Genomic DNA, 60948 nt, shown 5'->3' with positions numbered 1-60948 from the left:
AGGTTCATCCACTGAAGGAGATGGAGCGATGGAATCAGCTCGTGTGTAGGTGCTAGGTGGACGTTTACATTACAGGATCATTGGCTCATTCTAAGACTCAGCAGTACAATCCGACTTACATGACAGAGAATTGATTTATGGTTGCACAATATTTTGAATGTCTCACATGACACATTGTTTTTACTAATTTATATTTGCATAATTGCTGTACTTTATCTAATGTGTTTTTTTCTTTTGTCATTTTGGGGAACCCAGATCACTCTCGCAAATAAGACTCCATCCTGACCTCTTGAGTTCCACCTGATTCAATAAATAGACTTAACTTGAAGGCTGATGATGATGAATGAGCTCTTAATATGTTATTACGAGACAAGCATGCGAAGATACAGGCACTTATCTCATTATTAGATACTTTTTTTTATTATTCGCCATTGAACGAGACATGTTGTGCTTTTGAGTAAATGAAAATTAGAACGCTTATTCTAAATGAGTGCAACGGTAAAACAAATTAATGCTAAGCCACTTAAAGGTAATGTCTGAAGACAATAAAAAACTGTATTCACCTAATGACATTGTTATATCACCCCCCCACCCCACCTAGAAATTACGTGCAAACTAACACAATTAAAACACGATTTCACATTACACCTATTAAATGCCGCAGTATTTGTAATGTCGATGGATAACGTTCTCAAAGAGGGCATTAATAACAGGCCTCCATGTGAGTTTTAATGTGGGCCGCCCATGGTGGAATATAACCCCTTTGAACTCTATGATGTCACTGTCCACAGAAGCCCCTGCAGAAAAGTCACATTTAATAAGCATTGTCAGTGCCATTGGAAAAGACTAGATTGGAGTTGACACACTGTTTATATGTATACAGGGAGGGAGAGAGGCAATTTATTTCCGTTAAAGTGGTATTTGAGGAATACAGCACACACACATTTGGTGCGGTTATGGAAAAGTTAAGCCGTGCAGAGTGTGCACAATAAAGCTGAGCTTTGGTAATGTCAACAGGGCAAATATTGTTTTATAGGGTGTGTTGTGAAGCCCAAAAAAAATACCATTTATGGCCGCATACATTTTTATCAACATTCTTTGGCCGTTTACAATACTGCACATTTTTGGTCACGGTGTACTCGTGATAAATAATACAAAACGCACAAAATAGTCTGAGTAGCTCAAGGTGCACAAGAAGCATTTGCTGAGACGAAATTGTAAGTGATTATTACCAAACACGGTTACGTTTCTAAAATGTATAATAATAATAAAAATGTAGAGCAACTTTGTACAATGTACACAAGTTGCTGTAATCACACAAAAATAGGAAAGATAATAATCTAAACATCATATAACTATTGGTAAAGAAGTGTATAATAGATGGCTTCTGTGGCCTAAAGTCCCATGGTTCAAGCCATTCTCATCCCACAACAATTTGTAGGAGCTTTTCATTCTGAACCAATTCCACAGCCAAATGAAGAGAGCTCTTTACAGTGGCTTCAAATCTACAACTCCTTGAAGAGCCTCTACATTGCTTTGCTGTCGCCTCCTCTAACACACTAACCAATATTCACGACACAGAGGCCCACATCGCCCAAAACGTCAAGCGGCCCACAACAATCGGCAAATATCAAAGTTGTCATCGATAAAAGTTAACGTGCTTACATTATGAGACCTCCTTTAACAGTAGCAAGATATAGCTTGTGTTGTGGTTATTGCAAACATGATCCCTTGTATAAAGGTGTCAGTTTTAGTGCCAGATAAATGGGTAAAACCCTATTACTAGTTAACGTGCTTATTTAATGAAGCGAAGTTGCTGTAAGTGCTTGGGAAAAGAGACGATAGGAGGGCATTGTGATCAGCACAGACAGAGAAGTGTTTTGATCGGCAGTGTTCTGAGTGAGTGAGTGAACAAGTTGTTGTGGCCTGCAGTATAGTAGTTGAACACAATATGGATGAGATTAAACAGTCAGTCTGGTAGTCCTTCAACATGGGTGGAGGAATCAGTGAGTAAAGTTCACAGAAACAGTAACCATATAACGATAGAAGAATGATACTGAGGTGACTGACCATTGGCGAGCGAGTTGCAAGAGTGGATTAGTGAGTGCTGGTTTATCAATCACTCTGACTGCTTTATGTTTAATTCTGTCCAGTGCAGTGAGGTAAGTACGGGGTTGCTCCAGCCCCAACAGATGACAACAAAATTCCAACTTTGGCTGAATGTGTCTCTTGCCTTGTATAGTCATAATGATTGCTCGGAGTTAGAGGCTCTGGCATGGAAAAAAATAACCAAGCTTCTTCAATGCCTCCTTAGCCAGATTAGCAGCAGCCAGTCCATGGGTTTACTATGGATAAGAACACCGTTATTAAGCATGCTTGGAGGAACCGTGGTATTGCAAGCCCGACATGAAATGCCCATGGATTGATTTTTCCTTCGTGGAGCTCATCAGATTTTTGTCACCCCAGTAAATAATTATTTTCAAGCTGGTGATGATTATGAAGTATTTGCACATTGGGAAGCTAAACGTCGAATACTTTCTTCTTGTGTCTTAAATTAGCTTCATGCATAAAGTTTGCTGTCATCTGCAAAGGCGTGGGTCATATTTTGAGTGGAAGATAAAGAGTCATTAACAAGGCGAGGACATAATGTTGGAGACAAAACAGGGCATTGAGTTAATGGTCACATTGGCTTCCAATCAGTTAGAAAGCTAGAAATCTACGATTACAGATTAGGGTGGATGCCAAATCATTGCAGCTTGGCAATTGGCGTGTGGTGCAAGACACGATAAAATGCTTTTGGAATGTCAAGGGGTATGAACATTGACTCTTCAAAATATTCAAGTCTTGAACTCCAAGCATGCGTCACATTCGCGAACAGGTCCACCAGTAGATCGTGCATGATACAGGCGGTCTGCAAGGGAAACCGTGTCCATGGGGTACCCTTCATAACAGGACGCACTGACTGTAGCGAGAGTAGACAAATATTGGATCAAGTGCTGGCCGACAAACTCAACCAGATATAAAAACAAGGCGGAGTTCCTTCAGAATACCTCGCGTATGAGGTGGTGGTACTTGTATGTACTGTATGTTGAACTTCTTTCGCACCGTACGTAGTCAACCGCGCTAATCGGAGGTACAGTGCTTCTCTGGGTGGTGTGTTTAGAGCACACCAGTGGCTTAAGACACCAACCACCTATGACAACACGCGTTGACATCTGCACGGGTGCACAGTTCTCTGGTATTCAAAGAAATCGGCTCCACATTCCAGTGCAACGTTCAACCATTATCAAGCCAAAGGCAATCGGTTGCACAGTATCATTAAAGATAACATTTCAGGACCTTGCAGCTGCAATGTCAAAGTCTGCCTTACTAGAATGTTCAAAAGGCTTCAGGTCGTTGGCACCACCTGTAGCCCTCTCACGCGTCTCGGCAGCACTGAAAAATCTTAAGTATAATTTACTATACCACCCACGGTGTTGTTAGGTATAAGCCTTGCTTATAGTCAATGCTCAATTGCAATTATGATCATGAGAGAGAGAGAGTCACTCAGTGGTTCGCCGATTGCAGGTTCTTGCACAGAAATTTTACTTCGAGTCTCACTTTTTTTCTCCAATTCGACAGAATCGTGAAAACAAACTCAATAACAACGTTGGTTCGTGTGTGGGAACAATATAAAAATTATAACAAAAAATAAATTGCTACGCTATGCTTAAGGTTCTTGCTTTCAGCACAATCCATTGATGGAAGTATCCACGTAATAATACTGCACACAGAATGCTATTCCAAAATGTATGCTGTTCAAACTGTAGGCGTGACATTCTAATTTGTCGCGCAACTATACAAATGCGATTTTTTTGGCGATGCTGCTGGCAGTGGTGTACAAAGACGATTGACAAAAAAACTCAACACATTCGTCAATAACACTGTTAGCCTTAAAAGAAAACCTATATAAAAGCCAATGGTTTAGACAATAGTCCTTCATAGCACATAAATAGAGAGGCCATAGAGGTGATCCACTCTACTTACGGTCCACTCTTCCCCTCTCTGCCCTCTCTGATCCACACAATAATACAGATAGAGCACTCCTGCTTCAAATACCCATTTCATAACCCTCAGACGTATCCCTCTTCTCTTTACAAAGTGGTTCTCATAGTCCATGACAAACCTGGTAAAGCAATAACCCTATTGGCCTCCTTCTCACAGCCACCTACATTTTGGACATAATGCAAGAAGGGGGGGTGGGCTGTGATGAGCATCAATCAATTGACAATTAGCATCAATCAATATCTGATTATTGGAAAGTTCCTGGGTTCAAATATATCCAACCGATTACAAACCTATACAGGTAAAGTAGGTTGATGGAAATGAGAGCGCATGTCGTGATATTTTACGCGCTGCACAATTAAATACAAGTTGATCCACGGGGAAACGCAAAGTCAAACGGTCAGTACACCCATCAATATTAGTCAATTACTACTACTACTACACACACACGAATACTCCTTTCTGCACATTCCACGTGCAAATCAGCGGACCTTGACCCCAGAGTGGGTGCGTACCGCTCATTGCTCTCCGCGACCCAATTGCACCGACACTGCCAAGTGCGGACACCACCTTGGGGGGGGGAGGGGGGACTACAAAGATAAAGTTGCACACCTGTGTGTACAGATTATTTAAATATAGAGAGAGAGAAATCAAACAACGGCAGTGCACGCTGGCTCCACGTCCACGGCTCTACCCTGCTGGTTGATTCAAACGCAGATCGCTAACACTGGTATCAGATGTGTATCAGATGTGTGTCAGATGTGTGTCAGATGTGCGCACAATTCATTAACTGTCCCAATTGTTGTGAAATTATAAAATGCAACCGCTCATGAAGAGCTGGCCATTCCAAGCAGAGCATGTGGGCAGTGAGGACCTCACGGATGTCTTATGTAAATATAATAATATCTATAAATAATCATCTTTAAATATAATCTGCATGGCTGCTCTGTAATTAAATGAGAAAATCCAAGATTCACTTTAAGAATAAAATAGCACAAATAGCAAAAATTATATATGTTATAGCCACTTTGTCAGCCCAATTATGAAGGTATCCCATGCTGTGTGGGTCATGGGGGATGTTTGACCATGCTTCACCATGCTGGCCAGTGTGGGTTGAATGAGGATGGAGGATCCTGAACTGGTTCAGATATCACACAGCACTAATGTTAGTCGTGGTCAGGAATCTAACTCGGGTGAGTAGGTTCATAGAGCAGTGCACTAGCCACTGTGCCACTATTCCAACCCAGCCAGATGTAAGCAACACAGACATTTTATTTTCAATCTGGAAGAGCCCGATGAACCATGACGCTCTGTACCACAGGTTGTGCAGGCCAAGTTGGGGTGGCATTGGTGGAAATTTACAGGAAGTTACATGGGTAGATCGGTTAAACAATGATACTTAAACTCGAACAAAACAGCAGCATAATTTAGAAAAAAATGTACAGCAGTAGTTTAAAAAAAATACGAAAAAACGATAAATCACACTTGCAAATCACTGCTGTAAGTCATAGTTGAAAGCCACAATTTCAGATGTAGCTGTAACAAACGTTGAATGTCTTCTATAAATATGTTTTCTGTAAATACTGTGCACACTTCATATGCATAACTGTTGCGGTTCATAACATAGAACAGTGACGTTGGCAGGGAAACATGAAGCGTGATGTTGCATAACTTTTGAATGATGATGAGTGCAACAAGAGACCAGACACCTAGCTGCAGCAACATCCAAGTGTACTGGGTGGTTCAGATGTCTTGTGCCACCCAATTAATTGACCCCAAACTTTTTTTCCCCTTTGCATATTCATATTAAGGTTTTAGAGAATTAAATGGGGGTCACAAAACATCTGGCCACCCTATTGAGTGTATTGTTTTTTTTTAACAACCAGCTCTCAAACTGCAATGTTAACAGTTGTTGAGTAAATCCGTTTTTTAATACTTGTCAATGCATCAAAATAGCTACGTTGCGTTTGCACATTAATACACAGTAGTTTATTCGTACAAATGCATTGAGATGTATATGTATATTTGCTGTTGGAGGCATTAAGGTGCTGTTAGCCAGTAGGCATCCATTAACGCTGATGCAACACAGCATGGGATGATGTGGCACGGACCCAAAACAGCTGCGTTTGTCAGCTTCAGTGTTGATATTGAGCACAATAGTTAATAATAACAACAATAATGAGAACACGAACAGTAATTTACATAGCGCTGTGACATGGCAAGCCATTGCAGGTTAAGTCAACCCACTTTTAAAGCCGTAACGGCCTGTAATCGTCACTGTTGGTGACCGTGAGCGAGAATCGAATTTGCCTAGAAAATGGAGACGAAGGAGGCCACATGGAGACATTGGAAATGAAATGTACTGTGGGTTTTCATCGACAAACGTATCGACAGACAGCTGTCTTGGTCCTCAGCACATTGAACACTGGAAGTCATCATGGTGTGACATCAACATCGCCAATGAGAGAACAAAGTTAATTACAGGCGAGAGCAAGGCAGTCAAGAGGAGGCTGAGGAATTTGGACTGGATCTGGGCAACAAATGTTAATACACAGAGAAGCCAAATTATGACCTCGATAACTGAGAATTTAATGGCAAGTGCACCACAAGTTGAGGGGAGAATTAAAAAAAAGGGAGGACACGGTTTTTATCTGAAACCACAACATGCGTGTTGAAAGAACAGGAGAGATACAGTACTGTACTGTATTTAGGGATTAAACATGCTCTATATTAATAGATGATACATTTTAAATGAATATATTATATAATTTAATCAGTTACACAAATTAACATTAAAGTATTTGAATACAAACTTTTTTTTTAACAATGTAAGTTTACAGAGAATTGTAAGAACCAGCAGCTCTTGAACTACAAGGAGCACCACCACTTCCACCACTGCTGCGCTCTGTTATATTCAGGTTCAGGTGCTATTTGCTAAAGGCAATGTCATACTCCCATCAAAATTTCTGACAGGCACGTGCATTTCATTCCAGGCTCTGCTCAAGTTCACTTGCTGTGTCGCTAGGTTGTTCTTGTCGGCGCATAGAAATCAAGTTGGCTCCACGCTCGGCACACAAAGACGACCGGCGATATTTCCCAAACCACGTCCCAAGGCCGCCGTTCACCAACCGAAAGAAAGGGAGGAAAATTCCTATATTGTACACGATCGACCTAAACGTGTCCCTGCTCTCCTGATAGCTTGCCTTTCCAAAACGTTTCCAGCAAGTTAAGGCTCTCCATTTTAAATTCATGTTCTCTCTTTTTCTCTCTCCCCCCCCCCACCACCATCATCATCATATCAATTGAGAATAATTTCACGAGATGGATGCATTTCGATGCTGAACTTGGGCACCAAGGAGTTCACCGTTCTGTGTCACCCGGTCTCCCTGCAGAATATTAAGGTATCAACCAGGTTGTAATTTCCCGGAGCCCCCAGGTCGCTTACAGGAGGAAGACAGGTAAGGTGTGGAGGTGGAGATGTTTTTTTCTGGAGCCGAGCCCAAGACAGCTCTGGCAAAACAAAACAAAATCCTGGGTACTGAGGGGATGATTTTGCTAACCAATGGCTACTGCAGGATGATAATTGCTAGCTGTACGATTCAGGAATATCAACTCGGGAACTTTAAAGGCATTTGACTCAATACCCCTATGTCGACCCTGCCTTGCAGGTCCTCTCTGCTCTTTGTGGGTAGTCGAGGCCAGGGGGCCGGCCACCAGGCCTCTTGGCTACATCAGATCGACTGTTACTGTCGAGAAATGAGGATTGAAATGGAGCTCTCCCTTAGGGGGGTTGATAGGAGGGACCCAAAGGGTTGGTGCCGGAGGGTGGATGCTGCCGTTTCGGCTTATGCTCTCACATCCGACTTGATCCCTTGTCAGAGAATGAGCCCAGGACGACGACTTCATAGGGCAATTTTTGGAGCAACGTCAATAGGCCCGATTATAAAAAAAAAACCCAGGGCACACCGTTTATGTGATCCTGTGAAGAGTGGTCATCACATGTCAATCTAACCAACATTTTCAAAGTTGAAATCTGGAATAAGCTGAATTTAGCAGAACAAAAAACCCGAACATTTTGCAGATTGTCACAACCATTAAGATATTTCCAGCACAAAATTCCTCTATATGAACTTTTTTTTCTCCAAATTATAGACGTAAAAATAAAACCACAATCATTCACGTAAAAAACATTGTATTTTGTCAACCTGTGTATTCAATGTCTGCTTGGAATAATTGTGTGCAAGTCTACAATTAGGTATTATCTTACTTATATTTTTTTCACTCATTAAGGCTTTGTTCAGTGCAGTGCTGCCACAATTATTAATGCTTATGAGATGGAATAGTTACTAATTGCTGAAAATGTGGCAAACTCCCAAATCATGTCCTCATCCACAGCTATTTGTGGAACATTGGAAGTGAAATCATGCATGAACACGCGGTCTGTCCAATACAGTGTGTGCTTGAAAAGCAGTAGTAATGCTGACATTGTATCAAAGTAAATTTCCACTTGGATTACATTCTTTTAAGATGAGCAGATATGTTGAAATTAAATAATTCCCCGTAAACATGCAATGTTGGGCAAACGTAAACATGCAATGTTGGGCAAACGTTTTCCCAACATTGCATGTTTACTTGTGTCACGTTGCCTATCCACGGAGGGCTGATGGATGGGGTGTATCACGGCAAGCTGGTGTTAGACCATCCAGAGACCTGGCTGTTAGGGATGTCAGCTTTTATTTCTACCTGAGCTCGACGCCGACCACTCTAAGCAGCTAAGTTATAGCCTGGTAGCAGGCTACCGTAAAGAAAATCAAACGTTTAAGAATAAGCACGGAACCACCCACACACATCCGATCACACCACGTGTTCCTGTGGTGCCACGACCACGGAGCAACTCCACAAGCGCCGCGACTCCCCCCTGGCCCCCACCCTGAGCACACACGCAGCACACACGCAGCACACACACACACACGCAGCACACACACACGCAGCACACACACACACACGCAGCACACACACACAGCACACACACACGCAGCACACACACACGCAGCACACACACACGCAGCACACACACACACGCAGCACACACACACACACACGCAGCACACACACACACGCAGCACACACACACAGCACACACACACGCAGCACACACAAGCAGCACACACACACGCAGCACACACACACACGCAGCACACACACACGCAGCACACACACACAGCACACACACACAGCACACACACACACGCAGCACACACACGCAACACACACACACACGCAGCACACACACACACACGCAGCACACACACACGCAGCACACACACACGCAGCACACACACACGCAGCACACACACAGCACACACACACGCAGCACACACACACACACACGCAGCACACACACACGCAGCACACACACAGCACACACACACGCAGCACACACACACACACACGCAGCAGACACACACACGCAGCACACACACACACGCAGCACACACACACGCAGCACACACACAGCACACACACACACGCAGCACACACACACACACACGCAGCACACACACACACGCAGCACACACACACACACGCAGCACACACACACACACGCAGCACACACGCAGCACACACACGCAGCACACACACACACGCAGCACACACACACACACGCAGCACACACACACGCACGCAGCACACACGTAGTGTCCCGGCGGGGGGGTCGCCTGTCACAACGGGTTTTCATCCAAAGGGCCCCTAGGAGGGAAGTCCCATGGTTTCCCGATGCCAGGAGATTGGCCGACCCCCACAGGACAAGTCACATTGTGGTGCCCCTAAATTGGCTTAAAATTGTATGGGCGCACAAAGGTTCACTGGGCCAGCAGCAATGAGTCGTGCACGACATCGGGGAGGGGGCTGGGGTGAAATATTAAGCGAGCAGAGCAGACAATGAGGTCAGGGGATCCCAACACCACAGACCGAATGCACACGGGCAGGGTTTGTATTCGCCAGCCGGATGCCCTTCCAGATTAAACAGGCTGAGTCAGGAATTAATGAGTACGGGTGCAGGGACAATAGGTCGAGAAATAATCATTGTAACGCTCCATGTAAGGGAAGAGAAACGATTGAAAATCACAGGTAGGTGCACGATTGGCTGCGCAGGATAATGTAACCCTGGGCATATAAAGGGGAGCCAAATACAGTTCAAGAGAACTCATCTTCAACAGCTTGGTCGCCAAGACCCCCTCCTGCCGTCCTGCCTCATCGAGCCGCTCGCAGCATCCGTGTGATGCCAGCGAGTGTTGCTCCGAGGCAGTAATAGGTAAGGTTTTTTTTGTCATCCTCCCTCCGACTCTCACAGCGTCTGTGCGATGCCGTGAGTACAGCTGCGAGGTACGTGATAGACAGACAGAGCGTGTGAGTGTTTGGGGACTTGGATAGCAGTAGGCAAGGCTCTGCTCGCAGAAATATTCCCTATGGGCAGTGCAGGGTTTGCGCCGTGAATAAACGTTATCACAGAGCCTCGGTGTGGTGTCAGTGATTTATGTGTGGAGCGACGGCGTGAGCGGGCGCGCGGCGAGAGTGAGGGTGGAGCCGCAGCACGAGTGCACGTTGAAGTAACCGCCCGCAGGTGCGAGTGTGTTCGCGCCGCCGCGTTAGCATTAGTGGTGGTGTGTACGCGCGGGTGAGTGATGGCTAACTCTGTACGGCGGTAAGCCAGTAGTTCAGTCATGTCTTTCCGAGAGGGCGCTAGCGCGGGAGGGGCCGATCACTTGATCGGCGGGGCCCCAGCGGGAGCTGATTGATGGGGTGGAAGAGGGAGTGGAGGGAGCGAAAGTTGCGCCCCACCTGCCCAGCGAGGGCGGTGAGGCAGACGTCGGCCACCACATTCGTACCGCTTTCAAGAGACTCGTACAGAAGCTTCGGGAGAAGGGGGGGTCCTACACCTCCCCTACTCTCCTGGGGCATTCTGCTGCACAGAGTGCCCCGGGTTCCTCCTCCGGGGTTTCCACCCCTCACCTGCTAACCCCTCTTCGGACAGTGGGAGATGTCCGTGGGCAGCCAAGCAGCCACTCCGGTAACCAGATGGCAACAGACTCCATTCTTGGCCAGTGCCAGGCTGCAGCCAGCTTGGTTCCCCGCTCCTGCCGCTCCTGGCATACTCTTGCTCCATCCCAGACGTCCCACCTGCCCTGGCTCAATCCCCAGGTTGGCCACTGGAAACAGATAACAGCAATAATACTACTGTCACCTAATGTTTCCTTATAAAATATATATTCTGTAGAGTGGGAAACAGCCCTCAACTGATACTTAGTGAAGATTCCCTGGTCCTCACTCGCCGTCGCTGCTCGAGGGTGGGAGCTCGCCCAGCCACTATTGCTGCTGCCGCCACCACCCCTGCTGCTGCTTCTGCGTTGAGCTCCCACTGCCAATTCGGGTGCCCCTTTTATAGTGCTGCTCAGGTCCATTGTTTCATCCCTGGGCCAATCACGTGAGAGGTCCGTCTATAAATGGTCTGAGATTACCTACCCCTGGTTGGCGTGTTCTCCTCAAAACCTGTTCCCTACAGCGGTCTGACCACGCTGTGGTGGTTCCTGGCTCCACACAAAGGACCGCACCCAAAACCACGGGTTTCTCTCTCCAGCTCACGGGGTATGTTTCATGCACTACGCCACAATGCCTCCCCCCTTCGGAAGTTGAGGCTCCCTCAACTCTCCCTTGCGTAGCATGCTGAAGCATCCTTAAACCGTTGGGGAAACGGTCTCGCTTCGACTCAGGAAATCCGCCCCTACATTCTCACATCCTTTGAGAACCCTTACCCTGTAATTATATGGCTGTAGTGACAAGGCCCAACGCATCACCCTGCCATTCTCCATTTTAGCCCAATTCAGGTGCAAGAGGAGTTTGTGATCAGTCTCTAATATGAACTCCCTTCCATATAGATACATTCGCAACTTGTGTACCACCCATACCAGAGCTATGCACTCCCGCTCAATTGTGGAATAGTTGCACTCCCTGGATAGTAGTTTTTGGCTTGCATAGAGTACTGGAAACAACTCTCCCTCACATTCCTGGAGTAGTACTGCACCTCCTCGCCCGTTTCCCGATGCGCCTGTGCGGAGCATAAATGCTTTGTCTACATCTGTCAGCTTCAGAATTGGTTCGTGGGTCAAGGCTTTCCGTAGCCCCTCAAAACTCTGCTTTGCCTCCTCACTCCACGTTACGTGGTTCAGTTCTCCCTTGCGAATTCTAGCCGTCAAAGGTTTAGCCACTTCAGCAAAGTTTGGGATGAACTTGCGGTAAAACCCAACCAATCCTAAAAACGAACGCAGTTCCCTTTTCGTGCCTGGAACTTTGACTTATGCAATCTTTTAGACTTTAGCCTCCTGAGGCCGAATGTTCCCTTCACCCACCTGATGTCCAAGGCAATCAATAGCCCTCTTACCAACTTCACACTTGGGCAGTCGGGCCGTCAGGTGGCTGTTCTTCAAACACTCTAGCACTGCTTCCAGTACCTCCAGGTGCTCTCTCCAAGTTGTCATGTGGATGAGTGTATCATCTATGTAGTTTGCAGCCTGGGGAATCCCTGTCAGCAGCCGTCTCATCATTCGACTGAACACTGCCAGTGCATATACCACACCGAAGGGCATTTTCGCAAAATGATACAACCCATCATGAGTTGCAAATGCCGTCTGGTGCCAATCGTTCTTTGCCACTGGTATTTGCCAGTTCCCTTTTGTCAGGTCAAGCTTTGAAAAGTACCGAGACCCCCCCAGTTGCGTGAACAACGCCTCCATGTTTGGGATGGGCTCAGCATCTGCCACCGTGATACTATTCAAGCGTCGATAATCCACACAGAATCGCACTGTGCCATCCTTCTTCCTCACGCAGACAACAGGGCTGGAATAATGAGAGTCTGCCTCCTCAACCACCCCCATGTCAAGCATTGCCTTCACATTCTTTGGGTCTTTTGGTAAAGTCACTTAGATAGGTTCAAAGAAAATAACAAAAAATAACAAAAAACTACGACGTTTCGATCGCAACGCAAGCAGTCGTCATCAGAAAAAGGGGGGTTAGCTTCTAAACACGACTGTTTATTAAGGTTTGAAATGGAACATGGTAGGACCAATACCTCGGCCGTGGCTGATCATTGTTTTAATGCGGTGGGCTCACATGAAATTGATTAACATTGCCTGCTGACATTTGGGCTATGCTCAGTTCAAACCTTTATAAACAGTTGTCTTTAGATTTGAAGCTTTCGTGACTGTAGGAATCCATAATAATTATTTTTCTACCTACGTGACTTTACCGAAAGCACCAAAGAGTATAGTTGTCTTTAGAAGCTAACCCCCCTTTTCCTGATGACGACCGCTTGTGTTGCGATCGAAACGTAGACATTTCTTATTATTTTTTGTTATTTTCTTTGAACCTATTTACGTGACTTTACCGAAAGACCCAAATAATATGAATTCCTGCAGTCACGAAAGTTTTAAGTCAAGATTCATTGCCTTCACTTCATGATCAATTTGATCCTTCACTGCAATTGGTACAGGGTAAGGGTTCTGTCTCACGGGCGTGTTATCTGTCAGCATGATGCGGAGGGTAGTGAGTTCTGTACTGCCTGGTCTACTTTTTAGTACCCCCATTATACCTTTGCAAGAGGTTCCACACTTGTTGCTGTTGTTGGGGTCTTAGGTCAGTACCAACACTAATGTCCCCCCACCTCTCTTCTGGATCCCGTGGTAATGGTACCAAACCAATTCCTGGTTCCTCGCCTACCTCCCCATCTTCAGACAAGCAGATGATACCCCCCATCACTACCTCCAAGTGGGTGATGCCACATCCATTCACCTCCATATCAGGCTTCAAAACAGGGGCGTTTCTCTCTTAATATATTTCTTTAGGATATTGGCATGGTACAGGTTTTCAGTCCTGTTGACCTCTACCCTGTAATTTGCCACTCCTACCTTTCCGATTACCTTATATAGACCTTTCCAATTCAGCAGCAGTTTGTTTTGCTCAGTAGGCAACAACAGTAGAACGAAATCGCCTACTATAAAGTTCAGGTATTTAGCCCGTCGACTATATAATCGCTTCTTCTTCCCTGCGGCTGTCCTTAACGACTCTCTAGCCAATTGGCAGGTTTGCTCCAGCCTCTGCCGGAGCTCAAAAACGTGCTGGTAGGTCGTCTTCATCTCTACCTCAGTCTTGTCTTTTGACCACAGTGTTTTAAGTATGCTTAGGGGTCCACGCACCGAGCGACCGTAAACAATTCAAATGGGGCAAACCCCAAGCTTTATTGTGGTGCTTCTCTGTCGGCAAAAAGTAATGCTGGTAAATATCTGTCCCACATACGAGGTTGCTCTGACAACATACATCACAGCATGTTCTTCAACGTCCCATTGAATCTTTCGACCAGCCCATTACATTTTGGGTTATAAGGGGTCGTCCACAGTTGTCTGACAGACAGGAGTCGACTGATCTCCTTTATCAAATCTGCCGTAAATTGTACCCCTCTATCTGTAAAAATCTCAGTGGGTACCCCAACGCGACCGAAGATTTCAACCATAGCTTCTGCCACTTCAGTCATCTCAAGTGTTTTTAATGCCACAGCCTCGGTGTAACGCGTAGCGTACTCCACCAACGTTAAAATGTATCGGTGTCCCCTTTCCTTCACTGGAAGAGGTCCTACTAAATCAACACCCACTCATTGAAAAGGTGTTTCAATCAACGGCATTTGCCCTAATGGTACCTTACTTACTCTGCCCTTTGCAACTGTCCGTTGACAGATATCGCATAATTGACAGTAGCGTTCTATGTCTCTGGCCACTACGGGCCAATAGAAATGTGGCAATACGCGAGTCAGCGTCCACCTGACGCCCATGTGTCTAGCCATCAAAGAATCATGTGCTAAAGCAATCACTTGATTCCGTAATTTCAGTGGGACGATCAACTGCATAAACAGCATTGATTACCACAAGTTGGCTAGAAGTCTCATTTGGTGTTACAAGGGCCCGACCTAGCTTAGCTTTTTCCCACAAAGTTGTTAAACTCGGATCCGAGGTCTGCAGTTCCTTCAGCTCTTGTGATGTCATCTGCTGCCCTCCTGTGGTTACCACCTTTAAGGGTTTCACCAGCATTTTGGCCTTCTTTGCTTGCTCACGAGTAACCACAACTTGGGCAATTTCTGCCCCTCTAGCGTTCACCCTAGCTTCATGTTGCTGCAGCCAAGTCGTATCAGGGTCTCCCGGCTGCCGGCCCCCCCAACACATTCCCAATCACTACATCAAACAATGGGTGGTCCATGCATAACACTTGCACAACCCCCTTTAAGAATGGAGAGTCGATTTACACTCTTGCAAGTGGACACTGACGTGCTGTCCCATCCATCAATAAGCACAAGCTTGTTCTTCCTTCTAAGCAGCATTCCTCCACGTACTTCCGATCAACCACGATCCCACTACAGCCTGTGTCTCTCAGGACAGAGACGGCATGCTGTTTACTACCCAAACGAATAAACCCTGGTTGTGTCGGGTAGTGCCGATGGTCCGCCCACATTCCTAACAGGGGAATTGCTGTTCCATCTGGCAACATGGCGGACCACCTAACCCTCACAGATGTCGACCCTGCTTCTCCCACCAAGCCAGTGTGGGGCTTTAGATCCCTGCCCATTGGTCCTGGTTGGCCTCTTTTCTGACAAAATCTCTCAATATGCCCTGCTCTCCCACAGAGGTGTAATGACAGGGTGACACCTGCTGGCCTGTAGGGGTAATTACAGTGATGGCTGCATTACATAATGCCTTATTATAAGGGGGGCGTATCTGGGGTAAAGGCGAAGGGTGGAGTCAGTCGAGAAGCTCCGGGAACCAGCCCAAAGGTTCTGGAAAGGAGGCGTGACCAGAGGTGGAGCTTGGCCGTGCCTGGCATTCTTTGGAGGAGCGTGGTCAGCCAGGTGGGGTGTTGGCTGTTGTGTTGGCCGGCTATCTGTGTTGTGTTGCATTGTGTTTCTAAGTTTACTATGTTTGTTTTTTCTCATTCATTCTTACCTGGTGATGGTTGCATGTGTTGCAATCGAAACGTCGTATTCTGCCGGGTACTAGTCTATTTTTCCGAGTTAATTTCCCCCCGCATCGCCAGCGTTTGGCATTGCTGCTGCATTGGCATTGTTGCTGCATTGACATTGTTGCTGCATTGACATTGTTGCTACATTGACATTGTTGCTGCATTGGCATTGTTGCTGCATTGGCATTGTTGCTGAATTGGCATTGTTGCTGCATTGGCATTGCTGCTGCATTGGCATTGCTGCTGCATTGGCATTGTTGCTGCATTGGCATTGTTACTGCATTGGCATTGTTGCTGCATTGGCATTGTTGCTACATTGGCATTGTTACTGCATTGGCATTGTTGCTGCATTGGCATTGTTGCTGCATTGGCATTGTTGCTGCATTGGCATTGTTGCTGCATTGACATTGTTGCTGCATTGGCACTCGTGCACCGCCCGTGCTTCTGGTGTTGTGTATACACTTGGGCTACGCCCATCCCTAAACCCTTATAAAGTTTGCCTTTAGAGGCTGACTCCTTTGCCTGATGACGACCGCTTGTGTTGCGATCGAAACGTCGTGATTTGTTTTATTTTATTTCTACCTACGTGACTTTTCCGAAAGAACCAAAGAGTATGGATTCCTGCAGTCACGAAAACTTCAAATCAAAATTTATTTTATTTTCTACGTAACTTTACTGAAAGAACCAAAGAGTATTTACGTTCACTATATATTTTTTACGTTATCTTGTATCTGTGGATTTTCTGTGGATACTCCTCTCACATCCAAAATAATGTGCTGATCAAGGAATTGGCCGAACCTCTCACAGGACATTCAAAACTTCGTGAGACCTAGACAGACTTTTCCGGCAAAATTAAGTACAGTAAATTATTATTAAAACAACATATACATCCATTCCTTCTTGTGCGCTATTAAGCTTAGAGTGGTTTTATACAGCAGCCTGAGGGAGCTTCACGGGAGAATAGTCTTCCACATCAGCCTCAATGAAGCCTCGACAGTTACGATTACGAGCCCACAGGTGAACCTCGATTGACACTGCAGGTCGCAGTAGTGTGGGTGTGACTGTGTAGGTTTGGGGTATTCCATATGCAAGTCTAAATCTATTTTTTGTGCAAAGGTGATGAGATTGTCTGAAACTTGTTAGTAAATCGAAGAGTGGCACCTCACTGTGGAGTGTGGCCTGGTTTGAAAAAGCCTGAGTTGTCATCCAAATAATGAATTCTTCTTTGCAGACTTCATTATTTGGATTGCAACAGCGAAGAATATTTGTTGCACTTAATATTGTTATTTTAAATTACAGCAAATGTATCAATGGATAATAGCAGCGTTGTTTTTGTTATCATGTGTCAATACCATGAAATACGAATTTATGGAAATATTGATAATGTTTGTACCTACTGCTTGAATTTATGCTTGTTATACAGTATTCACAATTGTCTGGAGGGATAAACACGTTTACCAAGAAGTGGGTGTGGTGAGGGACGGGGGAGGGGGGGTAATCTGTCAGTGTTCTCAGAGTGAATCTCGCCACGGGCAATCAACGCCTCACATCCCCAGGGCAGCAGGACCGACATGTAGGGTCATTGTTACTCCAAGACGAGGCAAGTGAAGTTGCATTGTTTAGTGCGCAAGAGACATTCATATATCACACCTCCACAGTGTTTTGCAATGTATTGATTATAAATATAAATTAAGGACACTCTTATTAACCTTATTAAGCAGTTTGTGTGCAGTTGCCAGATAGATTTTTACATCACGGAACTGTGAGAGATGATAGTTTGGAGAAGCCTTCACCCAGCAGTGGATCGATCATAGATGGTGATGATTATTTGAAAATGAGGCAGACTAGTTAGTACTGGACTGGCCAATGGCTTAGTGTCCAGAAATTATATATCTCTACACATCAGGTGATGACTCTAATTCTGATATTGGACCATGTTTTAGTGTAAAAAAAAAATCAACTTATAATCAGAGATGTAGATATAGAATCTGAACTGATACAATAGTTATTTATTTATTCAGGACCTTGTTTTACAAGTGTAGTGTACTAATTCACAGACACGAGTAGGAGGCACTCTCTCTCTCTCTTTTATTCCGGCCTTCACAGCCGGAGGGGATAACCACACACCGGGTCGGGACAGCCAACGTGCTGCCAGACTCCCAGCTTGAAGAGGGCGAAGATCAAGATGGCAGCACGACGAGTTCCATTCCAGATTGCAGCAGCCCCGACTGTGAGTCGGAGCTCGTCCTTTTATCCTGCCCAGCGTGGCCAGGCTCCGCCCTCGGCACCGCACCCCTCTGGATCCCCCAGAGGGCTCCGTGCCTTGCCCACGGGTCCAACTGGTAGAACGGGGCTGCTGCTACCCCTAACTCCATTGTCTACCAATCTCCCAGCGGCACGCGCTACAGTGACTCATTCAACGTCACGACACAAGCATCTTGCATTTGATGGTTGGACAATTTCTATTCCATGAGTGTTTTTCATTTTAGAGTTACCCGTTACGATACCTCGACAAAATAACACGTATATGAGGAAATAGCACTTGAAATCTGAACAGATAGGTTCATGAACCCATTGCTGCACTGCCATCTCCCACTGACCTCAAAGCCCTGCAGGTTGAGCATCTGATAGCACGTGATAATCTGTATGTGATTCATAAATCCCATCTCCACAGCACTAGACTCGAGCCGTGTGTCACCACCATGACTAAATCCATAACTGCTACATGGACTGCTACAGAAACCAGGGCTTAATTTCAGCCAGTTCTGTACGTGTAAGCAACCCGGAAAATATGTCTACATCTGGCAAACCACATCCAGTATATTGCTCACTATAACTGTGGTGACTAGCCACTTGCCTCATCCAGTATACCTGTGACCCGGAGTATATTTAGTGAGAAATGAAGGCCCCCGCCCACCACTCCGAGATAGAAACACTGTGGTGAGGCTGACTGAGCATTCGTGAATTTTTCGTAAGGGGCCATCAATTTAGTACGTACGCATGGAGGGGGGAGTGGGGATTAACCCAAATGCATACGCTTGCGTATGGGGGGTCTACTGACAATGTACGTACGCATAGGAAACGGGGGGGGGGGGTGGGGGGGGGGTGAAGCCTCGATAATAATTATTATGTAGACAAATTATAATTTAATTATAATTAAATTATGAGGGGGGGGAGGGGGATGTAAAAAGTCCGCGTGCGCACAGGGAGGGGGGAGGGTCAAGTCTGGACAGATTTTGCGTACCTACTAAATGGATGGCCCCTAAACATACGAGTACAGCCTTTCTCTCTGCTATGTCCATTACAAAAGCGTTATGCACGTGACACTTGAGCGCGAGGCTTTCCTTGCAGAATCCCCGGGTAGACGGTGCTCCCTTGTCCCCACTTCCTTCCCGCAAACCGCTCGCTAGTTTCCTGAGAGAAAGGTCACATTTGATGTGACTTTGAAAGGGGCAGCCACTGATGAGCTACTAACCGACTGGGTGACTGCACAATGGTACTCAGGCTCTCTCTGTCAAGACGTTGATGTTTTGCATTAGCAAGCAGATAAGTCATGTTACCAAGAAGCAGGCGAACTCGTAACATAAAGACGCTCCTTCATTGGGCTGACTTTATGTAAAACAAAACACTTTTAATCGTTAATCTGTCTGACATGTATGTGCGTGTGGCGAAAGCCATACGTGTAAACATTGTCAACATAGGATACCAGCAGGTCAGAGACTGATTGAGGTACCGTTTTCATAGAAGATCGGATAAAAAATAAAAAATAGAAGGCTCCGTATAATTGTTGCACAATGTGTTGCGTGCAACGATTAAGCAACGTTCAATGTTTCATGTCTGACAAATTGAACGTGGAGGTCCGTTCCCAACATTTGCTTGTGAGGGTTAAGGGAGTACATCAGGGGGCAGAGGTCGTGTTTGAAAGGGCACATTCCCACACTGATGTTGAAATGGTCGATCACACACACACACTGGGGGGGGGGGGGGGGGTCACTCCACACACACACACTGGGTGGGGGGGGTCACTCCACACACACACACTGGGTGGGGGTCACTCCACACACACACACACACACTGGGTGGGGGTCACTCCACACACACACACACTAAGTGGGGGTCACGCCACACACACACACACACTGGGTGGGTGGGGGTCACTCCACACACACACACACTGAGTGGGGGTCACTCCACACACACACACACTGAGTGGGTGGGGGTCACTCCACACACACACACACTGGGTGGGTGGGGGTCACTCCACACACACACACACATTGGGTGGGGGTCACTCCACACACACACACATACTGGGTGGATGGGGGTCACTCCACACACACACACACACTGGGTGGGGGTCACTCCACACACACACACACACACTGGGTGGGGGTCACTCCACACACACACACAGACTGGGTGGGGGTCACTCCACACACACACACACTGGGTGGGGGTCACTCCACATACACACACTGGGTGGGGGTCACTCCACACACACACTGGGTGGGTGGGGGTCACTCCACACACACACACACTGGGTGGGGGTCACTCCACACACACACTGGGTGGGGTCACTCCACACACACACTGGGTGGGTGGGGGTCACTCCACACACACACTGGGTGGGTGGGAGTCACTCCACACACACACACTGGGTGGGTGGGAGTCACACCACACACACACACAGACTTGGTGGGGGTCACTCCACACACACACACTGGGTGGGGGGGGGGTCACTCCACACACACACACACACTGGGTGGGTGGGGGTCACTCCACACACACACACTGGGTGGATGGGGGTCACTCCACACACACACACTGGGTGGGGTCACTAATGTGATCGCCACGTCACTTTAACGTCGCATGTTTGATGCATGAAAGTCTAACTCCAAAGCACGATGTACATTGGCATTGATCAATGATGCTTCAACATACTTACTGGATAAGAAAAATAACAAAATTGAGTTTCCATGAGCTGATTATTATTATAATAGCCCTTTACCTGATAACAAAAAAGTGTCCGTTGAAAGTCGGGTGTTTTGCGCAATTACCAATGCATAATCAGATAATGTCCTCGCTGTGTGTTCTGAGGCAATACTGTGCGCTTGCACTGTCTTTGCAAACTCGAGCACGCGGCTCCTTTGGGTTATTTACATTGTCAAGAGAACAATAGGACTCCGCCCCCTAGCCCTCAACGTTTTCAGCCTCCCTTCCCTGATGGCAGGGCATTTGCGGCTCAGCGTTGACACCGCAAAATATGAACGCAGGTTTTCTCAGCGGTGAGTTTGTTGAGATTATTTTTTTAAAAAGTTGCATATTTTACCTTTGGGGCACTGATTCATGTTTTTGTTTAATCAACCGCGTACTAGCCAGTAAAAGTTCGCTACACTTAAAAATAATAATAATTTGGTTCATTTTCTGACACTTACTCGGGTCTGCAATTGATGTCGAAATGTGTTTTAGCAAGTAGAGCTCTGGTAAATTGTCTCTCTTATGTTTGTTAAGGTATATCTCACATCCTGGGTGTAAGGACGGGTAATGTGCTTATGGAGTACATAAAATATAATAGTCCTTTGACAATCATCAAACATAGAAGTGGAGAGCCCATAATCCATAAGAAATCTCATTCATTATGGATGGTCCAGGATTTATGGTTTTATAAGCTCCATGCCAGCTGATGAATGCAGCGGTTGTCACATGTGTGCTCTATGTCGTGTTCACTCAAACACACATGGCCCCTTACGCCACGCGCATCGTCTCGCACCGTCTCAAACTCAAAGGATGGCACCACACTTTCGACACTAAGAGGTATATCACAACGTGGGTGTAACGACGGGTCCACTCTGTTTGCACACCCGCGCCGTGCTTCTTTCTGACCCGCTCACTCTGAACACAAAGTCAGTTCATCTCATCCCCTGTAAAACGTTTGACTTCCTCCCCAAATAAAATTTCACTCGAGGCAGAGTGACATCACAGATGGACATTGCTGTGTGGTGCGGCGCTTATGGGGGGCTAGGGGTACAAAGGACAACTAAAGCCTATGGCCAAAAAAGTGGCAGCTGCTCCGACACGGGTATGCTGGGTAATGCCCCTTGCCCTTTGCTGGCGCTACTTTACTAAATACAGAGTGGAATTTTAAGGATTGCGACCTCTTGAGATACAACAACAACAATAAAAAATTAAGACGTGATGAGTGGTGGTGGAGGTGGCTTTGGGAGGTCTTCATCCAGCAGTGGATTGACCATGGCTGACAATGGTGGTGATGATGATCATCAATGGAAGAAGAATCTCACAGTACCATACGAGGGGAGAACTACATGTCAAACGTTGTTTTGAGCAACGTTTGATTTCGCAACTGACAATAACTGGTACAGCACTTTGAATGTCCCGGGACGACTTGCGGATTTCCCACAATGGACAGTTACCTCGATAAGAAGGATATGTGAGTGTCTACTTATTATTTTGTCATTTATATTCTCCACAACGATGCGAATGATTTTTTGAATTTTGTATTACAACATTTTTGCTGCTGAGACACTATGTTGAAACCGGTCCAGACTTGTCTTGAAACAATGCTGCTGAAATGATGCACTCTCAGAAGGCCGCTTGTGCTGCTGATGGGTTTTCTAAGAATTATTTGTTGGGTTAAAAAAAATAGATATATTATAGAGACATTGCTTTTTTTTATTTTGTCACTTAAAAAAGAGGACCATCCTAGGAACATCAGCACAGTTAGCAATCTTAGTGTTACTCAGTGAAAATGCACGGAGCTTTAAATGACACTACTGCTATAGCCGGTCTGCCTAGCGTCAGGACCAATGAGGGTTTATTTGTTGTATCGTAGTGTGGTAAAACACAGCCATAATGCACGGGGGATATGGAAACAGGTTTTTTTTCTGTGCCACAATGTAATATTGCTAACATATATAGCATTATATGTGTAATTACCAAAAAAGGGTTATCACATGTCCTGCAGAATAACAAGAACACGTTCTTAATAAAAAAAACCTTGATGAAGGAAATTAAAAATACCGTGATGCATCAATGGTGCGTCTATGTGAACGATTTGTGTCTGGCTTGAATTGAAGTTATAGCATTCACCTGAAGCGCAGGTTTTCCCACGTTTTATAGGGACAGATGCAACCCCATCTGAATTGCAAATTACACTCATGCACACATGTACTGTACATGCCGAAATAGTCAATTAAGTTTTCCGTATCTGTTGATATTTGTGCACTCGTGAGGCAATGTGAGCTGCCGCCTCCAAATATAGGACCACAGAGCATGGGTATTTGTTGGAAGCAGTTCTGGCTATCTCCCTGCTTGTCTGTGGTTTCCCAGAACTCTGAATAATTTATTGCAATTGTTACGAAAAAGGTAATTTCACAATGTCTTGAACTTAGAGCAAAGTGTTAAAGCCATTAAGTTGCATAATTATCTATTTACGAGGAAGAACAGATAGATTTTTTTTACAAGGACTATTTTTTTTAAATGTTGTGTAGTTATTGCACTGATAATGAGGGCAGTACAGTCACGGCTGGTGGCTTAGTCACATTTGAGCAATCGGATCCATTCATAGCAATGTAATGGTTGTGCTGAAGTAGTAATACATCGGCATGTTCTGTTCACGTGGTGGGTGTACGACACATTTATATTTACGCGATGTAACCCAAAAAACGCTTGTCGTCTTTGGTATTGGTCTCGAAAGCCCCCTACGTATTACATTTACTCAAACAACCTTTTCAGAAACCTGCTGCTCTCCTTTAGGTCTGCCAGGATTTCAAAGGCTCTGCGTTTCATAATTGGAACAGAATATCCCGTAAAGTGATTTCCTGCCGTGAGGGTAAGGTGTTTTGACATTTACTTATTATTAAATGACTGTTTAAAATAGATATATTATTCTTGGTGCATGCTGGATTTTTGTTTTATCAGCCCAAGTGACCAAATGTGTGTTTTACAAAGTGTACTCAATTATACCCTGATAACATGAGAATGCTCACTTCACGATATTACCGGGTCTACTGAAAATCATGAATGTGATCAATGTTCCATAGAACAATGAGTGGAGAGATGAATATACTTGTACAGTGCATTCATTTAATGTATGTATGTTCAACTTATTTCGCACCGCTCATAGCCCACCTAATCTGAGAGGCTTGGCAAGAGTTTAAATTTTTTCCATCAATGCGTGCAATTTAATGCTAATAGAGAAGCCGATTTTTGCATGCAGTATTCTCAATGTCTAGAGAGAATTTTAATTTACGGCACATGCTAATAATGATGTTCCACTTCGTAAATCTAACACTGTTATATATATATACAGTATGTACAAAGTATTTTATCTACTGTATTTTATGAACGACAGTACTATTATGAATCTGGACTGAGCAGTAGCGAAAGTGATTAACGCACTGCGCTATGAACCTGCCAAGCTGAGTTTGATTCCCAGCCATGGCTAACATTAAAAGCGAGTGATATCTGAACCAAACCTGGCCCACCCCTTTACCAACCCGGACTGACCAACGTGGTGAAGTATGGTCCAACAACTCCCATGATTGACACAGTATGAGGAGGCCTTCATCTCACATTGGACTGACAAAGGGCTGTACATTTTAAATTGTTATACACAATGCATATCACAGTTTGCCTGTAAGTACATATTTTATTTTTTATTGCAGTACATATTTAACAATTTTCTATTCTTTAAACTATTGCGAATTTATTCAACTGGGCCAAAACATTAATAAATCCAAATTTAAAACAATTTCATTACAAATCTCTGCAATCATCGCCTGTAAGTGTAATAACCAACCTAAAATGATGAATTTAGATTATCCAAGTTAAATATAGCTCATTGAAGATTGACGTCAGGCAGGTCCAGTGCCTGACCCTATCCCCACTCATCCCAGTAGTCACATAAACATTACATTCTCAATTCCAATTCAGAAATTTGGGACACGTCCCCACACATTAGGCAAATGTTGCATGACCCATCTATTACAGCTTAACCGCTCATTTACCGGTTTTAGCTTTCATTTCTCTCTCAGATCAGTAATGCACCGATATATGCTACAACGCAGCCAATAAACAGATGCACATTTCCAGATGTTGGTGCAATGAAGATGAATAAGCACATTAGTTTTTAAATAATGATAATATTCATGTTTAGTAATTTCAAATTAACCACGCAAGAGTACAAGTCTGCAATGTTAATGGAAGGAAGAGAAGGTATCAACATGTATATATTTGATGTCACCTTACATAGGGGTCAGTCATGCACAAACTGTACCGTAATAAGAGCTTGAAATTGTATCCCACAACACCAATATAGAGCTGTACGCATTTAAAATGCCTCTTCAGTCCACACGCCAGCCGCACAATTGTGTTTTTCCATGGAAACAAATAGTGGTGTCGCATGTCACCTACAGTACACACTACAATTATATTGGCTATATAGTAACTAGATAATTGCAGGAACCGTTATGTGTTAAGATTGTTGCACTTGCTTAATCGACTAAAGATTTTTTCAAAACTCAGCCCATTCACGCTGAGCATGGCTTGCACATAGCCCCAGGTCTGCTGTGCTATACAGCACTGCCAGTGTCAGAACAGAGGACCTGAAGATAGCTATGGGGTGACCACAATAAAATAGGCTGAAATTACAATAGTGAAGGCTGCCTTGAACCCCACCAAATTGCTGCCAATGGAACTCTATACCACGCATTTGCCTACAGCAATTATAATATTTTATTTCAGCATTCAAATTGTGATAGCAGTTGGTATGTGCATTATGCACAGGATGCAAGATGCCAAAGTAAGATAGCCACACTGACTAAAGAACCATTCCCTGTTGTTAACGATGGCACCCAATTTTTAACTCAGATGATCTGTCATCAGTTAAAGCCAGTAAATCATATCCTGTATCTCGTGGATAGTAACATGGTTTTGCAACGATATTTTCCAAGTCCTGTAGTGCACTATTTATTCGGTTATAGTTGTGAATGTACTGCAAGAAATATACAGTATATCCATTACAAAACGGTTCCATAAAGCAGTGCTGATAGCATTACACTCTATTGACTCTGCTACATTGCCGTTGACAAAGCACACGTACAGGGCTGGTAATAAAAGTACTTTGTACATACTGTATTAACAGCCAAAAGGTGTGCATTGGCTAAGAGAGAAACAAACAACCTCACTATCGGAGCAGGGACGACATGGGTACAAAATAGAAACGTAGAATTCCGGGATGGACAATTACAATACCGAAAAAGGGAAGTTTTTTTTAAAATGAAAAGGTTACTTTTCAAACAACTGCGCAGTGTTATCACATGTGAAATTCTTCATGTCAGAAGGCTGATCCCCTTCCTACAATTCCATAGTCCATCATCATAAACCATAGACCCAGAACTGGTCAGTGGCAACAGACATCCTCACAGAGGTTTATGGTCGGTAGCTTTGGGTTCAAGTTGCTTTGTTGGGATGTCTTTGGGGGTTTGTGTTTGTAATGTATGTGTAGTGAAACCAACTGAGTCACAGACGTTGTTCTTCAGAGGCAACACATTTATTTCACAACAAGTATATACAAAAGGGGTAACTGCCCCTTTACCAGATACAGCCTAGGGTGGTGACCACCCAGCTAACTACACTACCATACAGGAGTCACGGCTACGATGGACCAGACCCTCACTCGGGTCCTGGGCCATGTGTTGTTGCCTCTTCAGACATAGGACGTGGAGCTTCCAGCTTGTAGAATGAAGCGACCCCAGTCCCTTCCAGGGACCCACCTTATATCCTCCCGGGTCGGGGCCGGCTCCGCCCTCGGCCCCGCCCGCCTTCTCGAGCGTTCTAGGTCCCTCTCAATCCCTCTCGAGAGCTCTCCCTAGACACGTGATCACCCCTGAGCCCCCCCCCCCACCCCCCACCTGGGGGCCTCTCTATGGACAATCCAGATCACGTGTCTACGGGGTCAACCAGAGTGCCATGGCTCAGGGCAACCCTGTCCCTGGGCTGACACTCACCCCTCCCCCTCGTGGGAGTTCGCACTGCGCGCTATGCGTGGTGCCCGCGCTATCCCAGCGCTCACCAAGCCCCGCTAGGGCTGGTACTACACCCACCTACGGGGTGTACGCGATGACGGTGCATCGCACGCCGTGCTGTGCTAGAGCCGGCCTCACTCAGCAACACACACGATGCTGTCCACGACGCAAGTACATCGCACGCCACGGCCCTCCCGGGCCGGCACCACACAGTGACATCCCCAATGTCACTACATATGTATATTGTACTTCAATCACACCGTACAGAGCCAACCGTGCGAATCAGAGGTGTGGGGGAAGGACAACAAACTCATGGAAGGTAATATGCTTGGCCTTCATGCCCATGGGTGTGAAGAGCTGTTTGTTTTGTCCAGCAAAATCAACCCCCTACCTCCTCGTGGTGCGGGGCAGCAACGCTGTGGTGGGCAGTGCCATTGGGGGAGGGCCAATGTAAATTGGCCTTTCCCCTCATGGCGTTTGTAACCACCTCAGCGGCCAAATGGGGGCTCTGGTCGGGTGCGAGGAGCTGGTAACCCCTCCACCTTCAATTAATTACCATAAAACCACGACGGAATTTTTCTATTAATAAGCTTGTGCCGGAGGCTCCGGGGGGACAGGCGTCTATGCCATCTCCTGGCCAAACCCCATTTGGTGGAGCCAGGAGACTGAATCCTTACCCTCGGGGCTCCTCCAGAAACAACAAAAAACCACTAAGTGTGGCCACGTGGAATGTTTAAACGCTCACTGCGGAGGAGAGGCTGCCACTCCTCTGTTGAGAGCTGGACCGGTACCGCCTGGGTCTCTGTGGTATTCAGGAGGTCCGGTGGACCAGCTCTGGCTCCTGCCACCATGAGGGGTGGACAGTCCTCTACTCGGGGCAGGAGACTGCCAAACAACAGGGAGTGGCTCTTCTTCTGAACAAAAGAATGAAGGGGGCTTGGGAGCATGGCGGTGAGGTGTTGGAAGCTATAAGCCCCAGGTTACTTTGGGTTCGCCTTCCCATCAACCAGAGGCGAGGAGTGGTGGTTGTGGTTACTTATGCCCCCACCAAAGACGAACATCTGTGGAGGGATGCAGGCAAGGCCGATAAGTCAGTTGCCTTCTATGACCTCCCGTCATAGGTGCTAGCTAAAGTGGCCCTTAGGATAGAGTCATTTTGTTGGGTGACTTCAATGCCCGAGTTGGTCATGATGCTGGCACCTGGTCTGGAGTGATTGAAAGGTATGGGCCAGACCAGTTCAATAACAACGGCAGGAGGCTGCTAGATTTTTGTGCAGCCCATGGGCTTGTAATTACCAACACACTGTTCCGGCATTGGCGCATCCACACAACATCATGGATGCATGCCGGGTCCAAGCAAGAACATCTGCTGGACTACATAGTGACAGAACAGCGGATGCAGGCCCATGTCCTTGACACCAGGACCTACCGTGGAGCTGATCTGCCACTGACCATCGACTTGTCATCTGTAAGATGCACCTGCTATTCTTCCACTCCGGTGGTGGGTGTACACCCAGGACCCCATTCAAACTCTTAGTGGCATGGTCTCAGCTTGCGGCTGGGGTTGTCATCATCCCCCACTCCTCCTGATGTCGAAGGGAATGGGCGAGGTTTAGGACTGTGGCTCATGCAGCTGCAATGGCTGCTTTGTATACACGGTCCAGACTTCCCCAGAGACCCTGGCTGACAGAGGAGGTGTTCAAGCTGGCTGAGAAAAAGTGACAGGCCAACTCTCATCGGCTACAGCATCCCACGTCGGAGAATGAGGAGGCTTACCGTAGCCTTCGCTCGGAGGTTCTGAGAGCTGTGAGGTGCTGCAAGGATGGGTGGTAGTCGCAGGTTACTGGGGAGATGGAGTCTGCCTCAATGGTCCATGATCACAAATCGCTCTTTAATTCCAACAAAAAAATAACCTGCAGCGCCACACCTATTACCTTGATTAGGGGAAAGAACGGTGGTCCAATCTCCGACCCCCAGGAACAGGTTTGCAGATTTTCTGAGCATTTCTGTGAGGTCTTGGGGGAGGGGAAATCCCTCAGCCTCGAAAACAACGTGGGACAAAGTGGGGATGACCCTGCCGAGGCTGCAGTGCCTCAAATATTGAAATAAAAAGTCACCCCTGTGAGTGGCTGGCTGAGGTGCCATCTGTTGAGGAATTACTTAAGGCGATCCAGAGCTTGAGACCAGGAAAGGCATCGGGCAGAGATGATCTCCCAAGCGAAATGCTGATGGAGGGTGGCGTTTGTGCACAGACTGTCCTACATGACATCATAACAATAGTCTAGATCACTGGACGGGTTCCGCAGGATTGGAAGGATTCCCAGGTGGTCCCCCTCTTTAGGAAGGGGGACTGCACAGACTGTAACAACTACAGGGGCATTTCACTCCTCAGTGTGCCGGGAAAGGTCCTGGCAAGGATTATTCAACATCGCCTTGTTAGGCACGCTGAGGAGAGGCTTGCGGAGCCCCAATGTGGTTTCAGGAAAGGGCGGTCCTGCACAGATGCCATATTTTCTGTCCGTCTGCTACAGCAGAGGTGTAGGGAATTCCAACAAGACCTACATCTCTGCTTTATTGACCTGGTCAAGGCCTATGATACCATCCGTAGGCCTGGGCTCTGGGTTGTTCTTCGTGCTTTCGGAGTCCCTGACCCTCTTCTCACGATCATTAAGGACCTTCATGATGGTGAGTGGGCTCGGGTAAAACTACGTGGCCGGGAGTCGGAGCCATTCACACCTTGGGGTGCGACAGGGATGTCCTCTGGCTCCCACATTATTTAACATCTATTTCGACCACGTAGTTTGTGAAGCCTTCAATAGCTGTACCGGAGGAATTTCCATCTGGTACAGATACAATGGGAGGCCTCTCCAGTGTTGCCGCTGGTTCGAAGTGGAGAGACCAAGTACTACGAAAGCACTTGCAAATGGCAACATCACCCCTCGCACTTTCCTGTTTTTTTTGGCAGCCAGCCCAGGCCTCCCGGCATACTGGAACTGGCTTCTCATTATTGCTGGGGACGTCGAATTGAATCCAGGCCCGTTTGTCCCTTGTGACGGCTGCAGAAAGAACGTCAATGCAAATTCTATCCAATGCAACGGTTGTAAAGCTTGGTACCACAAACACTGCACTACTTTAGCTCGCATTCCCAGTTCAAATTCTGGCTGGTACTGCAAATATTGTACATCATCCACTTCAACAACTCCACCTTGCACAACCACACTAGCATCACCACCTCATCCATCGCAACCACCATTTCAACCACAGCAAAACGTCCACAACATAAACGACCTAAAAATCCATCAACCAAACATCAATGGCATCAACAACAAATCTCTTGAACTCAGGACCTTCCGACAACAAAACTCCATTAATATAGCCGCCATCCAAGAAACAATTCAAATCCACTTCTCGCCCGCCCAACTTTCAAAATGTAACTTTCCACTGTCGAGACCGACCAACAGCTGGTGGCAGTCTAGCTTTCCTCATCCATAACAGCATTCAATTTGAAGAAATTTAAATCCCAATGCCTCTTTCTGATATGACCACAGAATTCTTAAGCATCCGTATCAAATACTATCTAGGCCCACTCACTATAATCAACGTCTACATCCCACCGACCAGTTCTTGCCCAGTTCAATATAAATAGACTTTTACCAAACAACGGCTCAATTGTTATTGGACATTTAAAAGTCCACAACAAACTTTGGCACTCTTCACTTTCAGATGCACGTGGTGACCTCATTGCCGATATCATGAACGGCTCCCCCTATGGGGTACTCAATGAAAAAAATCAAACCAGAGTTCCGTCATCTGGCCCTTCATCCTCACCAGATATCTCAATAGTGTCAGGAAACCTTTCATCAACGACTGGCAAGTCTTTACGGCCCTAGGATCCGATTGCCTACCGATTGTGTTGACCCTCAATGCCACCAAGCCTTCACAAACTCCTAAAAACCGCTTGTATTACAACTTAAAAAAAAGCCAACTGGCCACTTTTTACTTCAGAATCAAAAGCATTATTCGCCGACAACATCAACCATATCCACACATCCGCACATAACTCTGAAAAGATTTTCAGAAACATAATCACAACTACTACCAAGCACACCATCCCGGGGGATTGCTACAAGCAACACCTTCGCTGCCTCCATAAAAAAAGCCTCAACACTTATAAACCAACGAAACACTATTAAGACTAAAAATCCTACTTCACCACAAATCCCAGCCTTCAATATTGAAATCACAAAGAGAATCAATCAAGCCAAAACAGAGCGCTGGCACAGGTTTGTTGAAACTTTTGACCACCAACAAAACTCATCAAAACTTTGGAAGACCATCAAAGCCTTAGACAGACACTCCAAACCGCCACCCAATGGCGCAGTCAATTTCAACAAAAAATCCGTCATAAACATCAATAACATCGCCAACCAGTTCAACAAACTTTTCTCATCAGTCGTCCCACACTCTTCCAATAAATCCACCCATCAAAAAATCCGTCGGATCAAGGAACTACCTCTAAACCACGCCCCCCCAATTTAGCCTTGAAGAGGTGAAACTAGCTATCAAAAAAGCCAAAAATTAATCCGCAATTGGCCCCGATGGCATAGCTATGCCCCACCTCAAATACTTCGGCCCCCTTGGCATAAAGTTTCTCGCCTCCACTATTAACGCCTCACTCCAGTGCAACCTCATTCCGGCCATCTGAAAATCATGGACAATCATCCCACTTCCAAAACCCGGCAAAGACCTAAATCAAGCAACGTCCTACAGGCCGATTTCCCTACTTTGCTCATCAAGATTTTAGAGGCCATCATCCTTCCAATCATCACCACCAACTTACCTCCTTCATCTCACCAACATGGCTTTCGCCCTGCACACTCAACAACAACAGCTCTTATCAACCTAACCACCCAAATTGCAAACGGTTTCAATGAGAAAAAGCCCCCATCCTGCACTATCGTCGCTTCCCTTGACCTTACAAAGGTTTTCGACACCTTTAACCACCTCACGCTCATCAACATCATCCAGAGTTCTACACTACCATCAGGCCTTGTTTGCTGGCTTACAAATTACCTAAGGGGCCGCCAATCATGCACTCTCTTTCGTGATATTCAATCCTTCTCATGAAACATTAATGCAGGAGTACCACAAAGTTTCATGGTATCCCCAGCGCTGTTCAACGCCTACCTCCACGATCTAACAACTCCTCCAAAAGAAGTACAAGTCGTCAGCTATGCCGACGACATCACAGTTTACACTTCTAATCAAAATATACCCAAAATGGAAAACTCCATAAACTCCTATCTAAAACGGCTCAGCACTTTCCTAGCCAATAGATCGCTTCAACTCTCAACATCCAAATCAACAGTCACCCTTTTACAACCTGATCCTCATCAAGCCAACTTACATCCCAACGTCATAATAAACAACCAACGCCTCCCATTAGCAAAATCCCCAAAATGTATAGGTGCAACCTTTGACACCATGTTCAGCTTCGCTCAACATGGCAAAAAGCCCATGCAAAAGTTAACAAACGAAATAACATCTTACGAGCTTTAGCCGGCACATCTTGGGGTCAACAAAAGGAGACTTACTCCTAACTTACAAAGCCATTGGACGTCCCATCATCAACTATGCCAGTCCCATTTAGTGCCCAAACCTCTACTCTACAGGTTACCAAAAGCTCCAAACCGCCAAAAACCAAGCACTTTGCCTAGCCACAGGATGCCACCTCATGGCGCCCATTGGTCATCTCCACAAAGAAACCAAAGTTCTTCCGATTCAAGAACACTGCAAGCTTCTCACCGATCAATATCTGGCTTCATGCCATATCGACAACGCATCCTTGCACAAAGCTACTCAGAGCCCCTGCACCTGCTAGGAAAATGAAATCCACCTTGCTTTCCTTCAGCTCTGCCAACGTGCAAACTACTTTAATTGCTCTTCCATCAAATAGCACCACCAAATAGATTATGAACTACTTGCACACCGCTGCCACCATGCACTGCCTGAACGCCGACAAGCCCAATGTCGTGCTAGGGGGTTGGCCCCCACCCATAGCAGATGACGAAAAATCCCTGACCCGGGCAACTCGCATAAAACTGGCTCAACTCCTTTCAGGTTACTGCTCCATGCTAGCCGATGCCCAAAATCGAATCGACCCAAACACCCCAAACTGCTGCCCTTTGTGCCAAGCAACGCCAGAAGACGTCTCCATTTTCTCAGTTGCCCAAAAATGCAATCGAATGATCTCTGGCTAAACCCTCCCAAAGTGGCGACACAACGCCACCGAAAACAGAAAGTGCGAGGAAACAACAACAACAACAATGGGAGGCTGATCGATGCCCGGGTGCGGTCAAGGGATGGCTCCCTATTGCTCAACCATGTAATGTATGCCGATGACCTGGTAATTGCTGCTCATACAGAGGAGTTGGAGGCACTGCTGCTGAACCTGGAGCTTGCCACGGAGAAGTGGGGCCTTACCATCAGCCCCACCAAAACTAAGCACCCGCCTGGGTATTTTGTACCATCGGACACTCCACGCCCACAACTACCAATTGGTGATAGGGCAGTTGTGGAGAGAGTGGAGAGTTTCCCATACCTGGGCAGTGTGCTGATGGCCGGCTTAGGTTTAACAGCAGAGGTCTCACTCCGAATCAATCGAGCGGTATTATCTTTTCATCAGTTGCGTAACGCTGTGTGGAAGCTACCTGGTCTGTCACTCCGCACGAAGCTTCAGGTCTTCTCGGCCACAGTCATTCCTTTCCTTCTCTACGCTTGCAAAACGTGGACCCCACTAATGGAACATCTTCGCCAGTTACAAACATTTACGCTGGCCTGCCTACGATCGATCCTGGGCTTAACCAGGCTGGATTGTGTGAGGAGCTCACAAATCCTTGAAATATCTGGACAAAGTCCCATCGGTGAGCTCCGCCGGCAGGCAAGGCTGCATAGGATGGGCCATGTAGCCCGCATGCCCAGCCACCGCATGCCTAAACAGCTTTTGTTCAGCCGGATTGAGAGGGATAAACGATCGTGGCATGGGCAAGAGAAGAGATGGAGTGATGTGGTACAGGAGGACGTGGAGCTGAGTTGACTTGCCGATGACTGGTACCAGTGGTGTCAAGATCGGCCTCTGTGGAGGAGGCTCGTGAAGGACGCTACTGGGCAGTTGGAGGCAGTCACCCTCCAACAACAACGAAGGGCGGAGGAGCGACGCTCATAACAACGAGCGGAGCGCTGGGTGGCTAAAGCACAGCAAGTTGGTACAGCAGGGGGCACAGGTGGTGCATCAGCCAGTCGTCTCAGTCGACCTGTGGCATTTGGGTCTGCCCCGTGACCTCCTGCCAGCGGGCGTTCGACACTTCACGTGGCCTCAACGTGCACATAGCCTGGCACAAGCGTCGTGGTGACGTCACCGCCACTTAGTGGCGAATGGCGGTTGTTGTTGTTTAACAAATGTGAACACAGTAATTCACCACAGTGAGTTCCACTGGAAGTTTAAGGGTTGGTTTGTTTGTGGATCAGAGCCTCATGCGTGAGCAGTCCTGACCTGTCCACTTGTGGACGTGAAGTTCACATTACACCCTCCACAAAGTAATCCATTACGTGCTACTGCAGGGTTCCTTTCAGACATGTGAAACTCATACATCCCATCACAGGAAAATGTTCTTTACAGCGTTACTATTTTATTAACAATTACAACCATGAACATAAAGGTTGCAACACGCAGACACACGCGCACTTGTGTATATCAGTGTTTAAATGCAGAGAAGGTATAATGTGGTGATATGTGAGCTCCATGTTAATACCATGGACATAAGTCCACCATCCTATTAATTTATAATCACATGCAAGTCTCGTGCCTGACACCTTTCTGTTTGACCAGTTTTTTTGACTGGCGATGTTACCAGTGAAGGTCTCTTCGAAAAACCAATGGGTATAAATATGCCTATTCCATAATTCATGTGCTCATGGATGGAAATGGTATTACATTAGGTCTAGGGAGCAATTGCACACAAAGCAAAATGTTCCCTCATGCATCCATTCAGTGATTCAGCCTTCTGTGTAGAGCAGTTAAATATATTTAAACATAAACCGTATTTTTCTGCAGGTAATAACATACACGCCTTCCTGTTGAGTGTCCGCTGCAGTGACATCAGAGGACCGAATCTGTGAATCCGACGAACCAAAAGGGAATTGCGTCGAACCAATCAACGAGACACGTGGCATATGCAGAGGTCCGCAGACGACAGCGTGCCCTCCAGGCAAGGGGCACTTTAAGCCAGCAGATTATTCCCAAAATCTAAAAATCACATAAGTATGTGATTTCACATACTTATGTGTATGTGATTTCACACTCAGTCTGTATAATATATCGTGTGTGTACAGTGTATGGTTATACATTTTAAGACTGTTTACTTTTTTAACAGGTGCTTTTAAATTCAAGTTTCAAGTTTCATTTACTAGGTATAGCCCTGTGAGCCATGCGGCTCTTAAGTCGGGTGCAACCGCAACAAACAAAATTTGAATACAGAACATCTTAAAGCGACGACGCGCAACAGAAACATCCTGGAATAAACCAGCAAATATTCCACACAAAAAAAACGTATTAAAACGCTGTGCAAAAATCACAATGTGGTGCAAGCCAACAACAACAACCATAAGGCAATTTAGATTAACCATATGTTTTCTAATTACCAAAATAAAGCTACAAAAACAATGTAACAACAGTAATCATAGGAACAAATGTGCAAGGACTTGCGTGGTTGTTGCCATAATTAGTTCATATACGGGCATCTACCACGTGGCATTTTTTTAAATAATTAGTATCCAAAGTACACAGACACACACGTTTTTATTTTTTTATATACTCTAGTAATTTCGAGAATTACTGTATGTATTCTACAATGTCATTTAAAAAAAATAAAGTACAACGATGAAGTAGGCGTGTCACGATTGTCTTGCCTTTTTTGTCCAGCATTAATTTGTAGCAATTATTTATCATCCTATTTATTACTACTATAACCCAATTTTATTTCTGGTCGAGTAATGGTTTTTAAAAAAGCTCGGCAAACTATTTATATCTTGAACAATTATTAAAAGATGACCAGGATTACAACAATGCAATGAAGAGACAAGCCAGAGCAGGTTGAATCTTTTAGAAAATGTAATTAATAATCAAAATAAACTTACAAAACGTACCTATACAACAGCGTTTTCAATGAGTGCATATTGCCTGCTATGATCTAGGGATCAAAAATGTAGACACTGATGAAAAGTTTATGGGGAATTACACTTCGTGACAGTAAGAGGACCAACATGGATCAGAAAACAAATGCGAAATTAAAGACCTCTTATTAACTTTTAAGAAAAGTAAGTGAGCTTGTTCCAGACGCATTGCGAGAAGCAATGATGGCCAATGCATAATACAGATGATGGAAAGGCAGCCAAGAGGTGGAATATGCCCAAGAGTATGGAAAAGCTAGTGTTGAGATTATCCAATGTGCAATAACGAAATGGATCGTGGCATCACAAGATCTTGAGGGTCGACGTGAAGGTGGGAAAGCCTTAATCCAGCGATAAATTGATATTGGTCTGTTGACGATAGTGATGATGATTGGATGTCTGCCAGACAGGTTGTATGGATAGATTTCTAGTTATTATTACGTTTGTTTATTTAGGAAAGACAGCATCTCATGACTTTTTAAAGGAGGGTCTTGTCAAGTTTTCGCAGTGGGGGGGGGGGGGGGAGATGATTGCTCTGTACATTCCAATTGAGTATTTGTGGAAATATGTTTGCATTTAAACCATGACGCCGGCCCGCAATGGGCTACGGTGACAAATTACATCACGAGATCCTTAATCTCCACTCAGGGCACTGCTGGATTTTAACCGTGAACCTCTACAACAAGCGACGGACACTCTACCGCTGCCACGTCACCACCCATCTGCACCCATCCGGTGAAGATAATACGGATTAAACCACTGACCTCATATTCCAGGGGTGCCACAGTGTAAAGTGGCTAGCTACCCTGGCTGGCATGTCGGAGAGCGTGGGTTCGATCCCGATCCCGACCCTGACACCTGCATATTTTGACTTTGCATATTCTCACTGTGGTCACGGGGATTTTTCTTAAGTTTTTTCCCTCCGTATTGTAGTTGGCTGCTATAAAATTTCACATGATGAACCACTCCATTGAGTTATCATTTGTGGCCAGATCGCTTCTGAAAAAGATCTTCATAGCTCAGTGGGTCTTACCTGGTAAAATATTTAAAAAAAGGTTTAGTTTAATATTCATTCATCCTCCCACCTGTGCGCATTCATACTGAAGAAACCCAAAGTAGATTTTGTTTTACTACTCCAGCTAGAGTCCCAAGGTCCTAATGATTGCCCTGGTTTCAAGTATTGATTATTTCTCACGCAGGGTGGCTAATTGCACTGTCAACAGTTCATGTTTGGCTTCTTGAGCTGACTGGCGGCTGGAGTCCACACCTCTTGGTGCCATTTGACTTCATTAATAACGAAGGCGGCACCGAACCCCTAACGGGGTTGGCAATTGCTGCTGCTGCAGCGAGCATGCACGCTCCCACACAGACACCGCATAGACATGTGTGCCCTTTGGGGGATTGGAGCTAATTATAGATCCTATGGTTTCAACCTGAAACGAGCTTGCTTTAATGTCACTCAACAGTACCAGTCTATGGGTGTAATGTTGTTGTCAATTATATGACACAAATGTAATTGTAAAAGTTACCAATATTATGTTCGCAGTTTGACAGATTGTATTAAGTGCAGGCTCTGGTGGATATTTTGTAAACCTCACCATGATTAACCTTAATGAATGACATTCAGTCCCGATGTACGCAAAGTGTTTGGTACTGTACCAGCTCAATCACTGTGTCCTGAGGGCATAACCGTGTCAAATAGCTTAACGTTAATTCGTATTCTAAATGGTGAAGAAAATTTATTATACAGCAGATGGCGTGTAATTTTTGCACTGCAGAATAGAATTGCAATGAACGTTTACATTTCTCTTATATAAAAAATAAGGTGTGGTTTTGAAACATTTATCTAGAGCCAAGAAAGGTAAAATGACATGGGAAATGCATGTGGGGAGAGGTGAGATCTGGCAGTCTGTGCATACCCACGAGATGTCATTTTTACAGCTGCTAATGTGACCCTTTCATATTGTAGGTGCAGCCTGCGTTTATAGTGTTACGGGAGCGAACACATCAATAAATAAAACATTCCCTCCCAAATCCATGTGGGTCATGGGGATTTTTAGACCATACTTCTCCATGATGATCATTGCAGGTTGGTGAATGGAGGTGAGGGCAGGATCAGTTTTGATTTCACTTCCCAGCTGTGGCCCGAAGTTTAATTCGGGACGTCGAGTCCATAGTGCGCATTAATACACGTTAACAATCTCATTGATACACTCTTGTACAAAATGTATTCAATTGCAAATAACATGACTATAAATACTATAATTGGAGGTGTGATTGTTAGTGCATTGGAAAGGCCAGTCGGGCAGCAACTCCATCGTGGAATAAAGCCAGGTCGAGAGGTTGTTGTGTGAACCCCGAAATGCCTACAGTACGGCAGCTCTGGCTTGTGCTATTACATAGAAACAATGCGTGCAAATTCAATCAAATCCCTCTGGCGTGTAAGGACTTGCCTTGGCGCTGTGCAACTTATTTGATAGCTTTAAAAATAAAAAAAACATTGCAATAACCCTGTTCAGCGCTGTCTTTCCTTCACCCTGTTGAGCACTCTATTCCACGAGTGGCTGATATAGCGTCAATACACAATGACATGCTAATCTCTCACAAGACAATGTCCACCTCCTCAGCACAAGCTCCAGCCCCCACCCTCTTGCCCGATGCGGAAACCCTCCCCACCCCCTCTCGGCTCTCTATATATAAGGACTTGTTTCAGCAGCCTGTTTCTCACTCCCACGTGAAGACGGTTGCTTGTGTGGCGATCGAAACGTCGTGAGCTATTATTATTTTTCTTCTACGTACGTGACTTTACCGAAAGGACCAAAGAGTATGGATTCTTGCAGTCACGAAAGCTTCAAATCAAAATCTTTAAAAAGTGCAGACTTTCACCTCGTCAAAGCTGAAAAGAATGTGTAAATTGAAGTCAGCAAGGGCTATGTACTGTATTACACTTGCGTTAAATGTTCCATTATTCAGTGTTCCTACATGCAGGACATGAACAACTACAGCACGTGAATATTTTTACATGTTCGGTGTACAAATCCATCTTTGCCATCGATTATTTAGAATGCTCAGACTTTTCCGTATTTTTTTCCTGGAAAGAGATGACCACACGTTGGAAAGACTGCACAAGGTCAACACATTTTGGTTCTTGAAATAAAAGTTTGTTGCCTAAATCATTCACATTATCTAGGAGGCATTGTTCACTCACAACTGGATGAGATTGCAATTTCAATTCCTCGTCATGGCTCACCTCAGCCCCTCATCTTCTCTCCAAGGTTGATTAAATTAGTTCCACTTAATGGGAGCTTTGGAGTGGTTGTCCTATGGAGAGACTGACTCCTGCCACGAGAATGTAACATTGTCACCGCGAGCTCTGAGATAAGAGCCGTACGGGAATGTAGACAAACCCCTAGGCAGTGGGTGGGGGGGGCGAGCAAGGTCTAAAGTTAACAAAGTTAACACATTTTAAATGCTCAAACGATATCGCCTGCTGTTGTATCATGTAATCTGCTCTGTTCTCAGCTCCTTTTGTATAGGATGAAAATCTGGGACAGCCATTACTTAATTGTACTAATGTTATATTGTATCAGCAATCTTTGACTTGACTATGGGGCTATGAACAGTGGCCTACTGCTCGTCTAAGACGGGGACAATTCTTGGCTTCACTTGCGTTAACTTGTCCGTGTTGTTGCAGAGTGTACAGACGATGTGTGCTCAAAGCCAGCTCATCGTGCCCATGTGCTCGCTCCCCGCAACTATGTGATCTTGGAGAGCGCAGAAGCCACCAGCCAGCTTTGTTGAGAAGGATACACCGATTAATTCGGGGCAGAATACATGTATATATGTATACAAACAACCACCACGATAATTTATCATTAGTACATTTTATTTCAATAATTGTCTTCATCTCAATGAAAAATACCTTATTTACTGTATCGCATATACAGTATGGATTAAACTTCGTTACATTTAAAGTATATACATTGTATGTACACACGCACAATATTGTAATCCATACCGAGTGCAATATCATACACTGTGCATGTGCATGGTGGTGTTTCGCGTGTGTATTTAGCAGTAACCTAGCTGTAATAAAATAAACATGAAGATCAAAAATAAAGTGGCACAATTCAAAGATGTAGAAAACTCAACACATTCGTAAGTAGCAATGCCTTAAAATAAAAAAATATAAACGTATAACAGCACATCTTGTGCTACAAAGAGCCATTTCACGCTGTTTAATCCTTTGAAGACCATACGATGTTGTTGATGAATGTGTTAATTTTTTGTTGTTTACTGTGCTAACTAGATGGCGATATCTTACGTGCAACTCATCACGTACACTTGCACACCAGTTGCACGAGACGACTGGCACATCCTATAGAACTTGGCTTTTTGCGGTTATGATCATGTTCATGTGTGGCCTCGAGCACCGCATCTATTTATGGTGCATCAGCATGGCTGATGGTCTGCATTGGCATAACACAGCTTTGGAGAAGCAATTTGGCATTGTGTTCTGTGTGTGACAGGTGTTGCCTCGAATCTAATCAAGAAGATACAAATGCACGTGGTGCTGACAAATAATCATGAATTATTTTAAACTGCATCGCAGATATTTGGGAACATTATGCTATGGGACATGCTTGATAAATTAAAAACCCACATAACATCACCCGGTGTGCATTGGCAACTTGTTAATGTCGCAAAAAAAAGGAAAATATCACCATGCAGCAATTATACATAGTGACACTTTTAAGAGCATTATTGGGCATTTTATATGTCGAGGCGCTACATCTGCCTTTGTTTGTTGATTGCCAAAAAGACCAGGTTACATGAAGTTGGAAAAACAATGTTATTACTGGTATTGTACTGATGCAAAAAACAAACGTCACTTTTCAAGCTTCCGACAAGACACGCTCTCGATGAATCTTGATTGGTTGAAAATAAAATGTTCAGTAACGGCACTTTCATATATTTGTTTTCGTATTCTTTGACTTACATTCAACTTCCACAACAAGCAGATCAGGTAAATAAGTTACAGCGTTCGGTTAAAGTTATACTTACGTCCACCGTTAGTTATGATGTTGCGGTTTTAATATCGCTATAATTAGTTATTCAAATCGTTGTGGAATGTAAAGGTAATTTGTGCATTTACGATAAGAAAAAACATGTGTGTTCTACTTGATGATCGACTGGCAGCAGGGCCCAAATAAAGCCAACCCCAGGCCATCTTACACCACCTCGGCTGCACAACCCAGGACAATAAGGCATCACAATTCGCGCACCTCTGATACATTTGCGAAATGTTTACTCCATGGCGTTGTCACCTTTACGAGGACAGCTCACCCCCGGGCCACAGTGTCTGGGTCATCTTAATGCCGTTTTAATTCCAGGGTACTGTGGAAAATAACTCCTCCATCGCGATTCGTGGAGGAACCTCATCCCGCTCTTGCTCATCTTCTTGCGTCGGGGGGTGTTTGTTGGCGGACGGAGGAGTCGTGCTCGCCGCGTACGCACGGCTCAGCTAAGAATCGCAGTCCGCCTCGATGTAGGGGATGTCGCTGTAGCGTTGCTCAAGCTCTGCCCATTGGAGCACGGCACGGCTTACGATGTCCTTGGCTAGGCGTTCGGCAAAGTCCATCACGTACGGCTGGACCCCGGACTCCTCCCCGGCCCTGTATTGCTTCTTCATAGACAATATCTCCACGGGCTCGGGGTCTGCGGACTTGTCCGCTGTGGCCTTGGATTTTAAGCAGCCCATGATGGCTGGATCACAGTGAAGCCACCAGGGACCTCCTGCCGTGACACATTGAGCAGAAAACCCTAGAGGAGTGGGCACGGGAATGCATGGTGGCCTCAGTTTATTCTCATGCTCTGACCTGCAACGTGTGAAATTAATGAGGACACTCATGATAACAAGTATACATCGAGACAGTATTATAACAGTTAGGTTTATCAACTGTAGGTCATCTACGTGCAGTGAGTGAACAACGTATTGGGACAGGATGGTGTGACCACTACCTTGCCAGGCGGCCTTTCGCTCTCCATTTATGAATACGGTAACACGCCGGTTTACATTGGGGATGTCTTCCTGAAAGGTGTAACGAATATTTAAACGACGTAAATAAAAGCCATTTTGTTTCCTCCAAATCACCAAAATATTGTACATTATATGCTGTACTCTACAGTACAGTACATTTCTCTATGCGGCGACACACAGTACGGCAGTTCGTGTACGGGGTCGGTGGAGGCAAAGGCTGAGAAGCGATGGATACGAGAGGGGACGGACGATGCTGTCAGTGACCGAAGTGTGTGGTTGAGGCGACGCAAGTCAGCTAGTGGTATGAATAAGGTGACGACGTGCTTGTGAAACGACGTAACAGTGGGAGAGACGTAAATTGGGGTATTACTATGTCATGATCAGACCAGACAAGCTAATCCTACGATCTGTTCAGCGCAGGTTCAGGTTACACCGATTGACAGCGATGTGTATCATAGCCAGGAATGAAAACTTCTTTATCCGCTGTTATTAGTAGCACAGTGTGCAACAACAAGTTATGACACCACATCGAGTAGTAACGTGAACACGTAAGCGTCCATTGTTGTAGTCTGTCAGGGGACATTAACATCAAAACACGTGGCTCAAAATAACTTCAAAGATTGCGCCACGTATACAATCACGAACACCAAAAACAACAGCCACCCCTCAGAACAACCGCCTTGTGATTGCGTCCCGACTAATTTTCATTACCATGATGATGACCCTTATTCTCCTCATTATACAAAACGTTGTTCGTGAAGGACCATGCAAAATGATGTAGTTGATTACTGCTTGGCTCACACAGAGCCGTAATCAACTACCACAATGAGGATGACCGCAGTCTGGAATCATCATCATCATCATCCTCGCAAGTGTGTGGCCTGATCATCATGGGTGTTGCACCCAACAAGTGTGAATGATTGATTTGTTTTTAGCACAAGGTCAATGAACTGGCAATAGCATTGGCACGTGGCAACGCGAGAGAGAGAGCATTGGTGACTGTTTACTGTGCTGATGAGTCCTAATACAAACGAAACCCGGTCCACATTTGTCTCACTTGCCGCCCGGTCTGCCGGTCACGTTTGCTCCAAACTATTTTGATGACAATAGGACCACAATACAGTTATTCAGGAGCCGCCAATGGTTTATTGGCAACGGACAATGACCGAGTGTTATTTGTACACGTTTTTGTGTGTTTCTTGAAACAAGAGACACCAACAACGTGGCGATTATAACGTGTAAGCAAGCGAACTATGAAAGCTTTAATAAACACGCACAAGAGAAACAACGTGTTTGTCACAAGAGGTTAACTTACGGATGTGTACTAAAACCCGCCGTAAATGACCTTTCTGCAGTAAGTTACGACCTCCAAAGTTAACCAGTCATGACCGTTTATATATAAGATCAGTAGCTTTCTTAATTGATTTCCTGTACGCTCAAAATGCATTGAATGAAATACTATACTGTACTCTGCCTAGCCGAATAAACTGAAAATATGGGCTTATTATTACGTTTAAACCTTAGTACAGTGGAGGTATACACCCTCTACAATAATAACACTGGCGTTAATGATTGATTCGTGTTAATGATTGAAATCAACTAGACGTCTATGGAGACTTTTCATACCTCCCCGACATTTACAACGTTTCAATTCCCTTTCGCAGTAGCCTGTAATCACTTTGTGTGTTCAGCTTTACATTTATTATCTTATATTCCATGAATAATTGTATTTGCAGGTGGCGTTCGCTAGACACTGCGTATCTGTATTTAACTAAGGTGTATTCTATTCAATTTATAACGCATTACGTTGAGATTACAAAAAGTTAAAAGTGCAGCCCTGCAATGAACTTCTCACGCCACTGCTGGAGGAAAGCCCTCCCAAACACAAGGACTCCAGAGCTCCGTCTAGCTGGGTATTCGGTTTAATCTTCGTCCACGCTGGTCAGATGTCTCGGAAGAGGTGGGAATACCCACACTTTACCCCACCACACGCGGTACACCTGCCGATTGACTGTGGTGTATGAATGAAAAGTAGGAGGGATTTAAGAAACTTGCTCCATTGCTTCAACTGCCCTGCCCACAGGATGCAGCGTGCTAATCGTCACACGGCGGCATCAGCATCATGATCATTTGATTGTTATTACGTAATAATTCCCACCCCTCTTAGATGAAGGCCTCCACACAAATTGTCAAGTCAGTTTGACCATAGTTCACCACGCTGGTTCAATACGGATTGGTGGTGAATGGGTAGAAGGGTGCCTCGGACCGTTTTTTCTTTGAACTTAATTTTCCATTCGTGTTATCCGTGGTTGCGAATCAAACCACGGCGAGGCACCCCTTGCATTCGCAGAGATTGCTAATATTCCAGACTCACGAATTGCATTTAGATAGTGTAACCATAGGAATCGTAGTCTAAATGTGCAATTAAGATTTTGTTCACGTTAGTATTGTATCCCGATGAATGGCATCGAGATAGCGAAAGTGCGCTCGTGGACTGTGTTAAGATAGGGCAAGCGTTAGCTGTTGTGAGTTGGTGAGTCGGCATTGAATTCCACTCACCGTGCGGCGGGATGAACCACCCACGGCTCCTTGCAGCGGGACAGACACCCCGTCACACTCACACGGACACAACTCCGGACACACAGCCAGCCAAGACACACACAGCCAAGACACAAGACAGCCGGACCCAACTCACGGAAAAAGCTCGAAAGCCGCCGGATAGAGCGGCGATGTATACAGTCGGTTAGAAAGACAGACAGAACACCCAGTCAGACAACCCGATACTCAGTCAGACACACACACAGACAGACAGGCACCGAGTCAGACAACGCAGACACGCGGACAGATTGACACCCACAGCCAGCCAGACAGACACTCAGTCAAGCACGCAAACAGCAACAGAGCGAGGCGCGGGCAGATGGTCAGACACCCGCGGGTCTCCGTGCTTGCGTGGAGGAGTGGAGCCGGCGAGAATCCGGAGCGACGGAGGAGGTCTCATCAAACGGCGCGCGGAGAGAATCCGGCGCAATATCCGCCGCGTGCGAGCAGAGTCGGTGGTCGTCTGCCCCCACCACCACCCCCCACCACCCCCACCACCCCCCCGGGTTGGCCGTGGATGTCATTTATTTAGTTATTTTCCGCGTCCGGAGTGCGCGCGAGGTTCGCTTTTCGAGGCGTCCCAGTTTCGCGGAGCGCCGCCGTGGGGTTCGCTCTGCCAACTCCGCGACGCACGTGCGCGGGACGGGCTACGCGTACACGGCACGCACACGCCTCGCATGTCATACCATATCACATCACAGTACATGTCACACACGCACACGCCTCGCATGTCATCTACCATATCACATCATAGTACATGTCACACGCACACGCCTCGCATGTCATCTACCATATCACATCACAGTACATGTCACACACGCCTCGCATGTCATACCATATCACATCACAGTACATGTCACACACACCTCGCATGTCACATACCATACCACAGCATCACATCACAACACACATTTCACACACGTTACATATCATATACCACAGCATCACATCTAACACATCACTAAGACGAATATAAAGACACCCCGTATAGCCTTGACATACTGTTGGGGCAAGTGCTGAGCTCGTATGCCTTTATCTCCCCAGGGGCGATTCTTATACACCGCACCAGGTACTTATTTGAGGCTGAATCGATCTAGCGGAGGACCAGGACCGTTAGCGGAAATCGCTAACCGCTGCACTACCGCTCCCCACAGTACAACCGCACACACCACCCCATACAGCGTACAAGTCACACACCACCACATGCAACACACTACACAGCACGCATTTAACATTCAGAGCAAACACCCCACACACGAGACATCATACAGCTCACAAACCATTCCCCACATTACTCACCCAGCACATGATTGCATACCACACATCACCCCCCGTAACACTACATAGAGCACACCAGTCATCACACTTACACCTAACATTCAGCCACAGACAGGTAACTGCAGGCGTTCTCGCCTGTCAATCAAAATGCACTTATAACTCTTCACCTGCCACGCATGGCTAGTGACAATCCACGGCTACTCCCGAGTCTTAACTCTTCACTTGCCACCAAAGGTATTGCTGTTAACGCAATCAGTAGTTGACTACCGTAATCAATATTAACGATGCATTATTGTACTCCGTACAACCACTGCAGTTATCTGCTCTCAAATTTCCCTCACAGACTCCTCACTTGCCACCTCACCTGGATGGTCAACGCGAAAGCAATGGCTTTATCGACCAACTTAAAAAAAAATCCAACGCAGCCATAGTTTCATATTTTTTGTTACATTTGCAGTTGTCTTCTTTGCAAACTGCAGCAGCTTTCACGTGCAACAAAAAATCTGCACTGCACCGGATTTCACCCAGTTGGATGTTTGTATGTATGCATGGATGTTTGTATGTATGCAACATCAATCCAGCAGTGGATTGACAAAGGGAGCTGTAAATTATATTACATCGTTTCATGAAGTTAAAGCGGTCAGTGAACTTGACCAGGGTGTGTTTCGAGTCTGAAGCAATGCTGCGAGTCACTTATGCCCCCTGCCGTAAAAAATTAGGGCGAACACGATGGCAATTATTGAGTGGCCCGTAATGCACAGCACATTTTGCCTGCTTACTGTTGTGTGAAATATATTGTATCGTGCAGGAATACAAATTTATCTTGTAAACCATAAACAGAATAGTTTTGGGTTTATTTGGAAAACCATAAAACATTTTCACACAATGCCTAATTTAAGCGTGGTACAAAAAAATAATCGCTAAATATTTAGAAAACACAATTGTATGATAGTATGAATGCCCTTTACCTTGCAAAGCAGTTTGTATTTTTTGTTTTTACAAATTTGGCTATTATGTACCATTGTCAATAATAAAACTTCACACAGCCTAGAGGCCCCACACTTGAAAATCTCAATAAATAAGTAAAAAACACACCAAAATGTTAACAAAATAAATGTAACATTATAACCCGATTAAATTCTAATCATTGTTCAAATGCATGTTCATCATAATTACCGAATTACACTAATGCTCATTTACATAACCTGAACACTGCTGTAATATGCAACTTTGGAAAATGTATTCCTTAAATATTTTGTACGTGTTAATTGCATCAGTCATACATTCCACTTAACAAGTGCAGTTGCTTTTACTCTCTACAAAACGATGACACTTAAATTGGAGAAACTTTTACGGAAAAAAATTAAGAGAATCCAATAACCTAAAATGCGCTTCAGAGTGAGAACACACTGCGCTGGTCGAGGCAATGCACCTGCTGTCATCTTTGTTTAAATTCGCTCAGTCAATGAGAGCGACATACGCTTCGATCAAATAATTAGCGCTATTACCAAGACCCCAATGAAGCCCTCATGTATTGCTTATACGTAAGAAATAACGCCGTTAGAAACACATCCCCATATACAGTGAGGGGAAAAAAGTATTTGATCCCCTGCTGATTTTGTACGTCTGCCCACTGACAAAGAAATGATCAGTCTATAATTTTAATGGTAGGTTTATTTGAACAGTGAGAGACAGAATAACAAGAAAATCCAGAAAAACGCATGTCAAAAATGTTATAAATTGATTTGCATTTTAATGAGGGAAAGTATTTGACCCCCTCTCAATCAGAAAGATGTCTGGCTCCCAGGTGCCTTTTATACAGGTAACGAGCTGAGATTAGGAGCACACTCTTAAAGGGAGTGCTCCTAATCTCAGCTTGCTACCTGTATAAAAGACATCTGTCCACAGAAGCAATCAATCAATCAGATTCCAAACTCTCCACCATGGCCAAGACCAAAGAGCTCTCCAAGGATGTCAGGGACAAGATTGTAGACCTACACAAGGCTGGAATGGGCTACAAGACCATTGCCAAGCAGCTTGGTGAGAAGGTGACAACAGTTGGTGCGATTATTCGCAAATGGCAGAAACAGAAAAGAACTGTCAATCTCCCTCGGCCTGGGGCTCCATGCTAGATCTCACCTCGTGGAGTTGCAATGATCATGAGAACGGTGAGGAATCAGTCCAGAACTACACGGGAGGATCTTGTTAATGATCTCAAGGCAGCTGGGACCATAGTCACCAAGAAAACAATTGGTAACACACTACACTGTGAAGGACTGAAATCTTGCAGCGCCCGCAAGGTCCCCCTGCTCATGAAAGCACATATACATGCCCGTCCGAAGTTTGTCAATGAAAATCTGAATGATTCAGAGGACAACTGGGTGAAAGTGTTGTGGTCAGAAAAGACCAAAATGGAGCTATTTGGCATCAACTCAACTCGCCGTGTTTGGAGGAGGAGGAATGCTGCCTATGACCTCAAGAACACCATCCCCACCATCAAACATGGAGGTGGAAACATTATGCTTTGGGGGTGTTTTTCTGCTAAGGGGACAGGACAACTTCACCGCATCAAAGGGACGATGGACGGGGCCATGTACCGTTAAATCTTGGGTGAGAACCTCCTTCCCTCAGCCAGGGCATTGAAAATGGGTCGTGGATGGGTATTCCAGCATGACAATGACCCAAAACACATGGCCAAGGCAACAAAGGGATGGCTCAAGAAGAAGCACATTAAGGTCCTGGAGTGGCCTAGCCAGTCTCCAGACCTTAATCCCATAGAGAATCTGTGGAGGGAGCTGAAGGTTCGAGTTGCCAAACGTCAGCCTCGAAACCTTAATGACTTGGAGATCTGCAAAGAGGAGTGAGACAAAATCCCTCCTGAGATGTGTGCAAACCTGGTGGCCATCTACAAGAAACGTCTGACCTCTGTGATTGCCAACAAGGGTTTTGCCACCAAGTACTAAGTCATGTTTTGCAGAGGGGTCAAATACTTATTTCCCTCATTAAAATGCAAATCAATTTATAACATTGACATTTTTGTTGTTGTTATTCTGTCTCTTACTGTTCAAATAAACCTACCATTAAAATTATAGACTGATCATTTCTTTGTCAGTGGGCAAACGTTCAAAATCAGCAGGGGATCAAATACTTTTTTCCCTCACTGTATATACACAAAATGCCTAATTTATAACCATTTTAGCACTGTTTCAATTTGCACCCACTTCTCCAGGAACACATTTTGAGTGCTAAGAGAGGTCTGCCTCTTTTTAAGCATGTTTCATGACGAGGACGCTTGTTTTCCAATTCGCAACATGAATGTGTATTTTACATTGTACACGTACAACTGTCGGTAATTTGTCATCCATTCCAGCTGAGCAGAGTTTCAAGTTAATCAAGTCTAAGAAGCTTTGCAGCTTGACAGATTAGTTTCTTAAGTAGTCCTTACCATGTAATTGTGGTGACGTGACAGCACCCATACATGAGCATATGTGCCACGCCTGGTTGTTTAGCTATACAGCAGCCTTGCCTCCTGGAGTTGTGTATCTCTGCACTCAATCTGTGAGTCTCTGCACTCAATCCCTGTGCCTCTGCATTCAATCCGTGTGCGCTACGTGTCTAAAGTGGGGATGCTGGCGATCAGTGGGAAGAAGGGGTGTCCGTGAATGCAGTTGTTGCTTCCGTCCGGCAGGAAGCGCCTCATCCTGCACAGCTTCTCTTCCATGTCTTCCCGCACGAGATGCCGTGGCAATTGCCGCGCCATGCGCACTGCCTCACCCTGTTCAATCATTGTCATTAATCTTGTCAGTAGGAACAACAACAACAAATACTCAACCGTTACGGAATGCATACAATACAAATCCACTTTGGGCTGAGGGGTGTTTTGGTTTCAAGTTTATTTTGTTTCACCAGCTGATAATTCAAGAGACTGGGATAATCTCATTTGCAAGTGACCTGCAGCATCAGTCTGCCGGAAGGGACAACGATCAGTTAAATTTGCTGGTAAATTTGGATTTTTTACATCTGCACACAACGTCCTACTTTTGCGACTGACGAGAGGGATTTTTTCATGTCCACTGTGAAGCAGCCAGTGGATATTATTATTGTTACTACCATGGCTGTTACACTTGCAGTGGACTAAGTACGCACTGGAATGTGTACCTGGAGGTAGTTGACGAGCTTGAGAGGGCGGCAGTGCTCGACCTCAGTGGCATGCTTGTGCAGAATGGCATCGAGAACCTCGCCCAGGTCAGACACTCCGTAGTAAGGCAGGGATGTGGCCAAGCCCTCCAACTCCGCCTCCCACTCACCGCTCACCCCATCTATGCCAGATAGGGCAGGGGGAAGGTATGTTCAACCGAGGGACTCAATCACGCAGATGAAAACTGCTGATTTGGATACACATTATTTCATACAAACTACTGTATAAGCTCTACAAATGCTATGCAATCTGTAAATAACTGATGAGTCATATGTTTAGGTTCTCTATATTAATGTCCTTGACTGGAAAGCCGATTATCAAAAAATATGCAGGAGCGTAACTATCCTGGGGGCAGGGGATGCCTTGACCCCCTCTGGTGGCCAAAGTTATGAATTAGGGCCCCCTTGACAATAACCATGAGCGCCCCTACAGCGTTAAATGTTCGAGACCGTGAGCGTAATGATGTGATTAGGCAGGAGGAGCCACAATATATAATAGCCGAGGTGTGACTGTGCAGGATAATCAATTATTTGGGCCCTACCTGACCAATTACCCCACCCCTGAGATGCCAATGCAGTTATGCCACTGGATATATGGTAATCATTCTATACATTTTAATTAAAGTTTTGATCACCAATTAATTACATGATTATCACCACCACTAATATAAGCATTAGCATAGGGTCACAATAGGTATCTGACGCTCCCACTTGTCAAATGAGGAAAACAAAGGGCCAGTAAGTACAAGGTTTCATCGGATGCAGTGGGCAAATGCAATTGATGTGGCCTTGCACTCACTGTTCAAGATGCGCACGTGGAAGCCGTTGGCCAGCAGCCTCTGATCGGTGATGTAAAGGGAAGGGTCTGGTGGCCTCGTCTCACTTTGCAGGCTGGGCAGAAGTTCCAGGTACTGTGAACTACCAAGCAAACTGCATGCACATGGAATATTATTTAACTTATGGATCAAAGCTACATATAATACATCTGTTTAACAAGGTAACTCTGCTGTGGTGGTCCCTGTGCCATAAGTACCTCTGGTTGAGTGGGATGGGGATGCCAAGGTTCTCGATGGGCAGGACATGGTTCTGCAGAAGACGCCGATACAGCATGGCCTCCTCCAGACGAAAATGATTTATTGCCACCAGGGAGTTGCCAGCCTGGCCCAACCAAGCGCCACGTGAGCCCAGCGGCATTAGCAACTTCACTGGCTTTGGACCATCATCGGATTTCTGGAGATAAGAAAGAGGATCATTAACAAACTTTCTGGTAGTTATACCATTGAATGAATTAACACATACAAATATGAATTAACATTAAAGTAACATTAAATCTTAACTGTGCAGTGCTAAATACATAAATATAGGGAAATTCAGGAAAAAGTCACTTCAATTAAAACAAATGTCAGCTTAAACATTGTCTCCCTTAACAAAGGACTTAAATGTTTCAATGGGCTGTCCGCTCTCTGATTTTAATGAAAGTTATAATCTTTCACAGCCCAGTGTTTTTGGACGTAAAACTTGAAACTATATTTCAATATCGGTCAGCACATGGAATTCACAACAATATTCATACCTGTGACTGGCTGTACCCCCTGAGTAGCTGCAGCTTCTGCCTAATGGACGGCAAGGAGAAGGGCACCTCCCGAACGGAAGGCAGAACGGGAGCCTGGGCCACACTCTTAGGCGTCAGCAGCAGCTGATCCAGACGGGGCTGGTTGTCTGGAGGGGAGATGGCATTCATCTTGCGTTTGTGAACCCCATTCCTTGCTGCTGCTTTTGGAGTGCTCACTTGCCTGTTGTCACCATGCTGTTGATGATTCTTCGTGGAATGCACATTTGCAGCCATCTCCAGCTGTTTGTTGTAGTTTTCCAAGTCCTTGGTAGCCTTATCTTCATACCTGAACATTAAAGTTGTTAAAAACAAATATACTATATGCAGTAAATGCAGTGTCCATTACTAAACTGAAAATGTGTGTGTACTAGAAGTACTTAAATAATGTGAACACAAGGACAGGTATAATGTTTTTCTTGCATTGTTACAATTGGGATTGTTAGATCACCATTAAAACCTGCTAAAATGCTACGTCAACAAGCATTTCGTTTTTTAACCATTTAACAAGTCAAGAGTTTTGCGCCACTGTAGGGGTTTGCCTCTAATAACCAATAATCTTTCGGACGTCCACTATTTACGTTGCTCCTATTTGTTGTTTCCCGAAAACGTTGCCAACGAAAAGGGGAATGCAATTTGATTAAAAATGCATCGATTCACTACAAAGTTGATTTGAAAGAATTTAAAGAACGCAGTTGTTTGGGCAGCGTGCGCGACAATGCACCACGCCATCAGGCACTCAAGTCTCGGTGTGTACATCGCCATACTGTACATTGTACTCCCCTCTCTAAATCTCCAGCGCCATCTCTGGTGAGTACCCTGCATTAACTTACATTATACTTTCAAATGTTACATAATATATTTTTGTGAATATTTCTTCATTTCATTGCCTTCACAATTAGTTCTCATTCCTCCCGACTTCACCCTCGCTGCCCCGTGAGGCGATACAAAGATGTGTCCACAAGGGGGGGTAGCCACAACCTCCGACGCAGCTCGGGCGGCAGCTGCTCCCACTCGTCGAACAGCAGGACGCGCATCTCCTCGGGGCTCGCTCCCGGGTTCTCGGCCTGCAGGTTGGCACGTCGCTCTTTCAAGAAGATCTGCCTTGCCTCCTGCGGCTTGCGCACCGCACGGTTGCTCAGCAGGTCGTACGCCGTCGACTGTCCAACCTTCCCATCGAGAAACCCCGTCTTTTTTCTGGGGCTTTACACGAGACAAACAACATTGCTGTAATGGCGACTAGAAATGTAATATCCCTCTAGGTTATTCAAACCATGCAGGATGTTTGGTATTTTGTATTAAAAATAATTGCTTTTCTCAGCTTTTTCACAACTACAGAGGGAATATTGATTTCTGCATGGATACAATGAGCCAATCACGTTATCATCAATCATATCAATGACATATCCATACCTTTTATTGAAGCTGCTGCCACCAGTACTCGTGAAAATATTTCTCTCTCGTGAATCTGCAGATTGGAGGCCAGGGGTGTACACTTTCACGGGCTCCAGAGGACAGCCTGTAGAATCCTTGAGCCATGTGCCTCGACTCCAGCTGTCAGCGGTAAGCTCCGGAGGGGATTTTGCTATTCCCACTGGATTATCACAACTGCTTTCTCGTTCTGCAAATGTGTCCTTGGAGTTGGGCTGTTCATTTTCTATTCCCTCCAGCTCAGTCGCAAGATTGCCTACACTCTCAGAGAGTATCAAGCCAAATTCATTTGTATTAACAATGGGGCAGTCATGCCCAAGTCCACTCACTGAGGATTCATTTGGCTCTTTACTCGTATAAAGGCAGTCACCTAAAAAGTCATCAAGCTTATCAAGTTCTTGATTTTCACCAACAAATGCATGAACACTTGTATTTTTGGAAATGGTGATGCTTTTTGTTTCAGTATTCTCACCCTTACTTCGATGAGACAAAGAGGTTGGTAATGTTGTTGTCATGTCATCTTTGGGGTCATCTGTCTTATTGTTATTTTCACAACTTATGCCTATAGAGGATACGGAAGCCATTCCTTCAACTTGTTCTTCATTTTGAACAATGAGAGGCCCATACACCTGCAGCAACATTTCATCCAGCTCAGCAAGGATAGCCTCCTGAAAAGCATACAACCATGAAGTCAATAACCTGATGGATAATACAAAACCTAAACAATTATCAATGTTTTGATTTAAAGCTTTCGTGACTGCAGGGATTCACATTCTTGGTTCTTTCGGTAAAGTCACGTAGAAGGGAAACAATAAAATACAAATATAAAACGATAAAATTCTCACGACGTTTCAACTCCAACATAAGCAATCATCATCAGGTGTGAAAACCACAGCAAGAAAATTTGAAAAAAAGTGGCGTTTTTTTAACGTTAGCACCACGGAGAGCGATCTGGCAGTTATTCAGATGGACGAGTCCATCTATGTTCGGAAGAGAGGAGGGGGGTGACGAAAATAATGGATGCGGTCTGGCTTAGCAATCATTGGAAGGATTTGATAAACCATTTCGGGTCTTAATTGGTTGTTCACGCTTACGGTGGCTTTCAGACCGCATCCATTATTTTCGTCTCCCCCCTCCTCTTTTCCGAACATAGATGGACCCGTCCATCTGAATAACTGACATTGCTCTCCGTGGTGCTAACGTAAAAAAACGCCACTTTTTTTCAAAATTTCTTGCTTGTGTTGCAGTCGAAACGTCGTGAGAATTTTATTGTTTAATATTTTATTGTTTCCCTTCTACGTGACTTTACCGAAAGAACCAAGAATATAATTATCAATGTATTGAATAATTGCATGCAAATGCCCTTTCAGAAATATTATGAATGTACCATAATCATTGTAGATCAAATATGTGTCAGAGCATATTTGTCAAACAGCCACCACTATAGAGAGAATTACATTTGCAAAATATAAGTTCATATTATTGCAATGTATCACATCAATCATTAATTCTGGTATGACATGGTCAATGTGAAGCAATCCAGGGAGTTGTGCAGCATAAGCTGAATCCATGAAATAAACAGGTTGAAATTCATGGCAAGCCTAAGTGACAATCCTGTGGACCTCACCTTGTTGTGCAACATAACTTGCATCTTGTCTGGAGTCAGGTTGACATCTATGGTATTCGCGGGAATGCTCAGGCTCAGGAAAAAGACAGGGTAGTGGGTGTGTGTGGAGCTGCTGGGTGACGTGTTCCTGTAATACTGCCGCACTAACTGCACACAGCAGAGGGGAAGGATGAAACGCACCTACATGAAGCTCAAAAATGACTGCTCACCATAGTCAACCATAGTTACTGCAGTGTTGTATTTATAAATGACTCAATGTGTAGTGGTTTTATATATATGTGAAAACTTAATCACCTTGAGTAGGTCTTTGTAGTGCACAGGACGACCATTAATGGCGAGGAGACATCGGTCACTGCTGGTGCTGCTTGTGATTCCAGGATCAGCGCCAGGTTTTGGCACAAATCCACTAATACTCAGCTGTCACACACAAGTGCACACATTTGTTAACACATTCTGAGTTATTGTATTTGCTCCATACTATCACATTGCATTTGCTGAATTCATCTTTGAGTGTTAGTTTGCAAATGCGCCAATGCTGTTACGCTCTGCAGTGGGACCTGCATGGTGGACGCTTGGTGCTGCACGGGTATCATGCTGCCCATCACAGTGGTGCCCAGGCACCGCAGCAGAGCAGTGCGCTGATCCGCCACGCGCGGCTTCTGCCACACCACAGCCTGCAGCAGGCATCGCCACATGTCAGATGTGGCGAAAATGACAACGAAGTGCACAGTGCAAGGCCTGCCTCCAGCAAACACCATGACCATTTTTTTCTATTTTATGTAATCGACCTATTAATTTGCTCACACTTATTGGAATGTTTGACCGGGCGTGCAATGTCAAGCGATAAATAGGTGGAAAAACAGCAATGTCTTAATCTGTAAAAAAAAACAGAACAATGACGCAACATGCCTTGTTGTGAGCGAGGGAGAATCTGATGTCTGGGTGAATGACTCCATATGCGACCAAGAGGTCCTCAATCTTCTTCAACTCTTCTTTGCACTTCTTGGCCGTTGAGTAAAACTGCTTCCGTACAGGTAGGTTCTTGAACAATTTCGTGATGCACACTGTCGTACCTACGGACATTTTTAATATATAATTGTAAAACGTGAGCTATACAGAACAATGCATTGCTTATCCCAGTATGTATGTAAAGCGTATATGCAAAGAGCATCACCTTTTCCTAAGTGAGAAGGTTTCCTTGACGTAACATGGCCTTGAGAATCCAAGCTGTATATCATGCTGACCTCATCTTCTGCTGTACAGGTTGTGATGGACACCTACAAAGCATTATCAGTTGCACTCATAAAACATATATCTGTATAGATAGAATGAAGTGTGCAGCGAGAGCTGTCTATTCAGCATTAATACATGACACCATGTCAGATTACAAATTTTACAGATTTTACATTCTACCTCAGTGACGACAGAAATCATTTGTTATTTAATTCACATGACCCAATGTCTTCCACTGCCTGGCTTGAATACTGCCAAATATAAACACCACCGACTGAGCAAATCTAAGTTGTTCCTAAATATGGTCATAAATTACGTCTGACACAAGTGTAAAAAACTCTTTAAAATAATACTCACATTCTGATCAATGAACATGAAGTACATGTGGCTAGTTTTCAGGAAAGAGCGCAAGGCAGCCGCATATGAAGAGACAAACCTCGGCAACAGCGCAGATGGAGCCCAGGCCCTCCCCTCGGAAACCATACGTAGCGATATCCTCAAGGTCCTCGTGGCTGCTGATCTTGGAGGTGTAGTGACGCACAGCCATGAATTGTGTATCTTCACTTCTCACGCCATCTCCATTGTCTCGTACCTCGATTTTATCAAACCCATAATTTTCCTGGAGAGATGGGCACAACACTCCAACATCAACTCCTTTGTTAAATGTCACCCATACTCAAATCACTTGAAAATGCATGTCTCTATTTGTGGCCCTGAGCCAGTGGTTAAAATTCCACATTCTTATGGTAGGGAACCAGTTTCTCCATAAAACAGCTGACTTGTGAGAAAATACTTCATTGAGATTTAAAGTAAATATTACACCATTCATCCAGGTCTCCCTAATGAAAGGAACATTTTTATCAGCTGTAACCTAGTTAGGTTCACTATCTTTAAAGGCAAATGCAATGCTTTTAAGTAATGTATAAAGTTTGGAAACTTGTCGGCAGATTAACTTGTATAAACCATCCACAATGATCCCAACGACAGCTGACTGTGAAAAGTGAGTTGGTACAAATTGCTATCTTTGACATCAACCACAACTTCCTTTTGGTAAAGCTTTCCAGTCTTTGGAGTTTCTAGCAGAATACACACTTGAATATGACCATATTTTCTCAACATACCTTATAGGCTTTTTTGTTTAAAGAATATAATGGATAGCGTACCACAAGACTGAGTTCCAGGCCCTTTCCTCAGCATTTTCCCAATAGAAAGCACTATGGAATGGTTCCTTGTTATAAAAAAAAAGCTGTAACATAAATGTTACTTCTATTCTATGCCACCATTTGCAGTCCACCAATGGATGATGGCCTCCAACATGTTTTTTTTTACCATACTTGTCAGTGTAGGGTAGAGAAGGGTAGTTGGGCCGGACTGGTTCTGATATCACTTGCCACTGATGTTTTCAGCGGTTGGGAATAAAACTCAAGTAACCGGGTTCATAAGGCAACGCTCAAAACACTTAATCACCGTCCCACCCCAGACGTTATATACATTTTTTTAACTGTTCAGTTATCATTTTGATTTAAAGCTTTCGTGACTGCAGTAATTCATATTCTTAGCTCTTTCGGTAAAGTCACGTTGAAGGGAAACAATAAAATAATATAATATATAAAACAATTAAAATTCTCACGACGTTTCGACCATAACACAAACGGTCATCATCAGGTGTGAAAACCAACGTCAAGAAACATTTGAAAGAAGTGGCGGTCCGCATTTATTTATTTATTTTAATCCATGATCTGGTTCTGTCTGTAAAATATGTGATTCCGGACATACAGTACCCTGGCGTCAACAAACTAACTTGCCTCTGTGGTAGTGGTTACATTGGAGAAACCAAACGCCATGTCTCGGACCGCATTCGTGAACACAAAGCAGACCTTAAACACGGTAGGACCAACACCTCGGCCGCGGCAGATCATTGTTATAATTCAGTAGGCTCACATGACATTGACTTCTCCAAGACAGAGGTTCTTTGTAAGCCATCTGGCTACCATGAGAGATTCATTCATGAGGCTATCCACATATACAAGCACAGAGACAATTTCAACCGAGAAGATGGATTCTGGCTTAGCAATCATTGGAAGGATTTGATTAACCATTTCAGGTCTTAATTGATTGTTCACGCTTACGGTGGCTTTCAGACAGCATACATTAATTTTTCGTCCCCCCCCTCCTCTTTTCAGAACATAGATGGATTCGTCCTTCTAAACAAACTGTCAAATCGCTGCCCGTGGTGCAAACGGTTTTTAAAAATAAATACACCGTTTAAAAATAAATCAATGCAAACCACCACTTCTTTCAAATGTTTTTTGCCGTTGGTTTTCACACCTGATGATGACCGTTTATGTTATGGTCGAAACGTCGTGAGAATTTTAATTGTTTTATATATTATATTATTTTATTGTTTCCCTTCAACGTGATTTTACCGAAAGAGCTAAGAATATGTTCAGTTATCAGTGAAGCAGTCCTGGCCTAGGCTGGGTGTCACGGACCAGCTTGATCTCCACGCTGGTGGCGTGGGCATCCAGCGAGTTCTCCAGCAGCTCCTTGACGACGCTCCACACCGAGGAGGCGACCTGCGCACTCGACAGCAGCCGCACCGTCTCCGCTGACAGCTGCTTCATCACAATCTGGTCGGGAGGAAGTGGCCGCGAGAGACCACATGGGGCAAAGGGAAGAGGTTCATCGTATCGCATTGTTTACGCCAATGGGTATGCTCATTAAGTGACAATGATTTTAGCATGTCGCTTGAACACTTTAGTAAAACGTGATTTGGTGATACTGCATTGGCATTGATGCAAAAGCACCAACAAAAGCTCACATTTTTCAATAACATTACCCTAAAACGAAACATAAAACAGATGGCGTTTTTGGAAATGGCAAAACGACTTTAGCAAAAAAAAAGTGACAACTGTCCCCTTGCAAATGTGCAGAAAGAGTCTCTGGTACTCCTATCCCCACAGATTTGTATCCAATCACAGATCAGATTATCAGATGGTGACATATTTTGGGCCACTGCTATAGTTTTAGTGGAGGGTTAAGTGGTTATTGATGTGGTTAGGAACACGATACAAGATTATATAAGACTTTCTCTTGCCACAACTGTGGGAGGGTGGGTCTAGGCATTGCAATTGGACCAATGCGTCCAATAAAACTCAAGTAACGTTCAAGTCATGTAGAAATAAATAAAATCACAATAGAATACGTTTCCATTGCAACACAAGCAACCGTCATCAGGTACAAATTAATGAGAAAACATAGTAAACTTGGAAATATAATGCAATACAACTCAGAAGCATAATATATCTCATAGGTAGTGATTCAAGTTGCAGTTTATTGGCAATAGCATTCCAGACCCTGGGGGCATCAATAGCAAAGGCCCTTCCTCCAGTTTTTGTACGGCAATCGGGAACGTGAAGCTGGTAAATGAGAGACAGGCTTCTGACCAGCGTTAGACCAGACAACGCCAAAAGGCGAACAAGTATGAAGGCGATGCAAATATCAACGCATTAATAGGCTTGTTTACACAAGAAGCATCCTTACAAAATTATTTTTCTGTTAACATGCATATCACAGCCACGACACATTCAACACGCGCGGTGGACCCGTTACACACAGCACCCAGCCCCGAGTTGATATGCTCGTACGGCAACTCACAGCAACCCGGAGCAACTCGCGGCAACACAACACCACGAGCAGCAACCCGGAGCAACACAACACCACGAGCAGCTTGTGTTGCAGGGCCGCGTCTTCAAGGGAGTGTTACCACCGCGAGCCGAGGCCGCTCGAGGCCGAGCACCGCGTACTTCTCGGCCACTTAGGCGACTCTTGGCTATAATAAAGAGCGCGGTTGTGCCAACGCGAAGGCAATTACAGAGAGAAGGCCCACGGTAGATCGACTGTTGGCCGTGCGACCCAAGCTATACGAGCAATCCAGCGCAAGCCCAAGCTCCTTCGCCAAACAGTATCCAAACTACACGAACTCTCCCGAAGGCCTCTCGTCGTGGCTCGCAGCCCTCGACATCGGCAACTTGGCTGCTGAAGCGTAGTGCCCACGACACGCAAGAAAGCGAGCAGAAGGCGACAGGGGAGCTGCGGTGTTTACATCGCGCACACGGCGGCGGTACCCGGGGTTGTCGCGACTGCGGTTCGTCACCACTTTGGTTGGCGCGCGCGCGCGCGAACAACACGTGGGGGAAGCTGACGTCATCACGTCAAGCTAGGCCGGGGGGACGTTTCGCTTCTGGGGGACGTCATCACGTAAAGCCTGGCCAGGGACGTTTCGCTGCTAGTGACGTCATCACGTAAAGCCAGGCCAGGGGGACGTTTCGCTTCTGGGGGACGTCATCACGTTAAGCCAGGTCAGGGGACGTTTCGCTTGTTTGACGTCATCACGTCAAGCCAGGCCAGGCCGTTCGCTGCTGATGACGTCATCACGTCAAGCCAGGCCAGGGACGTTTCGCTGCTGGGGGCGTCATCACGTCAAGCCAGGCCAGGGACGTTTCGCTGCTGGGGGCGTCATCACGTCAAGCCAGGCCGGGGTCAACGTAACGACGTTAGG

General features: G+C 45.2%; 1 protein-coding gene and 1 long non-coding RNA gene across 8 annotated transcripts; one reads left to right on the top strand and one right to left on the bottom strand.

Moving 5' to 3' along the window:
- Positions 1 to 20939: 20939 nt before the first annotated feature.
- Positions 20940 to 41387, top strand: LOC116938733 (uncharacterized). Its single transcript, XR_004402313.2, has 3 exons — positions 20940 to 21386; positions 23875 to 23950; positions 35300 to 41387. It is a non-coding gene; the product is annotated as an uncharacterized LOC116938733 (long non-coding RNA).
- Positions 41388 to 47125: 5738 nt separating this feature from the next.
- On the bottom strand, positions 47126 to 60624 carry PMS1 (PMS1 homolog 1, mismatch repair system component). 7 transcript variants are annotated; one of them, XM_032946281.2, is made up of 16 exons: positions 60493 to 60623; positions 58880 to 59017; positions 56824 to 57006; positions 56329 to 56431; positions 56064 to 56227; positions 55712 to 55828; positions 55449 to 55571; positions 55155 to 55301; positions 54000 to 54195; positions 53510 to 53783; positions 53078 to 53299; positions 52061 to 52385; positions 51521 to 51717; positions 51287 to 51417; positions 50449 to 50609; positions 47126 to 50065 (listed from the first exon to the last, which is right to left on the bottom strand). In XM_032946281.2, the coding sequence occupies exons 1-16, from the start codon at positions 60595 to 60597 to the stop codon at positions 49898 to 49900; spliced, it is 2754 nt and encodes a 917-aa protein (XP_032802172.2). In that variant the 5' UTR covers positions 60598 to 60623; the 3' UTR covers positions 47126 to 49897. The 7 variants fall into 7 exon arrangements, with proteins under 7 accessions (XP_032802172.2, XP_075912392.1, XP_032802164.2 ...); XM_076056277.1 differs by having other exon boundaries at positions 54006 to 54195; XM_032946273.2 differs by having other exon boundaries at positions 53510 to 54195.
- Between the last annotated feature and the right edge of the window lie 324 nt (positions 60625 to 60948).

The sequence above is a fragment of the Petromyzon marinus genome, chromosome 4 (genome assembly GCF_048934315.1).
Source record: "Petromyzon marinus isolate PM22_M1 ecotype Great Lakes invasive population chromosome 4, UKy_Petmar_22M1.pri1.0, whole genome shotgun sequence".
Classification (NCBI taxonomy): Eukaryota; Metazoa; Chordata; class Hyperoartia; order Petromyzontiformes; family Petromyzontidae; genus Petromyzon; species Petromyzon marinus.
Note: the sequence above shows the minus strand (reverse complement) of the source record. Positions and strands in the feature narration are given on the sequence as shown.

Coding starts and splice junctions, on each gene's coding strand:
- PMS1 (XM_032946273.2), bottom strand. CDS start 60,597: ATGACGTCAGCTTCCCCCACGTGTTGTTCGCGCGCGCGCGCGCCAACC. Junction 57,007..58,879: donor CCAGCGTGGAGATCAAGCTG/GTCCGTGACACC, acceptor CCATCTCTCCAG/GAAAATTATGGGTTTGATAA. Junction 51,718..52,060: donor GGGGGTACAGCCAGTCACAG/GTATGAATATTG, acceptor TCTTATCTCCAG/AAATCCGATGATGGTCCAAA.